The 70263-nt window shown below is 54.5% G+C and overlaps 2 protein-coding genes across 2 annotated transcripts; both read right to left on the bottom strand.

The window, feature by feature from the left end:
- Positions 1-29017: 29017 nt before the first annotated feature.
- MCM5 (minichromosome maintenance complex component 5) lies at positions 29018-47721 on the bottom strand. Its single transcript, XM_084955457.1, has 17 exons — positions 47636-47721; positions 47225-47399; positions 45827-45953; positions 45618-45746; positions 43447-43619; positions 40995-41150; positions 39285-39451; positions 38695-38866; positions 37837-37948; positions 36256-36399; positions 35844-35909; positions 35464-35640; positions 34767-34879; positions 33558-33686; positions 32445-32587; positions 31166-31293; positions 29018-30391 (listed from the first exon to the last, which is right to left on the bottom strand). Exons 2-17 carry the CDS (start codon positions 47389-47391, stop codon positions 30290-30292), a joined length of 2205 nt encoding a protein of 734 aa, XP_084811583.1. The 5' UTR covers positions 47392-47399; positions 47636-47721; the 3' UTR covers positions 29018-30289.
- A 2530-nt stretch (positions 47722-50251) lies between these two features.
- On the bottom strand, positions 50252-59367 carry HMOX1 (heme oxygenase 1). Its single transcript, NM_001004027.1, is given in 5 exon segments — positions 50252-50993; positions 51655-51754; positions 54282-54773; positions 57830-57950; positions 59271-59367. Coding segments are annotated over 5 exon segments (867 nt in total). The 5' UTR covers positions 59294-59367; the 3' UTR covers positions 50252-50862.
- Positions 59368-70263: the final 10896 nt, after the last annotated feature.

Consider the following 70263-nt stretch of genomic DNA (forward strand, 5'->3'; position numbering starts at 1 on the left):
TGCTACCCCGCTGGTTGTTAGTTGAGGCCCTCCCAGGGCCTCAGATTCCTCAGCAGTACAACCGGGAACATCCCATTCCATCCTACAGTGTTGATGTGAGTTAGATTTGCATTAGATTTGCACGATACCCACCCCCCCCACGCACGCACGGGCACACACACACACACACACACACACACACACACTCCATATATAGTAGCTCTCAGCCTGTGACCTATTAGGGAGTAACAGGAACAAGTCGGTATGAATGTGGGACCCCCTCTCCTCTCCCTGCTGGATCTCTAGGGGTTGAGTCAGCTTCCCCACCCTCCCTGGCAGGCAGGCCTTGGGGCTATGTGAGAAGAAACCAACAGGACAGACTGGTTTAGATCAACTTGTTAGAATCCAAGCAAACTGACAGGGTGGAAGAGAGGTGGGGGGAAGCGGGGAGACGCTGAGCAATTGGGGCTCAGTGTCTGGGGACTTTGCAGGGTTAGAAGATGAAAGGCAGGGAGAGAAGCAGCTGCAGCCTATGTGAAGAATCTTGAGAGAGACAGAGTGTGGGTTTAGGAGAGACTTTTTTTTTTTTTTTTTTTGCCTTTTTGCCTTTTTGCCTTTTTGCCTTTTTCTAGGGCTGCTCCTGAGGCATATGGAGGTTCCCAGACTAGGGGTCGAATCGGAGTTGTAACCGCCAGCCTACACCAGAGCCACGGCAACGCCAGATCTGAGCCACGTCTGTGAACTACACCACAGCTCACGGCAATGCCGGATCCTTAACCCACTGAGCAAGGCCAGGGATCGAACCCACAACCTCATGGTTGGATTCGTTAACCACTGCACCATGACGGGATCTCCAACAATTTCTAAATGTTGCTTTAAAATAGGAATAAACTTCTCCTTGACCCCAACGCTCCCGCTCACTTTGGGATTTCCTGGAAAGGCAAAAAGGAAAGCTCTGAAGCACCTTTGGCCACTTCCTGGTTGCTGGACTGTGCTTCCTTGCCTGTGTCACCAAGCCAAGACTGGACCACGTGGAACACAACTGCTTTGGGGTTACATTATCATCACCCCCATTGTACAGACAAAAAAAACTGGGGCTCAGAGAAGGCAAGGGCCTGACTGTCCCCAGGTCACAGAATAAGACAAGGGCACAAGAGCTCAACCATCGGTTGCCTGACTCGAATGTCCCATGATTCAAAGGAAACATGTGAACCTCCCTTTCATATAAGTATTGATCCAAGGAGTCAGTTTCTCCGGTGCATCTACAGTTAGGATTTGGGTCACCAAGAACCCGCGGGGTTGACACACTTTGCTTAGAGTAAGAGTTACTTAGAGTAAGAGTTCCCCGGCCCCCTGCCACCCATGCCCAGGTTTTCCTGAGCAGAGAACTTGGGCCTGCCGTGGGGTAAGCTTTCCTCCTGTTGCTGAAACTCGGCCTCTGTCCGCCGTGCTGAATAGGAACGTGGAGACAGAGTTTTGGGTGGGAGAGAAAAAGACGGCCTTATCGCTTTGCCAGGCAAAGGGGGCCACAGCAGGCTACTGCCTTAAAGACTGGACCCCCACCTTGGGAGAGACTGGGAGGTGGTTTTCTAGTTTGGGAGTGAAAAATAGGGCCACTGATGAGGATTAGGGTGGATGAGAGCGGGCATCGTTTTTCACAGCTGGTGTTTCGGGGGTCCTAGGATTGGATCTGAGGATCGTACTTTTGGAATGACATGTTCCATTTGTGGGAGGTTTCGGTTCTGTGAAGGAGCTCAAAGATACGGTCTTGCATGTTCCTTGAGGAGGAAGCAGGACCCTGCCCCAAGTCCGCACTGTTGTCCCTGACGGCTCCTCCCTGGTCTCTGTGTCCCCTCCCTTCCCTGATGAGCAACGGTTTGAACCTGCTTTTTGGAACTCAGGGAAGGTCGTGGAGGCAGAAGCGCAATCCTCAAAACAAGAAACAGGGGACACAAAAAAGCTTGTGTGCCCAGCAGACCCACTATGAAGCCAGAATCCTGGTTCAAGGGGTACCCGCAAGCCCCAGCCCCTCAGATCTGCTGGACTGTCCTGGCAGTGTCCTCTCCTTCCCCTACTGAACTCGGAATGAGCTGCCATCAGGCGGGGGTGGCCACCCCTCCCCCCCCCCGCACAGCCCCAGGAACACGAGAGGTGTGGGCAGATTGCCCGGGCTGATAAAAGAACCCAGAGCCACCAGTGAGAGTCCATGCACCCCACATCTGCTCATGAATTGTGCACAGATCCTCGGGCTCACTGTCCTGCAGGCGGCCGCTGTCTTTATCACGCGTGGCTGTGCTGCTCTGGCCAAGTTGCTCAACTTCTCTGAGCTCAGAGGGAGGAGTCACAACACCAATGCCTTAAAATCCTTGTGAGGATCCAGTGGATGGGAAAGGAGCCCTGTAGACGGCTGGGCCTCTGCTGAGAGCTCTCAGCTCCTGCTGCCCCCGCCAGGCCAGGGTGGGAGAGAGGAGTGGGGAGAAGGCAGGTGCTTGGGGGATCCTTTTCCCTTCAGTGTCATCTTTGTTTAACTGAGGGCAGTGACAATCCCCAGGACACGCTCCAGGCATAAATATTTACCCCGGGAGAGCTGTGGGAGGCCCCGGCCCTGGGGTGAAGTGAGGTCCCGAAGAACCTCCCCCAGGCTCGAGGGGAGCAGAGGGAGGTGGGAGAGGTGGAGGAGGAGGAGGTGAAGCGAGGAGAAATTACACGTCAATGTTTCTGTCTTCTTTTTTTTTTTCTTTTAGGGCCGCACCCACGGCATATGGACGTTCCCAGGCTAGAAGTGGAATTAGAGCTGTAGCCGCCAGCCTCCACCACAGCTCACAACAACACTGGATCCCTGACCCACTGAGTGAGGGCAGGGATCAAACCCGCATCCTCACGGATACTAGTCGGATTCATTTCCGCTGCACCACAATGGGAACTCTCACCCACCAATATTCTTTTTTTTTTTTTTTTTTTTTTTTTTTTGTCTTTTGTCTTTTGTTGTTGTTGTTGTTGCTATTTCTTGGGCCGCTCCCGCGGCATATGGAGGTTCCCAGGCTAGGGATTGAATCGGAGCTGTAGCCACCGGCCTACGCCAGAGCCACAGCAACGCGGGATCCGAGCCGCGTCTGCAACCTACACCACAGCTCACGGCAACGCCAGATCGTTAACCCACTGAGCAAGGGCAGGGACCGAACCCGCAACCTCATGGTTCCTAGTCGGATTCGTTAACCACTGCACCACGACGGGAACTCCACCCACCAATATTCTGAAGGAGAAGAAACTGCAAGTGGCAGGACTATCTAAAAACCATTCTGTGTGGGAGTTTCCATTGTGGCTCAGCGATTAACAAACCTGACTAGTATCCATGAGGATGTGGGTTCGATCCCTGGCCTCACTCAGTGGGTTAAGGATCCGGCATTGCCGTGAGCTGTGGTATAGGTCACAGATGCAGCTCCCACTTGACCCCTATTCTGGGAACCTCCTTATGCCATGGGTACAGCCCCAAAAAGGAGGAAAAACAAACAGATATTCTGTTTGCACAAGAGCTGGCCACCAGCACCTCACTCGTGGCCTGGCGGGTGGGTGAACGTTGTCCATGAACAGAAACACACACATCGGGCAAACGACCAGCTGGAAAGTCGGGGAAGAGCTGGGCTTCTGCGCCTGGAGGCTTCCTTTTCACTTTACACAGAACACAGCAAGAGCGACAACTGTCCTTATGGAAGCCCTGCCCGGTGCCAGGCGCCTTCCCACGTGAAGGCAAGTGTGGTCCTTAGTGTCATTTCTCCAGGGGAGGGGGGTCTGAGGCATCCCCCACCCCCCATCCCCAGCACACAGTCACCAGGCACTGCCCTGGTGCCTCTAGGCAGGAAGGGGTAGAGGAATGAGACAGTCCCTGTCACCTGGAGAAAGATCTGACTCAGACGGTGACACCAGCCAAGCAGAAGGTAGAGAGAGGGGTGTGACCCCGGCCAGGGCTGGAGGGAGGAGGGGCGGGGTGTTAGAGTGAAGCCGGCCTGGGCAGGGGCTCTGCTGATGCCAAGGCTGGAGGACCAAGCTGAGGCCAAGCAATTTCACCCAAGGGTAAGAGGACAGGATTGGAGCAGAGGGAAGGACAAAGGCAGAGGCCAGGGCCCAAGGCTGCCATGGGGCTGTGGGCCCCCATCCCTCCCCTGCCAGCCCCACCTGACGGCCCTGCAGGACCAGGGGCCAAAAATAGATTCCAGTGGGGCTCAGACAGTCACCCAGGAGGCCTGAGGGCCTTGAAGGGGCCTTGTGTGTTCATGGATTAGAAGGCAGCCTCTCTCTGTTTCTCCCTCCTTCTCCCTAGAGTAGTGCTCATTCCTTTTTCTCTCTTTCTTTCTTTCTTTCTTTTTTTTTTTTTTTTTTTTTTTGTCTTTTTAGGGCCATACCCGTGACATATGGAAATTCCCAGGCTAAGGGTCAAATAGGAGCTGTAACTGCCGGCCACAGCCACAGCCACGCCAGACTCCGAGCCATGTCTGTGATCTACACCACAGCTCATGGCAATGCCGGATCCTTAACCCCTGAGCAAAGTCAGGGATGCTAGTTGGGTTCATTAACCACTGAGCCATGACGAAAACTGTGCATTCTTTTAACCCACACAGCAGCTGCTGCAGACAAAGCCAGGAGCACTTTCATCCATGCTGAGCCCCTTGTCTGCTTCCGTTGGGGACAAAGAACAGACTGATTAACAAGGTAGGACAGGGGGTGTTCCCGCCATGGCACAGTCAGTTAAGAATCCTACTGCCTCAGCTCCGGTGGCTGCGGAGGTGCAGGTTCGATCCCCAGCCTGGCGCAGTGGGTTCCCCAGAGAACTTCCATAAAGGACAGACTAATGAACAAGGGGGGAGGGGGCGGCAGCAGTGAAATGGTGACAAAAAGCACAAGCCAACAGGGAGGACACAAAAGCCACCCTCAGGGAGCACCATCCACCTAGAGTCTGCCCTGGGCAAAGCTGAATGAAGCTTATACCCTGTTGGAGATAACCAGAGACAGCAAAGCAATCATTTTTGGCCCTTCCAGGCAGGCCCAGCAGCCTCCCTCCCCACAAATGCACAGCATGGCATTGGCAGAACTGCCCGGCAAGGGGGCTGAGTCTCTTGACTTGCTAAGGGTGGTGATCTCCCCACACTGAGACCAAGGCATTTGACGTAAATATTCTGGTTGCCCTGGCAACCTTCTTCGATGGCTCTTCCCCTGTCATTCTCCATCTCAAACCGTGGTAGGAAGTTTTTGCTTCAATTGGAAACTTATGGTTGCCAAGGCAACCCACTTAGAGCATCCTGAGGAGGCAGGTGGGTTGCAGGTGAGCTGGGGATCTGTCTATTATGGCCGGAGATGGCTGCGTGGTGGCAGAGGAAGGATCCAGGGCAGTGATGGGGTGAGGTGAACACATTTCAGGGTAGAACATGGCGGGGGACGCTTCTGGAAAGAGAGGACCACGCAAATGCACGCATTCATTCACTCCCTCGCTTGTAAGTCATTCGTTCATTCATTCACTCACTGTACCTTGAGACTCTATTCTGTTTTCTGGCTCTTTCTTGCCTGCTGGCTGGGTGAATCGAGAAGAAGGCAGAGCCCTCCACACACGTGTGCAGCCCACATGGAAAAGCAGGAACAGAAAGAATCTGGCTTTGGAGCCCCATAGACCTGGGTTTTCATTCAGACTCCAGACTCTCTGCTCTTATAAACAGAGCAGAACAGCTTCTGAAGATGCTGGAAGCAGCAAATACTCGGGTGCCCATAAGGGTGCATGGAGGCAGGTCTTCTGCCCTGAGGAGCGTGTGGGCAGCAACCGTGGCTTCGGTTTGGTCCTCCAGTGGCAGGGGAGGGCTGACCCCGGGAGAGGCAATTTGGAGATGGGGGCTGGGCTAAGTCAGAGAGCAAAGCTGGAGGGTCCCCACTGCCTTGGAGAGAGACAGGAGCCCTTCCTTCCTCCCCTGAGGCTGGTCCCAGAGGGAAAGGTGGGAGGGGCTGGGGGGGGAGAGAGGTGGGACATCATTCCAGGACGACTTCTTGCCCTCACTTCATCCCGACAACCCCACCAGGCAGCCTCCTTCCTCCCCCACCCCCACCGCCACCTCAATTTTGCAGATTGGGAAACTAAGGCTCAGGGAGATGGAATAAGGTCACCCAGCAAGTAAGCAAGTCAATCCAGAATTCAACCGTGGGCCGTGCTCTTTCCAAAATCCCTCATTTAATTCTCACAACAGCCCCAGGAGGCGGATTCCATTAACCCCTCTCCATGGATGCGAAAAGCCATCTGCAGCGAGGTTAGGCGGCTCACCTTCCTGGGCCCACTCAGCCCAAACACCCAGATCTCTGGACCAGAGTGGGCCCTTCCAACCCAGAAATCACCCCAGGGCAGAGGGGTGGCAGGGCAACTGCCATCGAGCCGTTATTTCTGCTCCACCCTCAACCCTCAACAGCCTGGCTTTGGTGGGATCTGGTCTTGGCCTCTGGTCAGGGTGTGAGATGGGGGGTTGAGGCTCAGGCAGGGCTCCCCCACCCCAGCTCCTGCAACCCCATGGGGGTGGACGCCAGGCTGGGAAGTCAGGCAGGTGGCTGGGACCAGACAGCCCCGTATCCTGCTCCTTCACCGGAAGTGTCACAATCAGATGTCCAGGCAGCACAGAACAGACCAGAAGCCCCTTGGAAGTGTGAGGGCTGGAGGTGGAGGAAGAGGGGGAGGAAGAAAGTGAGCCTGGGAGGTGGGGAGCGGTGCCTTCCTCCTCCCAGAGGAGGAAACATCCAAGGCTCGCAAAGACCGAAGGACTCGCAGATCTGAAGCTCAAACCAGGTCCATGCATCACCGCCAGGGCCCCTCCAGCTGCAGAGGGGCCCCTCCTCCTCTTCCCCCAACACTCAGCAGGGGCAGCCCCCAGCCACAGGGCTTCAGTGGCATGTCCTGCCTCCAGCTCCTCACTCTTCCAAACCCTCCAGGCCGGGAGTTCCCGTTGTGGCTCAGAAGGTTAAGAACCAGACTAGTAACCATGAGGATGTGGGTTCAATCCCTGGACTTGCTCAGTGGGTTAAGGATCCAGTGTTGCCATGAGCTGTGGTGTAGGTCACAGATGCGCTTGAATCCCGCATTGCTGTGGCTGTGGAGTAGGCTGGCAGCTGAAACGCCAAACACCTAGCCTAGGAAACTCCATATGCCGGGGGTGTGGCCCTAAAAAGACAAAAAAAAAAAAAAAGAAATAAAATAAAATAAAAAATAAGGCAATTATTAGAAATGGACACGCCTCCTGCCACTTATCCCATCAAGCTGTTTGAGTTTCCCTCACAGTATCTGACAGCACCCAACATTGCATTGTGTGTCTACCTGGCCATTAGCAGGCAGCCCCCTGAGCTGGCCTCTGATTCACTTCTGAGTCTGTGCTGGATGCACAATAGATTCTCAGTAAATATTGACCAAGTCGATGAAAGACTCTGACGCAGCAGTGGCGGGCCGTGCGTTCTAAAGGACCAAAGTGCAGGGGTTCAGGCTTTGGGCCTCAGTCCATTTTAATCAGAGGTGTAGGAGTTGCTGTTGTGGCTCAGCAGTAATGAATCCGACCAGTACCATGAGAACACAGGTTCAATCCCCGGCTCCACTCAGTGGGTTAAGGATCCAGTGTTGCCTGAGCTGTGCTGTAGGCTGCAGACACTGCTGGGATGCGGTTTTGCTGTGGCTGTGGTGTAGGCCAACAGGTGTGGATCTGATTCGACCCCTAGCCTGGGACCCTCCATATGCCGCGGGTGCAGCCCTAAAGAAATAAACTAATAATCACAATCATATAGGTGTAGGATGGAGAGCCCGATGAACTCATTCCTTTTTTTTTTTTTGGTCTTTTTGCCTTTTCTAGGGCTGCTTCCTGCCGCACATGGAGGTTCCCAGGCTAGGTGTCGAATCAGGGCTGTAGCCACCGGCCTACGCCAGAGCCACAGCAATGCAGGATCCGAGCCGCGTCTGCAACCTACACCACAGCTCATGGCAACACTGGATCCTTAACCCACTGAGCAAGGTCAGGGACCGAACCCGCAACCTCATGGTTCCTAGTCAGATTCGTTAACCACGGTGCCACGATGGGAACTCCAAGGATGAATTTATTCTTTATTCATTCCACAAATGTTGAAAGACACCCATTTTTGCCAATCCTGCTGACCCTGGTTTCACCAAGCTGAGGCCCCAGGGAGGGTGCTGGAGGCAGGCCAGGTGCTCTGGAGGGAAACTTCACCCCCTCTCCCTCCTTGGGCATCAGGGAGGGTCTCTAGGGAGTAATTTCTAAGTGTAATCTTAGGATGAGTAGGAGTTCCCATCGTGGCTCAGCGGTAACAAATCTGACTAGTACCCATGAGGACATGGGTTCGATCCCTGGCCCTGCTCAATGAGTTAAGGATCCGGCATAGCTGTGAGCTCTGGTTCAGATCTGGGGTTGCTGGGACTGTGGTATAGGCCAGCAGCTACAGCTCCGACTCGACCCCTACCTTGGGGATTACCTGTCTCTGCACGTTCTTCATCCTGCGTAGCCTTGGGGCAGGTTCCCTCCCTGAGTCCACACCGTGTGCCCTGTGGCTTGGCAGGATCTCCCCCCAGAGGCAGGGTCTCTTTTCCCAGTACCTGGAAGGCGGGCTTGACCCTGAGCCTAGCTTCTGGCATGCTGGCAGAAGTGTGCTTGTCTGAGCCTTGCAAGGTTTGTCTCTGCCCCTGCTGCCTCTCTGCCATCCCCATGGGACAAACGTGTCCCAGCTAGTCGCAGTCCAAGGCTGAGAGGCCCACAGAGCAGCCCCTGCATCCAAGCCCCACTGAGCCATGCACGCACAATTGATCCCCAGACCTGTGAGTAAGACTAGGCAATCGTGTGCTTTAAGCCACTGAGTTTGGGGATTGTTTGTTAGGTGGCATTAGCATGAGAATAAATGACTGATACACAGCACTTAACACACTTTCTCATTATTCTACCTATTTAGCCACTGTTGTCTTATCTTACAGACCAGGAGACTGCTGCTGTGTCTTGGGGCACCTGGCACAGAGTCGGATGCTCTGGAGAAATTCAAATACGTGTTGAGTGAGTGAGTGAAACAATGTCACGTCTTCTTTTTTTTAGTCTTTTTAGGGCTGCACCCAAGGCATATGGAGGTTCCCAGGCTAGGGGGCGAATCGGAGCCACAACTGCCAGCCTACACCACAGCCATAGCCATGCCAGATCTGAACCATGTCTGCAACCTACACCACAGTTCATGGCAACGCCAGATCCTTAACCCACTGAGCGAGGCCAGGGATCAAACCTGTGTCCTTATGGATCCTAGTCAGATTTGTTTCCACTGAACCATGATAGGAACTCCAAGAATGTCCTATCTGAAGGGTTGAAGCAGAGGAGGGGCAGGAGCAGACACGGGGTTTAGGAAGGTGACTGGTTGCTGGAAGAGGAGGCAGGCAGGCGAGGGCAGGACCCTGCAGAGGGGCTGGTGGGGAAGCTCTCGCCTTGAGCCTTGCGTCTGGAAGGGGACAAAGACGTAGGGCCTCGGAAAGAGCCAAGAAGGGTAACCACAAAGCTAAGGCTGATTTAGCCTGTCCCGTAGGCCAGGCTCTCGTACGTCTCATCCCATTAAATCTTCACAACCACTGTGTTAGGCGGGTCCCTTGATAATCCCCATTGTCTTTTTCTAAATTTTATTGAGGCGTAGTTGGTTTTTTAATTTATTTATTTATTTATTTTTTGCTTTTTGCCATTTCTTGGGCCGCTCCTGCGGCCTTTGGAGTTTCCAGGCTAAGGGTCCAATTGGAGCTGTAGCTGCCGGCCTACACCAGAGCCACAGCCACGTGGTATCCGAGCTGCATCTGCAACCTACACCACAGCTCACGGCCACGCTGGATCCTTAACCCACTGAGCGAGGCCAGGGATTGAACCCGCCACCTCATGGTACCTCGTCGGATTCATTACCCACTGAGCCACAACGGGAACTCTGAAGCATTGTTATTTTATAATGTTGTGTTAATTTCCACTATACAGTAAAGTGATTCAGTTATATGTATATGTACACATGTATGATATATATATACATATATTCTTTTTCATATTCTTTTCCATGATGGTCTATCACAGGCGAGTGAATATATTTCCCTATGCTATACCGTAGAACCTTGATATTTATCCATTCTATACGTACCATTTTGCATCTACGAATCCCAAACTCCCAATCCTTCCCTCCCCCTTGACAACCACAAGTCTGTTCTCCATGTCCGTGAGTCTTTTTCTTTTCTGTAGATAGGTTTGTTTATGCCATATTTTAGATTCCACATGTAAGTGATATCCTATGGTACTTGTCTTTCTCTTTCTGACTTACTTCATTTCGTATGAGAGTATCTAATTCCATCCATGTTGCTGCAAATGGCACTATGTTGTTCTTTTTTGTGGCTGAGTAGTATTCCATTGTGTATATATACTACATCTTCTTAACCCATTCATCTGTCGATAGACATTTAGGTTGTTTCCATGTCTTGGCTATTGGGAAGAGCGCTGCTGTGAACATAGGGGTGCATGTATCTTTTTGAATGAAGGTTTTGTCCAGATAGATGCCCAGGAGTGGGATTGTGGGGTCATGCAGCAACTATATTTTTTGGTTTTCTAAGGAATTTCCATACTGTTCTTCATAGTGGCTGCACCAATTGACATTCCCACCAGCAGCGTAAGAGCATTGCCTAGAGTACGAGGGTTGCTTCACACCCTCTCCAGCATTTCGATGATCCCATTTTTGAGAAGAAACTGAGGCACAGAGAGAGAGAGAGTCAGAAACCTTCCCAGGCCAGGCAGCAAGTGAGCAGTCATCCAGCCCTGGCGTCCTCTCTCGCCAATCTCCCCCCACACACCCTGTGCCCCAGCCTCCAGGTTCACAGCAAACAGTTGTGACCAAAGGATCCTGACGCTGTGCAGCGCTGGTGGTACAGGGGTGAGCACAGCTGCCTTCCAAAATCCTGACGCTTTGATGAGGGCTGAGAAATTCGCCCCCCGGCACAGGGGTAGGAGGGGAGGGTTCACCACCAGATGGAAGCCAAGGAGAGTGTGGCTGCTTCTTGTGGTTTGACTCAACCTGCTGGGTCATGGCTCTGGATCGCTTACTGGGCACAAATGCTAGGCTCCAGAGGCCCCCCTGGCCCCAAGTGGCCTGGGGGGAGGCGGAGAGGCTGGGGCTCCACATAGCCTCCCTGCAGCCTTTCCTTCTGTTTCTGCCTCTTCGCTGCTGCCCGAGCCTGGAAGGAAGCGCTCCTGATCCGCGTGTAGACAACCCAACCCTTTCTCCCTGGATTAGAGACAAAGCAGAGACAACTCCGCAGAGGCGGAATCTCAGGCACCAGCAGGAGATGAGGGAAGCCAAGCCAGGAGGAAAAGAGGCGGGGCTCGGGGCAGGCCCCGAAAACCGCATCTAGGCTGGGAACCCCCAAACCCATGGGGAGGAATAACACTCTCTTCTGTTCTCTTCTTCGCAGTTTACAAAGCGCGTCACCTCTGCACATTCAAACCTTGCAAGAGGCTGCGGCTCTCCCCACGAAAGAGGAGCCGTGGCTCACTGCCTCTTCCAGGCATCCAGGCCTTGAGGGACAGGGGCAGACTGACGGCATAAGGGGAGCTCAGCCCACACAGGGCTCTGGTCACCCCCCGGGGCCCTCTGGGTACCAGGTCGATGGAGGGGACTGAAATTTTTAGGACAAACCTCACTTTCAGGAAATACTTTCAAAAAGACTCTGGGTGATGAGATGCTCAGAGAACGGCGGCAAGAGAAGGACGAAGGGGGCGAGAGGGTGAGAGGGTGAGGGGCTGTTCAGGCTGGGACCCCAGAAGACAGTCCTGAAGCTTCTATGGGCGGAATCCAGGGAAGCTTCTAGGTCCTCAAATCCTCCTCCATCAGACTGTCAGCCACTCCGTCCTGAGGCTCCCAGGTCACTGTGCACCTGTCAATACTCCCCCCATGACATTCCACTTGGTGGCTTCTGTGTCAGCCTCACCTGCAGACTTTGGGCTGCCCCTCGACCCTTCATTCACTCGTTCAGGGACTCCCAAGGAGCCTGGCAGTTCTGGGAGACGGAGATGCAGGGATGGGACACTGGGACTGTGGGAGCTACCATGAACCCAGGAGAGAGGCCTTTATTTTGGTCACACACCTGGACCTCTGACTTGCTCAGTGGGGAATCCAGGCCCCAGAATGTTCCAGCCAAGAACTGGTCACCGTGGCCCACTTCCTCCCGGCAACAGCCTGGCATTCCCCGGCGAAGGCTTTGTTCCTCTTGCTCCAGACATCGGCCCCTGTTAAATCAGATCTACCCACGAAGGGAGAACACAGCAGCCCTTGGCCGCTGGTGACCCTGGTATGGTGTTGGTTTTATTTGTTCCAGTGCCTAGTCCAGAGCCAGTCACAAAAAGACACTGCAGGGTGTTTGCTGACTGGATACAGATGAATTCCTCTGTTCTGTAAATATCCAGGTGAGGTCTGCTACGAGCAAGGCTCGGGGCCAGGCGACAGACACACAAACGTGAACCAGACACACCGCTGCTGGCCTCAGAGAACACAGGGGCTGGGGCTGGTGACAGGCACAGATCAAAATGTTGCCATACAGCGTAATGAGGAACCACAGCTGTGTAGTGGCTCCAATTTTCTAAGCATCAGGTATCATTCAGAACGTCTGCGAAACTGAGTTGGGGCTAAATGCCAAAAACATTTCCAAAACATAGTCAAATGCATCCAACACCTGAATCCCACTCCCCAGGTGAGACAACCGAGCCTCAGGAGGCGACCAGCCTCAGAGCTAGGAAATGGCAAAGCTGGGGGCAAACGCAGAGCAGTGCGATCCAGCGTCCATAGTCCTTCTATGACAGCCCAGTTCCTGTTTTCCAAACAGGCTGGGCTCTCTCCTGCCTTGTCTTCCTCAGCTGGAGAAGACTCATCGGCAGCAGGATGGATGGAGGCCAGGCACAGAGATAGGCAGAGCCAAGAGGTGGAGACCAAAGAAGAAAACAATAGCTTTCCCAGGGCCCTCCTAGCTGACATCTCATTGGCCAGAAGTGGGTCACATGGTCAACCTCGCTGCAAAGGAGTCTGGGAGGGGGGCGTGTCCACTGGGCAGCCCCAAGCACACCTAATCTTTTGAAAGGAAGAAGGAGGATGAACGTGGCTGGGCAGCGTTGTTGTGCCTGCCTCATTTCGGATGTCGATGATGAAGATAAGGATCACTTTGGAGATTATCTTTTTTTTTTTTTTTTTTTTTCGTTTTAGGGCCACTTCTGCAGCACAAGGAAGTTCTCAGGCTAGGGGTCAAATCAGAGCTGCAGTTGCCAGCCTATGCCACAGTCAGAGCCATGCTAGATCCAAGCCATATCTGCAGTCTATGCCCCAGCTTGTGGCAATGCTGGATCCTTCACCCACTGAGCAAGGCCAGGGATCAAACCTTCATCCTCATGACTAGTCAGATTCTTAACCTGTTTAGCCACAATGAGAACTCCGTGATTACCATTACTAGTATGGCCATTCCCTGCTGGTCCCCAGCACACCTCCCAGGGCCAAGCCCAGAAGGCATTTCCTCCCACCCCAGCCCACCCCTCCCCGCCACAGACCCTATTAGAGAGGCTTGCCAAACCCCCTTCCCAGACACTCAAGGCACAAGTCACAGGGGCTTCTTGACAGGCTCAGAACCACAAGAGCCCAAGGCCCCAGAATGTATCCATTCAGGGTTCCCAGCCCTGCCCCTCCCCCGGCCACAGCCCCAGCAGGAGCAGCTATTTTGAGAGCATCTGGCTGGCAGGTGGCACCTTGTGACAGAGCAGTTCTCACTTGAGCCAGGCGGACCCTGGCTGATGCCCTCTGCTCTCTCTGCCTCCCCCCTCGCACCGCCTGGCAGCCTTCCCTCCCCAGCCTTGTGGCCTCTCTGCCTCCTCTCCTACCCCTGAGGCCCCTCGCAGCCTCCTCCTCCTCCTCCTCTCTCTCTCCTGCCTCCCAGTTCTATTAAGTCCAGCCAGCAACCCCTGAGTCCCTAACAATGACCAGAGCACTGATTGAGCCTCCATTGTCTGCCAGGCACGGGGCTATTCTTTCACAGCAACATCTCACTTAATCATCAAAGCGGGAGTTCCCAATGTGGCTCAGAGGTAATGAACCTGTCTAGGATCCATGAGGATGCGGGTTCGATCCCTGGCCCCATTCAGTGGGTTGAGGATCCGGCATTGCCGTGAGCTCAGATGTAAGTCACAGATGCGCCTCGGATCCTGTGTTGCTGTGGCTGTGGCATAGGCGGCAGCTGCAGCTCCAGTTGGACCCCTAGCCTGGGAACTTCTATATGCTGTGAGTGTGGCCCTAAAAGACCAACAACACCAACAACAAAGGGCAGGAGCCTGCTGGTGCCTCTGTCTGTGGTAGGTGGAAGGACGCTCCTCTGGCTACAGGAGGGACTTGGGAAATGTGACTAAATTAAGGGCTTCGAGGTGGGGAGTATATCCTGGCTTATCCAATGTAATCACAAAGATGCTAAATACAGAGTGAGGCAGGAGGGTGAGAATCAGAGAAGGGAGACATGATGATAGAGCCTGAGGGTCAGAGAGACACAGAGATGCTGGAAGAGGCTCCACTGCCGGCTTTGCAGATGGAAGAAGGGCCTGAGCCCAGGAGTGCCAGTGGCCTCCAGAGCCAGAAAAGACAAGGAGAGAGGCTCTCCTAGACACATACTAAATCAGCCCTGCTGACACCTTGACTGTAGCTGTGTGGGACTGATTTAGTACTTCTCATCTCCAGAACTATAAGAGAATAAATTTGTGGGGCTTTTATGGTTTTTTTATTTTTTTGTCTTTTTTGGGGCCGCACCTACAGCATATGGAAGTTCCCAGGCTAGGGGTCGAATCAGAGCTGCAGCTGCCAGCCTACACCACAGCCATGGCAACGTGGGATCTGAGCCGCATCTGTGACCTACACTACAGCCCTCAGCAACACCGGATCCTTAACCCACTGAGCGAGGCCAGGAATCTAACCCTCGTCCTCATGGTTACTAGTCAGGTTTGCTACCGCTTCCATCTGACAGTGATGGGGTTGCCTAGGAGACAATGGTCTGTGTCTGGGCCCCTCTGCCTGAGGGGTCTTATATCTTCCCCTCCCTGGCCCTTGCTCCTGAGGCGGTGAATAGGAAGAGAGGAGAGTGGGAAAGGACAGCTGGGGAATTGCCACTAACTTGCTGTGTGTCCTTGGGCAAGGTGCTCCCTCTCTGGACCACACCTGGGAGATGGTATGAGGCCAGGACCTCGTGCGGGTGGGCCTGGTTGGGTGGGCAGTGACAAAGGGACCATAAGAACCTGGGGCTTCAGGAGTTTCCTTGTGGCACAGGGAGTTGGGGATCTGGCATTGTCACTGCAGCAGCCTGGTTCACTGCTATGGCACAGGTTCAATCCTTGGCCTGGGAACTTTTACATACTGCGGGCACTGCCAAAAGAACACGGGGCTTCTCAGGAAAAACATGAAGCTGGGGGTTTGGGTTCAGTGCCAAGCCACCATCACTGCCTTCCCCGCCACCTTCCATAAAGTCTGCTGTGTCACACACGAGAGAGGGGTTTGTGTGTGACAGCTCATCTGTTATGATGTCACACATAACAGAGGGAGCCAAGTGACACCGTGGGAGCTTCAGACGCTGGATCCCATCACAGGAAGCAAAGCCCCGGGGTCCCGGTGGGGTGGGGAGGTCGGAGGAGCTGCCCTAAGGATTTGCCAGCGCAGGGGCCCGGTGGACCTCTGGATCACATGGCACTAGACATTTTCCTTCCGGGTGGGGAAGCCCAGCAAAAACATCATCCCCTTTTCGCTCTCAAGGAGACAGAGCGCCCAGAGGTCGCCCATCAGGCCCACGGCAGAAGATGGACTCGAACCCAGGCCCTCCAGTAGAGGCCAAGTGGGGAGGCCAGCAGGAAGAGGCAGAGAGGTCGAGGCCCGGAGGAGCTCCCCTCTCCTTCCACCTGCCCCTCCCGGCCCAGGCATCAGGGACAGGCCCACAAAACGAAAGCTGCAGCAGGAGGGCTGGGCGACAAAGCCACGGCTGTGTGGACCAAGTTCTAAAATAAGCCCGACTCCCCGTGAGTATAATCACCATGGCAACGGGAAAGTTGTTCGGCAGAAGAAACCAAGTACCACCGTCACTGTCAGCATGGGGTGGTGGTGGGGGGGCCTAGTCGGGCCAGGCCCTGGGGTAGGCACTTACACACACACACACACACTGTCTCACTGAAGCCATTGTCATTGTCACTGTGCAGATGAGAGCAATGGGGCTGAGACAGAGGCCCCAGCGAGTCACTGGCTCCAGGTCCAGCAATGGGCAGGCATTGGGAGGCTTGGATCCAAACTCCATCCCCTTCCCTGCCTCCTGGCCTCCCGGGCTCCTCATTTCTTCTGAGCCTGTTTCTCCCTCCCTACCCAAAGCATTGTCAGGGGTAGAGATGGTGGTAGTTCTGCATCCCCACAGGGTGGCACGGGTGGCAAACCGTCGTGATCACCCATCAGCAGGGACTCTGGGACTCCTGTAATAATTTCCTGCCCTCTGGGCTTAATTATAGATGGCTCCCATGGGACTTGTTAATAGTGCCTCCCACTGGGAGGTAGTTCAAAGAGACTTCGTAGTTAATACTTTTTTCATGCCCAAATTTTCTCATCCCACTCTTCTGGGGACCAGCCCTGCCCACGGTCCACTGGGCAGGAAATGAGCCAGGTCTCACCAATCATTGACCCCATCTCTCTGGCAACTGTGATTGGTCCAAGAGAGAAGGTCTGGCCCAGCAGAGCCAATCAGAGAGTTCCCCTGGGGCTGATATATGGATACCCAGAGAAAAAAGCTCTTGCTTTCCTGGAAGGTGCAGGAGGTGGCTAAGTCCAGTGACCTTGACCGGCCTGCTCTGGTGAAGATGTAAATATTCTCCCAGGCTTCAGTGACAGACAACAGATTCTGGTCTAGCTAGTCTGATCAAAAGGAGTTTTGTTTTGTTTTGTTTTTTTAAAGCATCTTAAGTGATTGAGCATCCAGGAACAACTGGCCAAAACACACCACAGAACTGGGCCACCAAAGGGGCTGCAGCTCCTGTCTCCATCAGAAAGCTGTTGAAGAGGGAACTCCCCCACACAGCTCCAGAACCAGCTCCAGAACCAGGCCTGCTCTACCATGATCCACATGGCGAAACCAGTGCTCTGTGCTCAGTCTCCCGCCCACCCACCCAACAAAACTCAGTTCCAAATTCTAGTCTGTGCAAGAGCTCTTACAGCTGGATTTATGTTACAGTTAGCTCGCTACCTGCAGGAGCACCTAGGACACGTGGTTATGGAATTTTCCAGCTTCGGCAGCGCAGAAGGCAGGCCACATGGAGAGTGTGGCCAGTGTGGCTCATGTTACAGACAAAGGCTGACCCTCATCATCACTGCTGTGCCCACTTCGCACACTGCCCGGAGCTGGGATCAGGGAGCTCCCCTGGGCTCCGCTGTTTCCTCACTGTGTCCTCCATCGCTTGCTCTGGGGGGTCAGTGTGCTCTTCTGTCATTTGGGGATGGGATGACCTGCCCCAAATACATCTTCAGGGTGTTGTGAAGGTCAAGGTGAGAGAGTAGGTGGGAAAGGTCTTGTCCACTGTACAGACCTGTGCACCTGTGGAAGTTACTACTGGTCGGTAAATGGATTTAAGTAAGAGGAAAATGAACCCAGAGAGGGTGAAATGACTTCCCCAAGGTCAGGTCAAGGTCAGACAATAAAACGTGGAGGACTAGAACTTGATACTGTGAATGCTCCCTTAGGTCTCAGGGGAGTGACAAGGAGGGGAGAGGACAAGGGGGGGACAGGTGGGATGGCTCCAGGAGGTGGTGGTGGGTTGTATTAAGTTGTCCATGGCTGTGTAGCAAATTTTTCCAAAATTTAGTAGTAAAACAACACTTATTGTTGTTTCTAGAATCAGGAGTCTGGGCACAGCTTAGTGGGTTTTCTGGCTCAGTCTCTCATGAGGTTGCGGTCAGGGTGCCAGCCAGGGTTGCGGTCTCATCTGAAGGGTCATCTGGTGTGGTGGTCACTGCCACACTCACTCTCATGGCTGTTGGTCAGCCCCAGGTGCTGGCCACTCCCAACATGGCAGTGGCCCCCAGCAAGCACGAGAGAAAAGAGAGGGTGGGGGCACCCCAGACACACATCGCCGTCGTTCACAACCAAATCTCACAAGTGACATCCCATCACTTATGCCATATTCTTTACACTCAAGTCACTAAACCATAAGAGTGGGGGATGACACAGAGGGCACGCACCTGGAGGTAGTGTCACCTAGGCCATCTGAGAGCCCTGCCACAGCCCCCTCCCCTACCCACTCTGCCTCTGAGAAGAAGGTGGGTAAGTGGGGGAAGGGAGGCTGCTTCCAGCTCCTCTGCACCAAACGTGCCCAGTCCTGGGTCCTGTGGGAGCAAAAGCTGAGCTAAATCTGCACTTAGCTGGGCCCTTTCCCCCACGGGAGCGGGGCAGAGGTGGGAGAACAGAACAGATGCAGGGTCACACACATCAGCGATGGCAGGAACATGGCCCCTCCCTTAGATGAGGCTTTTTCAATAAAACAAGAGGCCTCAAGGCCCCAAAAGGAGTGTGGTATCGTGTCAGGGGCACTGGACTAAGAGCCTAGAGGTCTGGGTTCTGACTCTGGGTGAGCGCCTAACTGGCTGTGTGTCTATGAGAAAGTTACACACACTCTCTGAGCCTCAGTCTCCCCCACTGTAACACAGGGGTAATGATCTGATATTGCCCAGGTCCTCTTGGGTCCCCATGGTCAGAGTTCTCCCTGCCAACGGGATCTGATTGCATAGAAGCAAAAGAGAGGCTTGGCCTGGGCTCTACCACCTGCCCCCGAGGCACCTGCCCCAGCAGCCCTTACCCTCCCCTCCATCCTCTATCCTCTGCCTCTCTCTTTGGTGCCTGATTCCCTGGCCTTGTTTCCTGACTGCCATCATCATGTTCACTCAGCCCAGCCTGTTCCCACCCCCAAACCCCCTCCCCTCTCCTCCAGCCCCTGGCCCCCCACACAGACCCGGGGGAGGTTGGACAGGGCTTAAGGGCTGAGCAGGTGGCTTGGGCCAGGGACTAGACCGTGGCTGGGGGCTGTTCTGCTGATGCTAGGGGTTGGTGCTGGAGGCTGGCCTCTTGTCTTCCTCCCCCAGGAAGGTGAGGGGAAGGTGCCCGCAGATTTAAAGCAGCTGCTCGATAGTGTCCCTCCTTCCCTCTCCCACCCCCCAGTTCTGCTGCCGCCAAGGAGCAAGGTGCAGGTGGGGACTGTGACCAGGACAAGCAAAGCAGTGCTCTGGCTCCCAGGCTGGGGGGGCTTGTGGAACTGCTGCCAGCCATCCCCAGCCCCAGCCAGCCCCCTTGGCTCCATCGAAAAGCACAAGGCCAGCCTGATCCCCACATACCAGGCCTACACAGGGCCCCTTCCTCTTGGACCAACCCATAGAGCTCTGTGCTCGCTCACGGGCCGGGCACCTTCGCTCTGACCCCAACATTCCACTCTGGGTCTTTCTCCCCCCAAGGCAGGAATAAACAAGCTTTGTTCGCTCTAGTCCCAGGAATCACAGTGGATGCTGAGTAAATTTTCTTGAACTAAAAAAATTCTTAATGATAGAAACACTTATATAGTATTTTTCCATGTGCCACGTGCTCTCCTAAGAACCTTACACACATCAATGCATTTAATCCTCATCACAATCCTGTACTGGAGGCGCTATTAATATCTCCACGATGTGAATGCATGAATGAATGAATTCAGCGGGGAGGAACATATTCTTTCAGTGGGATCGGACCCATTACCAGGTATAAAGTAGGAGCAGGCATGAGGGTGAGTGATAAAGTCATAATCTACTTCCTGTACATACATTTTTTTTCAGGGGGTGGGGCAGTGCACCTGCCACATTCGGAAGTTCCCAGGCTAGGATCAAATCAGAGCTTCAGCTGCCAGCCTACACCACAGCTCACGGCAATGCCAGATCCTTAACCCACTAAGCGGGGCCAGGGATCGAACCCACATGCCCATGGATACTAGTTGGGTTCTTAACCTGCTGAGCCACAATGGGAACTCCTACATACATCTCTTTTGATTATCACAATTCCCCAGGAAGGTATAAAGAACAAAAATACCATCATGATCCCTGTTTTCCTGATCTGTATCAGTCAGCCTAGGTAAGATTAAACTGCGTAACAAATAGCCCCCAGATCTCGGTTTAAAACACCTAAGGTTTATTTCTCACTCATGCAGCATGTCCAGAGAAGGGTGGGGGCAGGGCCATGCTCGCTGCTGTCCTCGCTGAGGAACCCACCCGGAATTTCCCATCACTGCTCAGGGGGAGGAAAACAGGAAGAACCATGCACTAGTTCTGGAAGGTCTCCACCCAGAAGTGACATGTTACTTCCACTCCTATTTCACTGGCCAGAACATGCCACATAACTAACTCAAGGGGCAAGGATGTGTAATTTTCAGTGGGCCCACAAAAGGGGGGAACATTAGACGTGGGTGAAAAGTATTGGGTTAACAGACTCATTTATGGAGAGTCCACTCTATGCTAAGCAATGGGAAGAAGCATGAAATTCAAACGGTCCCTGTCCTCCTAGAACACACACCTTCTGATGGGGAAACATATAAACAGAAAAAAATTACAAACCAGCAAGACTAGGGCTGTAACAGAGGAGAGGAACACTTGGAGGGGTCCCTGACCTGGCCCTGGGGAGCAGGAGGGCTTTTTTGTTGTTGTTGTTCTTTTGCCACCACATGGCATATGGAGTTCCCAGGCAAGGAATCAGATCCAAGCCACAGCTGTGGCAACACTGGATCCTTAACCCACTGTGCAGGGCTGGGGATCGAACCTGCATCCCAGAGCTCTCAAAATGCCGCCTATCCTGTTGCACCACAGCAGGAACTCCTTTTCTTCTTTGTCTTTCTTCCTTTCTTTCTTTTTCTTTCCTTCCTTCCATCCTTTTTATCTTTCTTTCCTTCCTCCCTCCCTCTTTCTTTCTCCCTTTTTCTTTCTTTCCCTCTCTCTCTTTTTAAAAGGGCTTCTGAAAGAGGCGATAACAGGGCTCAGTAAGGCTGGCCTTCCAGTCCAGATCCCAGGTGGACATCGAGAGAACTTCCCAGAGTAGACCCACCAGCCCAAAAGCCCCCATCTTGCAGGGAACCCCATGGAGACGGAGGTCTAGCCTCAGCCCCCAACACCCATCGTGTGGCTCTGAGCACGTCCCTCTTCCCTCCATGGGAGCAAATGGAAAGTGCGTCCCCACCAGGAGCAGGTGGGCCTTTCTGGGATGTGGACCCCTGCAGGGGGAAGGCAGAGAAAACACAGGATCCACGTCCTTTGTACTGGAGGGGACCCCCCTTCTAAGTGCCAAGAGCGCCTCCTAAAGGGATGAGTGGGGTTGAAACTGGGGGTGTCCAGAAGCCAAGATAGACCCTCTGACTCACCTGGGCTGTGACCACAACCAGCAGAAGCCTGAGAGCTGGGGGCTAAAAGCAGCTGGGGCCCCAGAGACCAGGTCACCCAGAAACACATCTAACATCTGGGAGGAGACCCAAGAAAGGGTAACTGTGGTGCCCTCCAGGGAGGAGAAGTGCACGGCTGGGGACAGCCTGCAGAGAAGGGGGAGGGCTTCTTTTTTTTCAACCAGATATTAGCTAAATGGGAGAAAAATTAAACAAATATATATGTGAGCTGAACAAAAATCTCTGTGTCTAGGCCTTTTGAGCCTCTGAGATTGTGAGGTCCTTCTAAGACTAGGATTCTCAGGTAGTTAGCAAAGATGAGGGGCGATTTGCCGCCGGGTTTGAACCCTGGCTGCACCCATTGCTGGACTTAACCTCTTGGAGCCTCAGTTTCCACATCCAGAATCAGAGACAAGGATACCTTCTTCCCTTGGAACATTTTAGGATTGAATGAGATAAAGTACATCAAGTGTCCCCCCAGTGTCTGGGACATCTTTGTCTAAACAAAGCGACTGATAAATACGCCAGAGCCTAGAGGATTCTCCAGGCTGAGTCCAAGCCAGGGAGTTTCCAGATTTCCAGAGAGGGGGCTGGAGGGCCCTGGGAAGCCACTGTGGACAGAAGGCCAGTGGGGAGAGAGGGAGGGAGAGGGATACTGCTGCTGTGGCTGGTGCTCTGGCGCCCCCTCCTGGACACTGTCCTCCCCACACCCCTGGGAGAACCAGAGGCTTCACTTTGGTCAAAAATCTCCCATTACTTGGGGTTTAAAAAAAAAGGGACCAGGAGTTCCCATTGTGACTCAACGGTAATGAACTCAACTAGTATCCATCAGGATGCGGGTTCAATCCCTGGCCTCGCTCAGTGGGTTAAGGATCGGGCACTGCCATGAGCTGTGTGGTGTAGGTCGCAGACGCGGCTCCGATGTGGCATAGGGTGGCGGTTACAGCTTCAATTTGATCCCTAGCCAGGGAACCTCCATATGCTGCAGGTGTGGCCGTAAAAAAAAAAAAAAAGACCAAGGCTGGGGACAGGGTGGGAAGTACATTGGCTGCTTTGGGGCCCCCAACCCAACACACGGCACTTGGCAAAATTCTGCAGCTCTTGGAGCTCCCCCTGGGGCACAGCGGGATTGGTGTTGTCTTGGAAGCATTAAAGCCGGTTTGATCCCCAGCCCAGCACAGTGGGTTAAGGACCCCACATTGCCACAGCTGCAGCTTAGGTCACGACTGCAGCTTGGATCTGATCCATGACCCAGGATCTCCATATGCCATGGGGTGGCCAAAAACAAAAACAAAATTCTGCAGCTCTTGACAATAACTTAGTAACCACGCTATTAACCACAGACACCACCTGCTGAGCGGGTGCCTGCTCTCAAAATGCCGCGCTCCACCCGCACTGTTTCACTTCGTCCTCCCCACACGGCTCAGTCTGCAAGACTTGACCTGTGGGAAACGGGGGCCCAGGGAAATAAGCTGAACTCGGGGCACACAACCTGGATGTGGCAGTGTTGGGGTCCTGGCTCAGGTGGTCTGCCCCCGCCTCCTTGCACCCAGGAAGGATCCGTACTTGCACCTCCCGTGGATGGAGTGCTGGGCCTCTGATGGGTACCAAACCGAGGGTCTTCACACGTGCCATTAGACTCGGATCCTAACTCTCTGAGATGGGTTATTTCCCCCATTTGTAGCATGACTGGCGGCTCTGGTTTGGCCAGGACAGAGGGCGATCTGGGATGCAGGAAAAGCCCTACCCATGTTACAGACAAGGAATCTGAGATCCAGAGAGGGGGCAGAGGTGACAGAGCTACTGACAGGCATGGATCCTGACGTCTGGCTGTGGAGTGAGGCGGGTCAAGTGGCTCAGAGACCTGGCTGGGCTGGTTCCATGAGAAAGAAGAGAACGAGAGGGTGGGAGAGGGTGAGAAAGAAAAGGCAGGAGAGGAGTGAGAATTCCCAGAAGGCACTCATAATGTCTCCTAATAAGACCACCCAGGGTCGTCACCTGGACGGTCTTTTCCTAAAAATCTGAGCCTTGATTTCTCATCTGTGAGTTGAGGAGAATAACCTTGCAGTGCTGCTCATTCGTTCAAGCAGCATTTACTGAGTTCCTACCTTGGACCTGGCAGGAGAGCGAAAGTAAACATAGTTAACGTGGGTTATTCGTGGGTGTGAGTCCCTGACACATGGTAAGCCCTGATTAGCAGCCAGGGAGTCTCCCAGACCCCTAGACCTGAAAGACTAAACCCTCCAATGGGTGCTTGATTGCCTACAGAGACAGGGAGCTTACTACCACACAACACAGTCCACCTGTTAGCAGGAGCCAATACATGCAGGTTCCTGTATTACTATGAATGTTTAATCAGCTCTGACCCTGTGCCAGGAGCTGTTCTAAGTGTTTTGCATATATGAACCCACTGAATCCTCCCAGCAGCCCTCAGTCCCAGGGCAGGGGTTGGGCTGGGGCAGTCCGTCCAGCACAGGAGAAAGCTTTCCAACCAATATAGGATGTGGGCTCTTCCTCCCTCTCTGCCCGGCTTCTGCCTGAGTTGGGGTTCACCTGCCTGAGTGCATCTTGCCTCCTGATTCCCTCTCTGCTTCCTCGGGCAAAGATTTCATTGGCCACCTGGCCCAGACCCTGCAGGGCTCTCTAGGGGGACGGATCTGGCTGAGAGCACCCTCCCAACTTCAGCTAAGAAGCCGTTACTGCCACCCCCAGCCCACCCACGCTGCTCCTTGCACTGACCGGGGAGGCAGCTTCCCAGAGAGCAAGTGGGGCACGTGCGCCTTCTGGCTTTTCCAGGCCTCTCTAGCTTCGGAAGCCTGACCTGGGCCCAGGCCTCACAGCCCCTCTGGACCCTAGGACAAGGCTGGAAGCAAGGACAAAATCCTCTCCAGAGCCTCAGGGGCCTGTTTGAGACGAGACCCCGGCAACGAGAGGACACAGACACAGAGCCAGCAGGATGACCGCGGGAGGCAACGGCTAGAAGGCAGCCACACGCGGAAGAAACCAAGCCTGCCAAGCCCTGGATCTTGGGACTTCTGGCCTCCAGAACTGTGAGAAAATCAGTGTCTGCTGTTTAAGCTGCCCAGTTTGTGGATTTTGTTATGGCAGCCCCAGCAAACCGCAACACACACACACACACACACACACACACCCCAGCCCTAAATCCACACACACACACACACACACACACACACACACACCCCAGCCCTAAATCCAAAGGACATGTTTCTAGCCTTGTGCTGAGTTTGGGTGGAAGGTTCTCGTTCTCAGTCTACTACTCCCAGTGGGAGCTGAGCCACCTCCCACTAAAACAGCTCAAGACTCAGAAAGTGGGCGGCGGGGCTGGGGCATCATGCACTGCCCTTGCCAAGTTCCAACCTGGTAACAGCTCCCCCAGCACCGGTTTAGGACGTCCCAAGTGCTCAGTTGAGGTGGCCCATCAACCATCCCCAGAGGCTGCCACACCCTCAGGCCTACCTTTTTTGTTTGGCTTTGTTTTGTTTTTAGGGCCACACCTGCAGCATACAGAAGTTCCCAGGCTAGGGGCTGAATCAGAGCTGCAGCTGCTGGCCTAGGCCACAGCCACAGCCATGCCAGATCCAGGTTGCATCTGCCACCTACCCTGCAGCTATGGCAGTGCTGGATACTTAATCCACTGAGCGAGGCCAGGGATTGAACATGCATCCTCAGGGACGCTATGTTGTGTTTTTTTGTTTTTGTTTTGTCTTTTTGCCTTTTCTTGGGCCACTCCCATGGCATATGGAGGTTCCCAGGCTAGGGGTCTAATCAGAGCTATTGCCACTGGCCTACGCCAGAGCCACAGCAACTTGGGATCCAAGCCGCGTCTGCGACCTACACCACAGCTCACAGCAACACTGGATCCTTAACCCACTGAGCAAGGCCAGGGACTGAACCCGCAACCTCATGGTTCTTAGTTGGATTCATTACCCACTGAGCCACGACGGGAACTCCATGTTAACCCACTGAGCCACAATGGGAACTCCTAGCCCTGCTTTTTGACTTATAAATAGGACGTGCCATGAACTTGGATCCCACTTTGAAATGTTTATGCTTTCTGCAAACTGAATATTAGCCCACATCCAGAACACCTCCTGTGCACCAGACTTCATAAATATTAACCCACGTGACCTTCACATCCTTCCCATTGAGATGGGCACTACTATTATCCCCATTTGACAGGTGGGGAAATCAAGGCTCAGAGAGGTGCAGTAAGTGATCTAAGGTCACGAGCTAGAAAGTGGCAGAGCTGGGATCTGATAGGTGGAAGTTGCCATTGTGGCTCAGTGGGTTAAAACAGTGTGTGTGAGGAAGTGGGTTCAATCCCTGGCTTCGCTCAGTGGGTTAAGGATCTGGCATTGCTGCGAGCTGCAGTGGAGGTCACAGATGTGGCTCAGATCTCGTGTTGCTGTGGCTGTGAAGGCCGGCAGCTACAGCCCGATTTGACCCCTAGCCTGGGAACCTCTATATGCCAAAGGTACAGCCTAGGAAGAGAAAAGTGACAAAGGTACGAGCTGATAGGTAGAATGGTTGTCTCTTCAATTTTTTAAAATCCAATTGTTTGTGGTTTTGTTTCTTAAAAGACAGAGAAGGGGTTTTAGGCTGCTACTTGGCAAACAATTCTTAAAATAACACATTTTGAATGTACACCGAGTTTATGTCCATTGAATTAAAGGCCAGACTGACAGACTGTTTGGGCAACGCTCTCAGTGTCCAAACCTCCGGGCAGAGGCACTGCCTCACAGCAGCTCATCTGCCCTCTCCTCGCACACTTTCTCCTAGAGTTTGGACTGAGGTGGGGTACAGGGTGGCTCTCTCAGCAGGAGCAAAAGTTCAAAGATGCAGAGAAGCGAGGGATGGGTGGGGAGCAGGGGCGCCAGGAGAGGCGCTGGGTCATCTGGGTAGAAAAAGGAGGGAACAGAGAAGCAGAAGCCAGAAGGCAGAGAAAACCACAGACGCCCAGCCCTTCCTGGGATTGATCATCTCCTCTGAGCCTGGCACGGGCCTGACGGGACATGTCAGCTCAGGGAGCCCTCAGCCACCCCAAGAGCAGAAGACTATTGTCACCTACCTCCTCTTTACAGATGGAAAAAGGGAGGTGAGACTGAGGGACCTGCCCAGTGGAGGAAGACATCTGTGGAAGAGCGTGGGACTCAAACCCAGCCCAGAGAAGGGTCCTTGTCCTCAGATTTCATGAAGACCCCAGGCTCTGCCCCGCCTGACGCTCCTCGCTCCTCCCCACAATCCTGGGGCTCCCCAACCTGGAACACAGCCCTACACCCACCTCCACCAGCCACAGCCAAGCTAGCCTCTCCCCGCCTTGGCCTCTCAGCACCCAGCCTGTCACAGGGATGCCATCTGCCCCAGTGGACAGAAACTATGCCCAGTTCTGCCCTGTAGACCAGCACCCCCACCAGGCTGTGACCACAGAACCTGCCCGGTGAGGATGGAGCAGAGGAGGCTGCGTGGTGGGCAGGTTCAGAGCACGGCGGGAGGCGGGATGGGTCTGAACCCCGACCCCGTCCCCACTCACTGTGACTCGTGCCTCTCTGAGCCCCAGTTTCTGCATCTGTGAGGTAACAGCAGGCATGGCTGCTCAGAGAGCCAGTGCATCCCAGCTTCAAATGTGGGGTGAGGGAGCCGGAAAATCACCAGTCTGCAGTCTCCATGGCTTGGGGCACCAACCCTCACTGAATGAGGGTGAGATGAGGGAGCACGCTCCTGGGAGGAAGCGCCTCTCTACCTCCAAGAAATGCAAACCCAGCTCTCGGGTGCAAGGTTAACACTCGCTCTCGCTCCAACACGCCCCAAACAAAAGCACAGGAAGCTCAGTCCTGTGACGAACAAGGTCACAGCCAGTGATGAGTCTCTGTCTGAACAAGATGAAAAGGTAAAGCGGGACAGGAAATGCTCAGAGGCTCCCGGGAAGGTCAGCATCCAAGCAAGACAACAAAGACAGGGTGAAAGGTTCTCCACTTATCAAAGCAGAAATGGGCTTTGAACAGGAATGAGTCAGAGAAAAGCAGATTTAGCCTCTCATCTCTCCATTTCCCGGAACGGTGTCTGCAGAGAGAGATTTAAGCAGCTGGAAACTGGTGTACAAAAATACACTTGTGACTCAGCAATGGCCATGCCAAGGCACCAAGTTTTCCTGTTGCTGTTCTCAGAAAGATCAAATCACCTTACTTGGGGTTTTTCATGTTTGTCCTCATTTTTGCATGGTGGTTATTTTTTTTAACACTTTAGTAACTCATTAGAATAAAATGTTTAATGTATATTGATGCCTTTGTGCTTTGTGTAAGGTTTTACACACACACACACACACACACACACACACACTTTTTTTTTTTTTGTCTTTTTGCCTTTCCTAGGGCCACTCCTGTGGCATATAGAGGTTACCAGGCTAGGGGACTAATCGGAGCTGTTGCTGCCAGCCTACGCCAGAGCCACAGCAACACGGGATCCGAGCCGCGTCTGCAACCTACACCACAGCTCACAGCAACACCGGATCCTTAACCCACTGAGCAAAGCCAGGGATCGAACCCGAAACCTCATGGTTCCTAGTTGGATTTGTTAACCACTGCATCATGACAGGAACTCCCTACATTTATATATTTTGAAATGTCAAATATTTTGTTTCAATGATGTTTTTATTTTTGTGAATTCTACCTTTTTAAAGACTATAGGAGTTCCCTTATGGCATAGAAGGTTAAGGATCCGGTGTTGTCACTGCTCTGGCTGGGGTCACTGCTCTGGCATGGGTTTGATCCCTGGCCCCAGGAACTTCCACATGCCACAGACGCAGCCAAGAAAACAAACAAACAAAAAAACTTTTTCGTTTTGCCCCTAGGGCCGCACTCTCAGCACATGGAGGTTCCCAGGCTAGGGGACGAATCGGAGCTCTAGCCGCTGGCCTACACCACAGCCACAGCAATGAGAGATCTGAACCGCGTCTGCGAACTACACCACAGCTCACGGCAATGCTGGATCCTTAACCCACTGAGTGTGGCCAGGGATCGAACCTGCAAACTCATGGTTCCTAGTCGGATTCGTTAACCACTGAGCCACAATGGGAACTCCACAAAAAACTCTTACTGGCTTGTCAGTATTAGGCAAAACAATGTCCAAAAAACAGGCAATGCTGCTTTTCTCCAATATTGCTGTCACTAGCACTTTCAAATGCCAAGGTTATGACTCAGGGGCACACAGATCAATGGGAACAGCATAGAGCCCAGAAATACTTAGATACGGTCAATTAATTCACAACAAAGGGGTGGGCGAGGAAGGGGCTGGCGGTCTGGGATTGGCATATGCACACTGAGGTGTATTGGCCAAGGGGGACCTGCTGGGCAGCACAAGGAACTCCACCCGGTACTCTGTGACCATCTACGTGGCAAGAGAGTGAATACGTGTGATGTGCGACTGAATCACCTTTTTGTGCAGCAGAAATTATCACAACCTTGTAAAGCAACTAGACTTCAGTAAACTTAAAAAAAAAAAAAAAGAAACAACAAAGGAGCCAAGAATTTACCACGGAGAAAGGACAGTCTCTTTCAACAAATGGTGCTGGGAAAGCTGAGTAGCCCTCACGCAAAAGAACGAAGGAGAACCACCATCTCAGACCACACACGAAACATTAACTCAGGAGTTTACACATGAGGCCTGAAATCATAACATTCCTTGAAGAAAACAGGCAGAAAGCTCGCTGACATCAGTCTCGGTGATAATTTTTTGGATTTTGATACCAAAGCAAAAAAACGAACAAGTGGGACTACAGCACTAGAAAATTTCTGTATGGGGACTTCCCATCGTGGCTCTGTAGTAATGAACCCGACTAGCATCCATGAGGATGCGGGTTTGATCCCTGGCCTCATTTCAGTGGGTTAAGGATCTGGCATTGCCGTGAGCTGTGGTGTAGGTCACAGATGCAGCTCGGATCCTGCGTTGCTGTGGCTGTGCTGTAGGCTGACAGCTGTAGCTCTGATTCTACCCCTAGCCTGGGATCCTCTATACTCCACGGTTGCAGCCCTAAAAAGACAAAAAAAATACAACCTCCGGCCCAGAAGGGTCAGGCGCCTTGCCCAAGGCCACATAGCTTATGGGTGGCCTGCAGGGGAGGCCGGGCCTACCGAATGTGAGCAAGAGAGCACCCCTCTCTTGCTCAAGGTCCGGTGGGAGTCCATGGCCCCAGATCCAAAGGCCATCAGTGTCGCCATGCTGCCTGCCGCTTCCTGGACACCCACTACCAGCAGCTCACTCCCGTTAAATGCAACCCCGCGAAGGAGGCATTAAGTCTCCCCCATTTACAGACGGAGGCACAGAAAGGTTCAGGGGACCCAGCCAGTCTGATGCAAACCATGATTCTTGCCAGCACACGAAGTGGCCGGAGAAGAGCAGAGGTGAGAACTGACACTCTGTGCACGCCAGACCTTGGGGAACTCAAATTCTCCCCAGCGCCAGCGAGAAGCGGGCTGGACCCCGCCGCCGCTGCAGAACCTGAGCACAAAGGTGAGCGCCTCGCCCAGCAGCCCAAGCGGCAGAGGCGGGTCACAAACCCAGGCCTGCAGGCTCCAAAGCCTGTCTTTGCCAAGACCCGCCCAGCCGTGAGGGTCAGATAGGGGTGACAGGCCACCCTGTGCCAAAGCCCACGGATATCCAAACACATCATGGCTTTATTACTTCAGTGACTTCAAAAGCACGTTTCTTGGATCAGCAGCCGAGGGAGGTACCTAGCAGCGAGAGTGTGCAGGACAGGGTTCGAGGTGGTAGCGGTGGCTTCCTGCGGCGGATGGTGCAGCTCACTTGAGGCGGTAGAGGACCTTGCGCTGCATGCGATGCTGGAGCTCGCCCCGCCGCAGCATGAGCTGCAGAACCCTGTGGATGGCGTGCTCCGGGTACTTCTGCAGGACACAGGGCGGGATGCAGGGGTGTGTCTCCGAGGGGGTCCCAAACACCCCTGCTCACAGGGAACCCTCCAGCCTTCACAGCCCACCCCTGGATCCTAAGAAGGGCTCACTCGTCCTGAGCGGCCCCTACGTGCCAGGCCCCGTTCTAAGTCTTCCCACACTTTAACCCATCCCATGCCCCCAACAGCCCGGTGCAGCTGATGCTGTGACCATCCCCACGTCACAGGCGTGGAGAGGCTAAAGTCACTCGCTCCGAGCCGCACAGCAACCACGCAGGAGAGCTGAGATTCAGTTGAGCCCATCGGACTGCAGGCCATCTGTCCAAGCTCCTGACATCCCTAAACTTCTCAAAGTCTCAGTCTGCTCACCCCGAGAGTGGATGTGATACCCCCTACTGCATAAAACCGCCCTAAGGATCAGGAGATAATGTACAGGAGGGGGAGCTAAGGCCAGAAACTGGGGGAGCTCCTGATTTCAAAGACAACTTCCCCTTAGCTTCTGGAAGGCCCGGCCCCTCTCGATCGGGTCAAGAGCACGTCCCCAGGGAGCTGGATGGCTCGCTCACCCTCTGGCTCTGCGCCTCTCCGCACCCCACAAAGGCCTGCCCCCTCCCCCTAATGCCATAGGGTCAAGAGGGGAGGAAGAGCTGCCCCTTCCCCATCCCAGCTGCTGAGCAACAGGATCTGGGGCTGGGTAGGTGGGAACCAGGCCCCGGGGAGCCCACAGGGCCCCACGCCCACCCCCCACCGGGCCCTGGGGCAGGCCCACCTGCTTGGTGAAGTCCTGGATGATGCTGTGCTCCGACACCTGGGAGCCGATGGCAAAGCGGCGCTTGAGCTGCTTCTCAATGCGGCTCAGCAACTCCTGGTCCTCCTGGCTGGTGAAGCCCTCCACCCCTATGGGCAGGAGGAGGGGGACGGGGACCTCAGTTTGCCTCAACGGTGAGGCAGGAGGCTTGGAGAGACGGAGGCCTCGAACCCAAGAAGAGCAAGCCAGGCCCCGAAGAGAAAATGAGAGGAAGAGGAAGAGCGTGTTGGGGGACGATCAGGGCCCCACGGAGGAGAGGATGACAGGGACCTGGAGTGAGGGGCGAGGCAGCAAGGGGGGAAGGACACCGCAGGCAGAGGGAGCGGCAGGTGCCAAGGAAATACGCCCACCTCCCTCCCTCCGTGGCACAGGTGCTCCCTTGACTGTGATAAGCGGAGCAGCCACTAGAGGGCTCTGAGGAGGGCTAGGCAGCCGCAAGATTCCTGGGGTCTGGAGGGGACCCAGCAGTAACCCAGGAGTGAGCAGGCTGCCCCCGAGACCCCATCTGTGAGGCGCCTGGAGCAGCGGCGGCGAGCAGGAGGCTCGTGATTTCCATCTACTGCTGCCAGGTGCTCACCCCTGCTGCCCGACGCCTGCAGAGACCATGGTGTTTCAGCTCCCAGCTATGGAGTGGGTGGCGCCATGGGGGGGAAGCCATCGAGAGGGACTTTGCCGCTCCAAATTGAAATAAGTCCACATGGCAAACTCCTATACAGCCTGCAAAGCCCAACTCCAATTTCACTGCCCCAAAACACACCTGCCCTCTGTGCCCTCAGCATCCCAGAGAGCATCACAGCATCACACCAGCAAATGCCTCACACAGGAAACCTCGCCTGGGCAGAGACTGAGTCATCTTCACCAAGGGGAGAGCAAGGTGATCAGACCCCACCTACCTCCCCGGCTCCAGCCATACGGGCCCTTGAACATGCCAAGCCTGCTGTTCTTGGGCCACTCAGCCTTCCCTCTGGCTGAAGTGGCCACACCCACCCTCCAGGGAGCCTCATGTCCTCACTCACGCCAGTCCCTGCTCCCTGTCACCTCCTCAGGGAGGCCACCCCCGACCACCTGAGGGCACCCCCATCCATCCTCGCCAGTGCACCTCCTGCTGGAGCTCTTCCCTCCGCACAGAGGAAGCAGACATGGCAGCAAATACAGAGAAACAGCCCAAGCACTGCCGGCCTCTGGCATGTGTCCCGCCCACGGAGCCCAGAGACCACTCAAACTGGTGCCTCCTGCTCACCTGACAGGGTGCCCGACAAGGCGGCGTCCAGCGTGGACACTTGGAAGAGCCTCAGGGCCTCCTCCACGTCCGCCTCCGTGGCGAAGGGCTGCAGCTTCATCTTGCTGAGGGCCTCGGCGATGCGCACGATGGCCTCCAGCTGCCTGTGTGGGAGCAACGGGCCGCCGGGGTGAGCTCAGCCCATCCTCCCTCCCCCGTCCCACCCCAACCTCAGGGAGGTACCTGCCCAGGGTAGTAAGGCTACAGGGGAGAGTGCTGGCTGTCCCTGCGATCCATCTTCCTTAGTGAGGGAACTCATTTCTATTCCAGTACGTGGCACCCGGCCAAAAGACATTCCCCAGCCTCTCTTGCATCTAGGTGCTCTGGGTGACTAAGATGTAGCCAGTGAGTTGTAAGTCCAAACACTTTATAGGAACTTCAGGAAGTGGCCTTAAAAGATGGGCCCTTCTTTTCCTTCCTCTCCTGCCACCTGGAATTTGGAGGTGATGGCTGGAGTTGCAGCAGCCATCTTGGACAGTGAGGATAAAGGGAACCTGAAGGTGCCCAAGTTGTTGATGACTAAGGAGTCATTATACAGTGCTGGCTTACATACCCTCAAACGACTTTATAGGAGAGGGAAATAAACTTCCAACTCAAGCTACTTTAGATTTTCCCTTACATACAGCCCCATCCACTTCTAACTAATCAGTGCCGGAGGCAGGATTCAAACCAGGTAGGTCCAAGCTCTTAATCGCTATACTCTGTGTGAGTGAGGAGTGTTAAGAGCTAAGAAAGCTGAGCTCCAAAGAAGGAAAGCAATTTCCCTGCAGGCACACAGTGAGTGGGCTGGAGGCTAGGCACAGGTCTCCTGACCCCAGGCCTGGACCCTCCCCCACCCCCGGGCTCCCCTGCAATGGGGAGCGCTGGATGGAATTCAGAAGAGAGGGCTCCAGACTCCCCTTACTTTAAACAAATCAGGGAGGCCACTGTTTTCACTCCCAAAGGAGCACTCCCTGCCCGGCAGCCCCGACCACTGCCTCTTAACCCTAACCCTAACCCAGACTTGCTGGGTACACCGTGCCTTGTACATTGAGGCCATCCGCCCAGCCCAGCCCTGGCCCAGCCGCCGCTCACCGCACGGTGATGGGGATGCTGGAGCGGCGGTCGCTGTCCCTCTCGTGTTGACGGGCCCCGCTCCGCATGATGATGTACCGGTTCTTGAGCTTCTCTGCGGCCTCGGCCGACAGCCGGGGGCCACACTTCCTGCAAGATGGGGCCACGGAGAGCTCAGAACCGTGACGACGCAGACCCAGGTACCGCTGGGCACCAGACCACCCATCACCTGGGTGATGTAGGGACCCACCCGAACGCAGTGCTTCACCTCCCATCAGAAAGGCACTCAAGTCCCTCTACACTTGGGTCTTAGCTCCAGTAAGAGACAGTGGCGGTGTGTGTCCAGAATCTTGGTGCAGCAGCTAAAAGCGCAGCCTCTGGGAGTTCCCACTATGGCTCAACGGTCATGAACCCGACTAGTATCCACGAGCATCAGGGATCTATCCTTGGCCTCACTCACTGGGTTAAGAATCCAGCGTTGCCATGAGCTACAGCGTAGGTCATAGGCACTGCTTGGATCTGGCGCTGCTGCAGCTGTGGCGTGGGCAGCTCTGATTTGACCTTTAACCTGGGAACTTTCATATGCCACGGGTGCGGCCCTCTGCAGCCAGGTACCTGGCTTCAAGTCCCGGCTCCACCTCCTGCCTGTGACCTTAGACAAGTTATTTAAACTCGCTTTGCCTGAGCTTCCCCATCTGTAAAACGGAATAATACACAACCTAGGTTCTGGGGGAGGGGTAAAATTCACTTACATGTAAAATACTCAGACTAACATCTGGCACAGAGTACTCCATGTATGACATGATAATGGGCAATCTGTGAGAATAACAGTAATTAAGATTGCAGCTGCCACTTACTGAGTGTTTACATGGTGCCGGGCGGTGCCAAGCACTTACTCATCATCTTGTGCAATCTTTACAAAACCCAGACACAACAACCTGGGAAAGCTCAGAGGTCAACTGACTTGCCCAAGGTCACAGTGGGAGCAGGCGTGACCCAGAGTCCACAACGCCTCCCTGGATGTCAGAGTCAAGACTGTCTAAATCCTAAATCCTCCACCCTCGTTGCGGAGACGGGGAACCTGAGGCCGAGCCAAAGAGTGACTGTGCCGGTCGGGAAGGCGCAGAGCTAAACCCCTGAGGGCTTCGTCTCAGGCCCCCTGAAGGGAGCTCTCTCCCACCCCAGGGGAGCCCGGCCAGCCCGCCCCCGGGGCCTGGGGCCCGGACTCACGCGCGGCAGTAGGCGATGAACTTCTTCAGCTTGGCCAGGTCGATCTCGCCCTCCACGGCCTGGGTCTGCGTCAGTGCGCTCACGTGCAGAGTGATGACATGCTTGGCCAGCATCTGGGAGGCGGAAGGAACCCTGATCAGCCCGTGGGCCTTCCTGCGCCAGGTCCCGACCCAGAGGCGGAGCGGGCAGGGAGGGAAGCGCTGCTGGGGCCAGAACGGGGGAGGCCCCTCCTTCCTTGGGGGCTGTCGGCTGCTAAGACAACATCCTGGAGACACCAGCCCCTCTCTGTCCCCACAAGGGGCAAGGCTGCCTGCAAACAAGGCTCTACCAGGAAGTCCAAGCCGAGTGGCAGAGGCAGAGGCTCCCTGACAACCCCGAGCCAGGACCCCACTGGGCCTCGCACCTGCAGGCTTGTCCACAATATATAAGCCCTTGAGTTCCTCTCAGGAACTGACCAACCAGAACTGGGCTTCTAGCACCTGCAACCATTTCACACATAAGGGACTGACGCCCAGAGAATGACTGAGCCCAAATCACACAGCACATCGTGCACTGGAGAGCAGGACTCGGGCTTCTAGTTCAGTGCTCCCAGACCCCCGATCCTGCCTCCTTGGTAGCCAGGACATCGGGCCGGGCTGCTGGCTGCCTGCCGCCCCGCCCGGCACCGTGGGCCTGGCGGGGCCGGGTCCCCACGCACCACGTCCCTCTCCTCGTTGTGCTCGTCCTTGACGATGAAGATCATGTCGAAGCGCGACAGGATGGTGGGCATGAAGTCGATGTTGTCCTCCCCCTTCGTCTCATCCCAGCGGCCGAACACCGAGTTGGCGGCGGCCAGGACGGAGCAGCGCGAGTTGAGGGTGGTGGTGATGCCGGCCTGAGCGGGAAGAGCGGGGGCGGCAGGGGACAGAGGGCTGAGAACGCAGGGTCGCAGCCATCTCGGGTGTGCGCCCCACCCCGCCCCACCCCACGATTCCAGGGCCCCCAGGCTGGGCCAGGTACAGGGCAGCCCGAGGACAGAGCCGGAGCCCAGCGCCCCCGGCACCCCCGGCGGGGCTGGGCTGCCAGGGAGGCGCTCACCTTGGCAATGGAGATGGTCTGCTGCTCCATGGCCTCGTGGATCGCCACACGGTCGTCTTCGCGCATCTGTGAGGGGAGAGAAGCGCCCACCAGGCTCAGGCGAGGGGTCGGAGAGCAGCGGCTGCAGGGAAACATACAGCAGCCACCCCTCCCGAAGCCCGAGCCTTGTGCCAGGCCACTGGCAGGATCTGGGGCGCCTCGAGACCCGGGACAGCGGTGTGGGCTCGGCTCTCCGCCCCCTGCTCTCCAGGTGCAGAAACTGGGGCTCAGAAAGGTTCAGCTACTTCCCTGTCGTGACGGGGCTGGGGCCGGAATACGAGTCTGCAAGTCAAAGGTGGCTCCCGCTGTCCAAGCCCAGAAGGCCACACGCCTAGCCCACAGAGGTGCCACCGCCTCACCGTGCCGGGCTCACCTTGTCAAACTCATCGATACAGACGACACCGCCATCGGCCAGGACCATGGCCCCGCCCTCCATGATGAAGTTCCGGGACGAGGGGTCCCTCATCACCGAGGCGGTCAGGCCAGCCGCGCTGCTGCCCTTCCCAGACGTGTACACCTGGGGAGGGGGACAGGAGGGTCAGGGCCCCACCCAGCTCCAGCCTCCGCTGCATCACTAAGTCCAGGGGCCCCGGGAGCTGGGGCTCACCCAAGGTCACAGACCACGCTGGCTGCAGAGCAGACAGATCTCCGAGTGCCTCCTCTGCTGGGCAAGCCGCCCCAGCCCCAGCCTGGCCTGGAGGGTCTCCCTTGAGGGGTGTTCACAGCCACCCCTCACTTGAGCCCCAGGGCCGGACTCACAGGAGCAAACGGGGGCTCAGAGCGGACATGCTTCCAGGGGGCCTCAGGGCTGGCGTGGACTCCTGACCCCCAGGAAAGGCTTCCCCCAGCCCAGGTCCCTCGCCACCTGTGTATGGACCTGTAAGCCACCTGCTGCCACGGAGCCCTTGAACTGTGGCAAAGCCAACGCGAAATGTGCTGAGGTGTATAAAACCCACAGGGTCTCCAGCCTTGTGCCAGAGTGCAAAGCACCTCCTTCGTGCTCTCTCATATGAAGCCACAGGTGGAAACGACATTCCTCCCACAGCGGGTTAAACGGAATTACTATCTCACCAGCTCCTTTTAGGAGGAAATGCACAGCCGCGACTTCTGTTCACATCCATGGTCCCCGTGTCTCCCCCGGGCAGCAGGGGCCCCGGCTCGGCCCCCCTCGCGTCTGACCAGAGACCACGCCTCCCCGCACAGCCTTACCACGGGGTTGCCTGCGCCCTGCTCTGACCCCCCAGACCCGCTCGCCACCACACAGGGCACCTGGCTTGCTGGACACGGGTTCAAAGCCCCCCACTGGCACCTACGAGCGGTGGGACCCTGGGCAAGACACTGGGCCTTCTGTACCTGTTCCTCATCCATACAACAGCCTAAGAAGGACCCACCACCGAGCTGAGACGAGCAGGCAGCGAGTGAGCACACGTAAAGCACTGCGAGCAGCACCTACACCTTGATCTCGCACACGCCTGCTACCGACGATAAGATTTAGTGGATGGGAGTTCCCGTTGTGGCTCAGCGGTAATGAACCTGACTAGTATCCATGAGGACACAGACTCAATTCCTGACCTCGCTCATTTGGATCCCATGTTGCTCTGGCTGTGGCGTAGGCTGGCAGCTGCAGCTCTGATTCTCCCTCTAGCCTGAGAACTTCCACATGCTGCAAGTGCAGCCCTAAAAAGCAAAAAAAAAAGAAAATTTTTTTTAATAAAAAAAAAATAAAAAAGACTTCACGGACAGACAAACCGAGGCTCAGAGAGATTAGGCGACTTGCTCCAGGCCCACAGCCCACCACTGGCCAGGCTGTGATGCAAACCCCTTCCAGGCCAGAGCTCCAGCCACACCTCGGCACTCGGCCGGTCCCCTTCCTCCTCCGTCCCCTGCGGTCCTGCCCACAGCCTTCCTCCCTGCAGGGCAGCCGAGGCGGACACAGGTGGTCCTGGACACTCACCCCGATGGGAGAGCACTTCTCCACAAACTTCAGCAACTGGGACTTGGCCGTCCCCGGGTCCCCCAGCATCAGCAGGTTGATGTCTCCTCGGCGAGTGAGGCCATCGGGGAGCCTGGGGGAGGACAGGCCGGGGGGGGGAGGGCATGTAAGCAAGGCGGGAATCCAAGGGCTGGGATCCAGGCTGGTCACAGCGGCGGCTGGCAGTCAGTACCCACCCTCATCCCCCACCCCTCCACCCAGACCTGTCAGGGAGGCAGGGTTCTGGCCTGAGAGCCACATTCAAGGCCAGTTCACAGCCAGCCGTGTCCCCCACACTTGCCTGTGGTGACCTGCCTCCCTGGGGGGCGGGGGGGTGGTCCGAGGAAACGGCACTTAGAGCTGGACTGGGGCACATTCGACACCTGACAGCCACCCCTCCCGGCGGGAAAGGAGGAGAGGGAGGGAGCCTGGGGGTCGTGCCTGATACAGTGGTGTGGACACAAGGGCAGGCTCACGGCCCTTTAGCCCTCGGTGCCTCGATTTCCTTGTCTATGAAACAGGCTGGATCACGGCCTCCTCACAGGGCTAACCTGGGGACAGACCCGGCTGCAAACGCTGAAGAACGCCTGGTATGCGGAAATCACTCAGCAGCCGGCAGCTGCTGGCGACAGTACTACTCTCTCTGCCTCCTCCAGAGTTTCCAAAGGACACACGGTGTCCTCTGAGGGTTAGTTTTCACCCATCTCATTCCTGCAGGGCCTGGGGCTGAGGGCCGTGGGCAACCAGAAAGCAGATTCGAGTCCCGACCATCTGGCAGCTGTCCTCCAGGGGGCGCGTCACCCGCCCCTCCACCAGACCTGGGGGCGCCTGGACCCCCACCTCTTTCGGGAACCCCCGAAGAGCAGGCAGGCGATGGCCTTCTTCATGTCCGTGCCCCCGAAGATGGAGGGGGCGATGCTCTTGGAGACGACCTCGTAGACGTTGGGGAGGGCGGCCAGCCGCCGGAACTCCTCCTCCTCCTGCGGGGTCACGGCCCCGGCAAAGCTGCGGCCTGGCGGGCAGACGGAGGATGGTGAGCGCCAGGAGGAGAACTTGCCACCACCCTGGGCAGGGCCCCCCGGAGGCCGGGGGCTCCCGGAGGGCGGGGCCGGACAACAAGTGTCAGCCTGAGACAGTGACCCCCGTTCTCCCCCTCAGGGCTGGGCCTGTGTCCAGGGTCTAGGGAGAGAGAGGAAGAGGAGTGTGGGGGCCTGGGGGGGCGTCGGAGGAGTTAGAGGGACCACAGAGACACCTTCCATCTTGGGGGTGCTGGGGGGCTGATGTGGCGTCTGGTTATGACAGCACGGCTCACCCCGGCTGCCGCAGCGGGGAGAGTGTGGGGCTAAGGGTCAAGACGGGACCAGGAGGAAGCCCACCAATAACCCAGGGGAGGGAAGATGGGGGCTCGGCCCAGGGTGAAGCCCACTTACCAGAGCCATCCGTGTCCACCTGGATGCCCAGGACCCGGATGTAGGCGCTCCGGATGCCCACGCCCACCCTGTCGCGGCCCCTGTTGGAGGTCAGGCCAAACTTCTTGATGGAGTAGATGCCCATGATGGTGACCCTGTTTCCAGGGACGACCTTGTCACACAGGTACCTGAGGAGGATGGGGAGGGAGGAGGAAGGAGGTGAGAGCCAGGTGGGGACAGGGAGTCCCAGCTCCACCTGCCCCGTTGCACCTGCTGTCCACCTTAGCATCTCGACCAGAAGCCTCACAACCTGAGCTGGCTCCTGGCCCTGCACCCCCAGGACCCTCCCCCTCTCACCCCAACCCAGCCCCCTCGCCCGGACAGCCCAGCTTCCAGGAAGGGGACAATCTCTGGTCATGGTGGCAGCCTGACCATTTGGCGGCCTTCAGGAGCTCCTTTGTTGCGCTGGATGGAGTTGGAGGGCCCACCCCCTGTCCCCCGGGCGCCCCATCTCCATCTGGTCTGCCTGGCCCCCTGGAGGCAGCCTTCCTCCTCCCACCCTCCCAGCCCCCCTGCAAGTGCCGCTTCCCACCTCTGCCTCTACGTGGCTCCAGGGGCTCAGCCATTTTGCCTCTGGACTTTTACCTCTTCTTTTAAAAACAAGATATTGAAGCAAGGAAGCCTCTGAGCCCCTCAGTCAGTGCAGCGTGGAGAGGACACTGGGGCGTGTATCTGTCCTCTGCCACATAGAAGCTGTGTGACCTCAAAGAAGTCATGGCCCCTGTCTGAGCTTGGGGTGGGGGCTGTACCCGGACCTGCTAGGCTCTTGTGGGATCAAGTGAAGTGACAGGGCCAAAAGTGCTTCAACACCAGAGTCACATCTCCTGAAGGACCCGTGGTCATGGCTGTTGTCAACGTACTACGACTCCTCTCCTCCTGACCTCGCTTCTTCATCTTTGAATAACCTGGTCACAGACCACTTAAGTAACCCAATAAACACCGACCCTTAACTGTGCCAATGAATCACGCTCAACACTTGACACGTTTCCCAACTTAAATCTATCAGCTGCCTGACAAGAGGTTAAAGGCCTATCACTGTCCCCAATTGCCTGGTAAGGAGACTGAGGCTCCGTGAGCTCCTATAACTTGCTCAGGAGTCGGCCTCCTACCCCTTCCACTGTGGCTGAGGAAGCCCTAAGGATCCCCTCCTCCAGAAAACGGGCAGCACAGGCCACCCGCACGCGACGTTGGGGTATGCGAGCCCAGGCGAAGAGCCCCAGCCAACACCCCCACGCCTTCCTCCCAGGTCACCACGAGGGGACCAGGCCCACCCAGCACCCTCTCCCCCTTTCCAATCACCCACAAAATCCAAGGAAGAATCTTAACGGAAAGTCTGGGCGGGTGTCAGGCTAGGAAGGGCTCCGCAGCAGCGGGGTGTCCAGCTGGGCCGCCTCAGGCCCCCCAGCTCTCAGGAGGCTGCGGAGACTCCCCAGGCAGAACACAGGCCCCCAGCCCGGCTCCTCCCCCACGGAGCCAGTTACAGGTCCTCGTCTGCAAATAGGGGCTGACTGGCCCCTCAGATTGTGGGGTGACGAGGCGAGAGGAAACTTCGGGAAGTGGCAGGCACGGGGCTAGTGTTCCATGACCAGCCACCCTGCCCCCGCTACCCGCTGCACTTGGCAGGCCGCGGGCAGCACCCAACTCAGCCCGCCCCCGCGGCTGCCACCTCACCTGTCGCAGTAGAGCTGCATGTGTCTGGGCATCTCGCCGTGAGGCACCGCGTCCGGCAGCTCCTGCAACTTCAGGGTCTGGAAGTCCACACACTTGCACTTGTCGGGCATGATGAAGTACGGGTCCAGCGGGCACTTGGGGCGCCCGGCCTGATCCCTGGACAGGGAGGGGAGGACAGGTCACCAGAGCTGCCCGCGAGCCCCGCGCCCAGGGAGTCCACTGCAGGAGTCGGTGGCCAGACTGGCCCACAGCAAGCTAGGAATCTCTGGGACAAGCTGAGAAAGGCCCTAAGGCGGGTGGCCGGGCGGGACATGCCCCACGTCGGGCATGAGGAGACCTGCTCCTGCCCCACCCGAGCATGTCCAGTGACTTGCTGGGAGACAGACAAGTCGCACCCCCAGTGACCCCCCAGCGGTCTCAGGTGTCCCCACAGGTGAAGAGAGGCCAGACAGCCAGCGACCCTTCCAAACCCCACTCAAATCCCAGGACCTCCCAGGGAGGGTCTGGGCCCCTGGAGACCCTGCTCGGGCCTCCAGGCGTCTCTGCTCCTCTGCATAACCAAGTCATTCTCCCAACGTTCCAGCCAAGCACCAGCCATGCACCGGGCGCTGTTCGAGGTGCCAGGGACCCAGCCAAGAACAAAAAGTCCCCACTGTTTTAGAGCTCGAGTTCGGCGCAGGGGAGGCTGCAGAGCTCCAGCACAGAACCACGTAACATAAGACAGAGGTGGGAGTTCCCACCATGGAACAGCAAAAATGAATCTGACTAGTATCCATAAGGACGCAGGTTCAATCCCTGGCCTCACTCAGTGGGTTAAGGATCCAGATTTGCCATGAGCTGTGGTGTAGGTCACAGCCGAGGCTTGACCCCCTAACCTGAGAAATTCCATATGTTGTGGGTACGGCCCTAAAAAGACAGGAAAAAGACAGAGGTGCCGTCAGGGAGATGAGTGTGCCCAAGTGCGGGGATGTGCACCCCAAGCCTGAGTCGGGGGCAGGGAGGCAGCCCTGTGAGGCGACACTGGAGGAGAAGAGCTAAAGGAAGAAATGAGGGCACGGACTGTGGAGCTCGAGGGAAGGCAGGTCAAGTTCAAAGGCCAGGGGACGGGAGCATGCCGAGTGTGTTCCAAAAATGGGCAGGTGGCAGCAAGGCTGGGTGGAGACAGCGGAGGACAGGAGGCGGCAGGGAGTTGGGAGCACGCAGTGGAGGGCTGGGCCGGCCTAGATGGAACTTGACTTTGGGCGAGATGGAAACGGCTGAATCCCGGGCAGTGTGAAGGGTCGCCTGGCTGTGGGGGTGGGAGGAGAAGGGACTGGGGGACGAGGGTGGGCAGACATGGCGGATGAGGTTGAGGAGGTTCCTGCACCGCCAGGTAAGGGATGACAGCACATGGAGCAAGCAGATGCACGGGAGGTGGTGAGAAACCCTCTGATTCTCCACGTACAAACTTAAGGGCAGAGCCGGAAGCACCTGCTGACTGTTTGGAGGCAAGAAGGAAAGAAACATCACGAGACCAAGGATCTGGGCCTGAACACCTGAGAAGATGGCCTTCCTGTGTGAGGGGACTGCAGGAGGGGGGGTTCTGAGATGGGACAGGATCCCCGAAGGGTGGGACGCGGGGAGTGTGTGAATCCGTGATGCCCATCAGACACCCACGCAGGGAGGTCTGGCAGGCAGCCAGGTTTGGGTCTGGAGGTCAGTGGAAACACACGTTCCAGTGTCCTCTGCACCTGGACGGTATCCAAAGCCCGAGGTCCCCAAGGGAGTGACTGTAGAAAAAATCGGGGTTGAGGAGTTCCCGTTGTGGCTCAGAGGGTTCTGAACCCGACTAGTATCCATCCTCACTCAGTGGGTTAAGGATCCGGCGTTGCCGCGAGCTGTGGTATAGGTCGCAGATGAGGACCGGATCCCACGTTGCTGTGGCCGTGGTGTAGGCCCCCAGCTGCAGCTCCGATTTGACCCTTAGCCTGGGAACTTCCGTATGCCATGGATGTGGCCCCCAAAAAAGCAAAAAAAAAAAAGTGGGGCTGAGGCCTGAGGTCAGGAAGCTGAGGAGGCCTAGCAGCCAGAAAGGGTGGGGTCCTTAAGATCAGGCATCAGCCATCATTTTCTGTAAGGAGCTGGAGAGAAACATTTTCGGTTTTCTGAGCCAAGAGGCTTCAGGCTGTGCCTCTGGAGGGAGTCCAGCTGCAGTCACAGGCATGGGTAGGCGAAGGGGCCGGGCACGCTCCGGACCGGCCCTGCAAGCCAGGGTGCCTTCGAAGGCTCCAGATGGACTCCCGACCCGGCTCCCTGCACAGGTGGTGTGGGCTCCCTGGAGGGGACCGCTGTCCCCATCCCAGCTCTCCCGCTGCAGCTGGTGCAGGCCGAGTCCCCCGCTTCACATCTCCACTCGGCGGTCACCCCGTCACCCCCACGCCCCCCCCTCAAGAGCCACGCAAAGCCCACTCACGTGTTGCACTTCCTGGGCAGGGCGTAGCCCTCCAGGCCGGGGCGCATGGCGATGTTGGTGAGGGTGTTTCGGCAGCTGCGGCACTGGATGGAGATGCGGGTGGCCTTGGCGCGGACCCCGGAGGCGGCGATGACGATGCCTGGGATCTTCACCAGGTGCGACATCGTGTCCGACTGTAACAAGCCACAGGGAGGGTGGTTGGCTCCAGGGAGCCGGGGCAGCTGAGGTCGTGTATGCAAATCTCATCTTTTCTAGAGTATCCTGAAGTATTTAGGGGTAAAGTGCCAAGCCTGGAACTTAACTTAAAACGCTTTAGCAGAAAAAAGGAGAAAGCAAACACCGGCAAAATAGGAACACCCACTAAATCTCGGCAGATGTAGGTAGGATTCACTGCACTATTCTCACTGCTTTTATATGTGCAACTTCTTTATACCAAAAAAGCAGAAAACAAGAAAACTTCCTTTCATCACCTTTTTTTTCCCTTTCTAGGAAGTTTCCTGGGACAGACAGGCAGGCTACAGAGTCAAGCCGAAGCGCCCTCTGGAGTGAGGGAGAGGGAGGGGAGCAGGAGGGGAAAAAGGAGGAAGGAGGCTGGCCCCCCATAGGTGAGGCCAGGACATGTGTGGCTGCCATGGCCCAGGGGACATCAGAACTGCTGACACCCCCAAAGGTCTTGTTTTCTGGAAAACAATCTATAGGCTGCAGGAGTCCCAGCCCCCCAAGACCCCAGGGTTGAAAAGGACAGGGGCTGCTACCCCTGACCAGCAATCCTTCTAGAAGACTCCCTCCTCTATTACAGAACTCCTGGCACCGAGGCAGGCCGTTCCCCGGGTTTTCCAGAGTCTGAGAATCGGAAGCTTGTCCCATGTGAGGCTGAGGTTTGCTTCTCTGAGCCAACAGCTGCCCCACAAGACAAGTCCAATGCACCTGCAGACAGGCAAACGTGTGATGCTCCGTTTAGCTCCACACTCGCTCATGGGGGTTCCCCTGGCGCTGGGAACAGAGGTGGAGCCGACAGGCTCGGAGGCCTCGAGAGCTCACAGCCCAGCCCTGCTTCTGGCACAGACCTGCCGAGGTCCTAACCAAGGAAGGCTTGACAGGGACCCCAAGCCCAGCTGCAGGCCACAGGGATTCCAGCGAAGACCGGGGCATGGCCTTCTGGTGAGTGGCACGGAGCAGGGGACGCTCTCTGGGCCCCAGTGCAGAGATCACCAGGCTCAGCCACACACATTCCTTCACTGGCTTCTCATGACAAGCTTACGACAGAACCACCATCAGGCCCTCACTCCCTCCTCAGGAAGCTTTCTCTCCTGCCTTCTACTCCTGCCTGTTCTGTCTCTTTGTTTGCTTGCTTTTCAGTATTTGTTGAACAAAACAGATACAGGGCTGGCTGGCGGACTGGCTGCACCCAGCTCTCCTGCCGCCTCATCACTCTCTCGCCACAGGGGCCATCCTTCCCTCGGCCTGGAGCACAGCCTGCCCCTCGTCTCGCAGGCTCTGCACTAGCTGTGCCCCTCCCCTCTCCCCCCAGGAATGTTCTCACCCTCAGGTCTCCACTCAGCTGCCCACTCCCCAAAGCAGCCTCCTCTGTCTTTTCCAGAGGGGCCCCCACACTTTCTGAGCATGCTCTTGATTGCTCTCATTGCTCTTAGATCATCTAAAGTAACTGTTGGAGTTCCTGCTGTGGCTCAGTGGTTAAAGAATCCATGAGGTTGCAGGTTCGATCCCTGGCCTCACTCAGAAGGTTAAGGATCTAGCGTTGCCATGAGCTGTGGCGTAGGCCGGCAGCTACAGCTCCAATTAGACCCCTAGCCTGGGAACCTCCATATGCCTCGGGTGGGGCTCTAGAAAAGACAAAAAAATAATAAATAAAGTAACTGTGGATAATGTTTCTGGGTTTACTCGGTCTCCTCTGGGTGGACGTAAACTGGACAGGAGACAGCCAGTCGTGGAGTTCACCATTTTCTCTCCAGGACCCAACTCATGTCCTGCTCACAGGAGGACCTCAACAAACATTTGTCCAGTGAGCTAATTTTTCAGAGGCGCAAACAGGCTCAGCGCAGTTAAGTGAGTTGCTCAGCATCACACAGCTGGCACCTGGGCCTGTCTCTGCAGCCCCTCTGGACACGCAGCAGCCACTGTCCCCCTGCAACTGGCCTGAGTGGACCCACCTTCAGGCTCCGGATGCTGGACGGGCTGGCGTCCGACTTGAGCATGACCTGGATGTCCTGGAGCACCTCATCGCCAGTGGGCCGGGGCCGGGTCACCTCATCAGCCACCTCCTTAGCAGCTTCCTCCAGCTAGAGCGGAGGAAGGGGACAGGCTGTGAGTGATGAGAGGGGGGCCAGCCCTGGGGGTTCAGGGATGGGGCCTCACTCACCAGCTGCAAATGCTCAGCTGGCTGCTTGTACAGGTAGTCGGCCAGGTCCTCGTCGAAGCTGGCCAGGTCCTCCATCTCCACCTCGATCCAATACTCCCCCAGGTTATAATGCCGTTTGAGTTCATCCCTGGGGCGGAGGGCAGGGAAGGGCACAGAGGAGACCACGCTGGCTGGGATGCACCTGCACCCTGAGTCTGCCCGCACCACTGCCCCGCCACTCCGCTTCCCAAACACCCAGCTAGCTCCAGGTGGCTCTGCTACTTAACCCTCTGCTGCCTACAGAGGCATCCTCCAAAGAAAGCTCAGTGGACGTGGTCCAAGAGGAAGGATTCAACGCTCACAGAAAGAATTCTGCGAACAGGTGTCTAAACAACCCTCACTGCAAACCAGCCCTTTCACTGGACTCCTTAGTGCCTTGAACCTTCTCTTGGAGACGAACGAGGCAAACGGCTCAAACTTGGAGCTTGAAGGCAACAGTCACTATGTCTTAGCAACCACTAGACTCTACAGAGCATCCTATGCGACCAGTGTCACATTTGGGGACCAATGACCTACAGAGAGCCTGCTTTCTGGCAGCATCCCTTCTGCCTTATGTGAGGAGCCATGGACAACAGCAGCCTGGCCCCAGAGCCCCTGGCTGTAACAGGCCACACAGTTCTCAGGCCCTGCCTGCAGCTGTCCTAGCTGAACTACCTTCCACACCTGACACCCTTCTCTCAGCGCAAGGTCACCTCAAACTTCAGCTCCCTGGCAACCTGCCCTAACACCACTTGCAGGCTTCTTCTTTGAGGCAATTACCACCTGCAATTTATTTTTGGGCCCCTATGCCTCACCCCGTGACCTAGAAGCTTCTTGAAGGTAAGCAGTATGAATGGTTTGATCTTTACATCTCACGGTCTAGATGGTCAATGTCAACTGGTGGGTGAATAAGGGGAGGCGGGAGTGGCTATGCCCGTCTCACTGATGAAGAAACTGAGGCCCAGAAAACCCATCACTGGGAAGGCACTCAGCTAATAATAGGTCAGACCCAAGCCTGGACCTGCAAACGCGCATCCTCTGCATTGTATGGGCCTATGAGGGTTTGGATGTTGAATCAACAGGAGCTGATTGAGTGGAATGAATGAATCTATGAATGAAGTGAATCACAACCGCCATCTTCATCTTTTGCGCCCACAAACAACTCGGTTTACGGGGTATGACGGGCATCCCGTGGAAGGACAGTAAGAAATGAAAGAGAACAAGCCCTGGAAAAGGAACCAAAGGACCCAGGTAACTCACTCCAAAGCTAACGTCAGATGTGAAACGCATAAAACCACATCCGCCGGGGTGCGCGTTCCAGGGAGCGGACAAAGCACGGCTGGACCGCATCTCCCGCTCCCGCCCGGCCCCAGCTCGCACCTGTACTTGAAGGTGAAGCCGGTGCGGTCGGTGCCCACGCGGTACTGCCGCAGGAACTCCTTGAAGCGCCTCTGCAGCTGCGACTTGCGGGCCTGCCCCTCATCGGCTGCGTTGTCCCCGCCGAAGCTGTCGCTGTAGAAAATGCCGGGGTCGTCGAAGCCTGACATGACTGCACCTGGAACAGGCACAAGAAGCTGGAGGAAGCTGTGGGGAAGGAGGGGTGTGCCCTCCGACACCGGGGTCCTCGGCTCCGAACGCGGGGCCGGGCGAGGTCCGAACGCGGGGCCGAGCGAGGCCGGCTCCTCTCCCGGACCCTGACCCAGTACTCCCGGGAAAAACCCCTGCCCGGCCCTACTGCGCCCCCGTAGGCCCAGCTCCCCAGTACCCACTCCCCAGCCCCGCGGGCCTCACCTCTCCCTTCCCGCGCTTCCCGGAACCAGAGATTCACAAGCCCCCACGGTCCTCCGCTGAGTTTCGCGGGAAAAAATAGACGCTGCGGTTTGGACGCCGCGGCTGCTGTGCCCTCATTGGTTCGCCGGGGCTGCGCGACCAGCGATTGGACCGCTCTGCGCCCGCGAGTCCCGCCCCCCAGGGCCGGCCGCCGAAGAGGACTGGCTGCGGAGGCCTCCTGGCCTCTTTCCGGGCTCCATTTTGCTTGCCAAACAATTTGGCGCGAAACTGATCCGGAGGATGCCGCTGAGAGCGGCGCAGTGATGGCGGATGGCCGGGGCGGGCCGGGGCGGGGCCGGGCGAGGGGGCCGGACAAGGGATGCGAGGCTCTTTTGTGTACTCTTCTTAAAAGTCTGGGGAGGAAATGACCCTTTTCTGAGCCAAGGGGCGGAGGAAGCCGTGGGTCCCTGAGAAGTAAGCTTGCCGATGTGCGCCTGCTGCCCCCTAGCAGCTGGAGGCAGCAAGGCCCACCTGCTCTCCACGTCCACACGCTTCCCCAAGTTGGAGATTCATCAGAAGTTAAGTCACCTCTGGTCTCCTTTAACCAAAATTCAAGCTTGGGACTTAGACCCAAGGGGTCATTTTTTGTTTTTTGTTTTTTTGGGTTTTTTTAGGGCCGCACGTGGGGCATATGGAAGTTCCTAGGCTAGGGGTGCATTGGGAGCTGCAGGCCTAGCCACAGCTACAGCAAGACCAGATCCCAGCTAGTCTGCCCAGAGCTTAGGGCAACGCTGGATGAGGGAGGCCCTGGGTGGAACCCGCATCCTCATGGATACTATTCAGGTCACTACTGCAGAGCCACAAGGGGAACTCCCAAGTGGTGATTTTTTTTAATTGCGGAAGAGTTTTCAGTATTTGGCATTGCTTAAAATTTGCAAACATTCATGACCAGATTCCCAGACTAACTTGAAAAATGGGGAGATCTGGCAAAACTCCATGGATTCTCAAGCAGCAACAAGAATTTGGTAACCAGCCCTCCCTTCTTTTCCATTCACACTGGCACCGTGGTGAACTGTTGGAAAGGACGGTTCATTACATTGGCTACATTTGCTCATATTTAAGAGGCGTGTTTAAAATATGAGTCTGTTGGGCTTCCTTTGCGGCACATGGGGTTAAGGGTCCAGCATTGTCACTGCAGCAGTTCAGATCACCGCTGTGGCGTGGGTTCAATCCCTGGCCTGGGAATTTACACAGGGTGGCAAAAAATAGAATAGAATAGATTAGAATAAAATAAAATAAAATCCTGACTAGAGGGTCTCAAAAGTTATATCAAATGCATCTGAAACTTCACGGAGTTCCCTCTGCATGGAGACATGGCTTTGACGCATTCTACATAGCAGCTCCTGAATTTTCCAGTGTAAACAGAATACAAATTAGCCATTTTCCTGTTAGTAGAATTCAAGATGGTTTCTCTCTCTCCCCTCCCTCCCTTCCTTCCTTTCTTTGTCACTACAAACAATGAGTATCGGTCCCCTTGTCACAGAACACTGGAAACGGGGCCCAGGGTGAATGCCTATGCTTGTATAATGCCTCTATAATCTCACAAACAGTGGTTCCTCTGGGATCTCCCAGGAAGCTTTGCATAAACAGCGATTCCAGAGTCCCACCCAGGTTTCCAGAATTAGAACTTCTCAGGGTGGGGCCCAGGGTACCCGGCTATCCGGATGCCACCATCCAGATGGGTGTTCCCATGCCACCGACCTCTCAGCTGTGGGAGGCAGGTGTATTGTTACTTTGCCAGTGAACTAAAGGACACTTGAAGGGACTTGACCAAGGTTCTAGACTTAAGTGACAAGGCCAGGACTAGTGACAGTGGTCTCCTGGCTCCCAGTCCTCATGAACTAGTCCTGGAAGGAAACGCCTAGTCCCCTCTCTGCTCTCCCAAACACACCTTCACCAAGGGCCTTTCACGCCCCCAAATCGGGAGGCTGCATTTTTTTACCATTTCAGTGGCTTTCAGGAGATTGCAGTGGGAAAGCTCTGGGTTTGGAGCTGGCCAGACCTGGTTTAAATCCTTCCTGAGCCTCAGAGAGCTGTAACATTCTTCACAGCTCTTCTCCCAAGGATCAAATGAGATGACAATTTGTGGGGTGACTAGCACAGCATTTAGCAAGAATCGCAGAACACGGATCTCCCCGGTTTCATGATAGGAGTTAGTGGCGTGCCTGTTACACGCATCTCCTTTGCTTCTTAGACAGGCAGGTGAGCTGAGTCTCACCAAGGTGACAGAACTGAGCTCCAGAAAGGCTACTTACTAACCTCAAAGGCAGGGCTGCAAAGTGAAGAAGCAGGCATCTGAACCAGGGATCTTCGCCCAGTCTCTAAGAGTCACTTGGACAGGACACAAATTTTCTTCCGAAATCTGCTCATCTCAGCCTAACAGGGAATCCCATCCTCAGTAAAGCCGAGTCTCATCACAAAGACCTGCCCACCACATCCTCGGAATAGAGCAAGACACCCCAAACCAGCTCCTGTCACCCCCTTCACCCCTCCTCCCCACTGGGCTTTCAAGAAATGAGTAAGGACAAGGTCAGCTCCCCAAGGGAAACAGAACCCAAGAAAAAAACACTTCGAGGTACTATCAGGCCATGTACTTTATTACTTCACATAAAAGTTAGTGACCAAGGCCACAGTGCTGTTAAAACAGCTCCCTCCCCACCCCTCACCCCACCTTGCTATAAAAACAGAACACAACAAAATACCACAGTTCAGGCTGAGCCGGGAACGAAGAGTGGCTCCAACAAAAACAAGACGGAAACACGAGACACAACATCTTTGCACAGTTCTATAAAAATTGCCACGGCCCACAGGAAGGCAGTCAAGGCACGTCAAAAGGGAGACCGCGGACCCGCGGTGTTTGGAGGCTCAGAAACAGCTGCGGCTTCTGGCTGGCTCCATTCTCTGGGCTCTGTTGCAGGAACGGGACGGGGAGGGTGCGAGGGGGCCATGCTGGACCCCTTGTCCCTCTCTGAAGTTCAGGGCACTGGCTGCATGTGCTCTTGGTTGGGAAAGATGCCACAGACTCCTTTTTTCCAGCAAGAGGGAGAGACGCAGGGAGAGGGCAGGGGCCCTCAGAGCCTCCCCCGACCCCCACATGCCCAACAAGGAAGCCAGTCAAGAGACCATCCCTCTCCAGGCAGAGTTCACAGCCCCCAAGAGCCAGCACGGTTGCATTCACAGGGTTGCATTCACATGGCATAAAGCCCCATGGCGACCGTTGCCACCAGAAAGCTGAGTGTCAGGACCCATCGGACGAGCGGCACCTGGGAGAGGACGCTGAGCTGCGGCTTCCCCCTGGGGGTTGTCACGGGAGTGGAGTCTGAAAGAGAAAAGGGGACAACGTCAACACTGGGAGGCCAGAGGCCACAGAAAAATAAAGCAGAGGGGCCGCAGCAGTGTCTGCGACAGTCCCAGCTCCATGCCCACGAGCAGCCCTCTAGCCAATGCTTGGATACCTCCAAAGACAGTGAGCTTACTACTGCTCCAAGCTGTCCATTCTTCCATTTTCAGACACACTGTGAGGAAGTACCCTCCAGGGGTGCCCAGGGGAGCCACGCTTTGAAAACTGGTGTGTACAGGCAGTCCCCTCACCCCCACCAGGAGCCAATCCCATCAGGACCGGCCACATTTCAACACTCCTGGCCTCAGTCTTGCCAGCAGAGGGGTTCACGTGGTGTTGGCACACCTGAGAAAGCCGCAGGGTGGGTGGGCAAGGGTGGGACCAGGAGCAAAGGCCTGGGGTGGCTGCTAAGCAGGTGTCTGAGCTTCACTCCTCCACTTCCCTGATTCTAGAGTCGGGGAGACTGAGGCTTGCCCAAAGTCATCCCCTGAAGGCTGGCCCCAGGCCCTCTGCCTGCCCCCAAACAACTGCTCATTTAACACACGGGAACAGAAGAGTCCAGAGATACTGGAGCCAGCCACCTGGGCCATGTGCCCTCCCACGGAGCCCGGGGGAAACAGCACCCCCTGGAGGCCCTCACCTTGCACCCGGCTGCCGGCCCTCTTGCGGACGTCGGATGCCTGCGAGGGTCTCTGGTCCTTAGTGTCCTGGGTCAGCAGCTCCTGCACCTCCTCAAACAGCTGCAAGACAAAAGCGGTATGTCCCCGTGAGAGGTGGTGCCAGGCTGGCTGAAGGTAGGCTTAAGGCTGGGTGATAAAACATTAGAACAAAAAAAATCGTAGAGGAACTACTGACATCCGTGTGCCTGTCACCAGATGGCACAAGTCCATCTGACTCGCCTGCCTGCTCCTCCCCAGATGCTCCCCAATAAGAGCCGTCCTGGGTCCCCCTGCCAGGTGCTGTTTCATGAGTGGTCCCCTAGTGTATACACTCTGCAGCCCGCCGTCCTCACTCACCTCTCTTGGTGAGATTCGCCCTTGGTGAGTGTGTGATGCTATGTTCGTTAGCCAGCCTTTACAGATGAGGAAGCTGCAGCTCCCGGGGCCCAGGCTAACCCAGAGGTCAGGGGGCGAGAGCCAGCCTCCAAAGGGGCGCAGGCTCCGAGCCTCTCACTCTTCCTACAACACCTCTCTGACAGTCACAGATTTTTCTGGAGGACCAGATTTCGTGGGTGATGTTGTTTTTTTTTTTTTTTAGGGGAATGCAAGGGAAGGGCACCCCTCCATTAACAAGTGCTCCGATCTCCTACACGGTTGGTGGGAGTATAAACGGGCTACAACCACTGCGGGAACCGTATGGAGGTACCTGAGAGAACTGAATATAGAACTACCATATGATCCAGCAATCCCACTCCTGGGCATGTAACCAGACAAAACGTTCATTGAAAAAGATAGGGCAGGAGTTCCCGTCGTGGCGCAGTGGTTAACGAATCCGACTAGGAACCATGAGGTTGCGGGTTCGGTCCCTGCCCTTGCTCAGTGGGTTAAGGATCTGGCATTGCTGTGGCTCTGGCGTAGGCCGGTGGCTACAGCTCCGATTAGACCCCTAGCCTGGTAACCTCCATATGCCGTGGGAGAGGCCCAAGAAATAGCTTAAAAAAAAAAAAAAAAGAAAAAGATAGGGCACAGGGAACTATACCCAGCCACTTGTGGGTATAGTGGAGGATAACGTGGGGAAAAAAAATAGATACATATACAGCTGGGTCACTTTGCTTGCACAGCAGAAATGGACCGACTATTGTAAACCAACTATGGTTTTTAAAATGTTTTAAATAATTAAAAAAAGAAAAAAGAAGAAGATACAGGCACCCCTATGTTCACTGCAGCACTCTTCCCAATAGCCAAGACATGGAAACAACCTACATGTCCATTGACAGATGAATGGATGAAGAAGATGCGGAACAGAGATACAGTGGAATAGTACTCAGCCATAAAAAAGAACAAAATAATGCCATTTCCAGCAGCACGGAAGGAACTAGAGATTATCATACTAAGTAAGGCAGAAAGAGAAAGATAAATACCATATGATATCACTTATACCTGGAATCTAAAATATGGCATAAATACCCATATGATATCACATATCTGGAATCTAAAATATGGCATAAATACCATATGATATCACTTATACCTGGAATCTAAAATATGGCATAAATACCATATGATATCACTTATACCTGGAATCTAAAATATGGCATAAATGCACCTATCTATAGAAAAGAAACAGATTCATGGACATGGAGAACAGAACTGTGGCTGCCAAGAGGGAGGGGGAGGGACTGGGATGGACTGGGAGTTTGGGGTTAGTCGATGCAAACTGTAGCATTTGGAGTGGATAAACCATGAGATTCTGCTTTATAGCACAGGCAACTGTGTCTAATCACTTGTGCTGGAACATGATGAAAGATAACATGAGAAAAAAAAATGTATACATGTATGTGTAACTGGGCCACTTTGCTGTACAGCAGAAATTGACAGAACACTGTAAATCAACTATAATAAAAAAAAAAAACTAAAATTAAAAAAAAAAAAAAAAGAGTCCTGACCAGTCTCTTCTGAGGCCCCAGGCTGGGCATAAGGAGGCTGTCCTCACAGGGCCTCCAGGTGGGAGGAGGGGAGACGGGGTTCTACAACTTTTGGGTTAGAAGGAACCTCACCGCCACTGGGAACCCTCCTGCCCCTGCCCCGTCCAGGAAGTCATCCTTCAAGGCAGGGCCTTGCTCGAAGCCCACAGCCCCCGGGATCTGGGGTGCTTGTAGAAAGATGCCTCCTGCCGCTGGCTGGGCTGAGAGGCCCAGAGGCCACGTCTGCGGCACCCGTGACCTCGGCCGTGCCAACCTGGCTGTGCACAAGCGCACAGGCAACTTGTATGTTGTCACAGAGTGCTGCAGCGGTGACACGCACGCCCCGTAGGAACAGTAGCTCATGTTAGAGGGGCTGACCCTGGGCCAGCCCCGGCCACGGGGACTCTGTTATTTCAAACTCTCTTAACCCTCATGACAACCCCGACGTAGGAAGCATTCCATCCCCATTTTGCACGTGGGGAAACTGAAGCAAAGGGCGATTAGGGCATCTGCCCACGATCACCCAGCCGGTAAGTGGCAGAACCACAGCACAGACCCCTAAGCCTTTACCCGTGACCCTCGGTCCCCTCCCCTGCTCTACGAGGAATATTCCTGGAGCAGCGGCTGGGCGCCCAGACCCTCACCTGAATGTTGAGCAGGAAGGCGGTCTTGGCTTCTTCGAGGACCCTCTGCTTGACCTCGGGGGTCATCTCCAGAGTGTTCATTCGGGAGCGGTACAGCTGCTTGAACTTGGTGGCGTTGGCGACATTGGGGAAAGTGAAGAAGGCCAGGCCCTCCCCGGAGCTGGGCAGGTCCAGGGCCTTCTGAGCGATCTTCTTAAGGACCTGGCCCCCAGACAGGTCACCCATGTAGCGGGTGTAGGCGTGGGCCACCAGCAGCTCGGGCTCGAAGCGCCCCACCTGCTGCAGTCGCCGCACGTAGCGCTTGGTGGCCTGCGTGTAGGGGATGGCCTCCTGCCAGCGGGGCCCATACCAGAAGGCCATGTCCTGCTCCAGGGCGGCCCGGCGGTGCAGCTCTTCCGGGAAGTAGAGGGGCGTGTAGACCGGGTTCTCCTTGTTGTGCTCAATCTCCTCCTCCAGGGCATCGTAGATGTGGTACAAGGACGCCATCACCAGCTGCAACCAGAGTGAGCAGGTCGGTATGAGAAGATGTGGGACAGAGACACAGTGGAATACTACACAGCCTTTAAAAAAGAACAAAAGAGGCGTTCCTGTCGTGGCTCAGTGGAAATGAATCTGACTGATATCCATAAAGACGCAGGTTCAATCCCTGGCCTCTCTCAGTGGGTTAAGGATCCAGCATTGCTGTGAGCTGTGGGGTAGGTCACAGAGGCAATTTGGATCTGGCGTGGCTGTGGCGTAGGCCAAGGGCTGCAGTTCTGATTCACCCCCTAGCCTGGGAACCTCCATATGCTGTGGGTACGGCCCTTGAAAGACACACACGCACACACACACACACACACACACACACACAAATAAAAAAAGAAAAAGAACAAAATAATGCCATTTGCAGCATGATGGATGGAACTGGAGATTCCCATCCTAAGTGAGGTTAAGTCAGAAAAAAAAAGACAAGTACCATACGATACCACTTCTTTCTATCTGCACTCTAAAATCTGGCACCAATGAACCTATCTTCAGAACAGAAACAGACTCACAGACATAGAGAACAGACTTGGGGTGGCCAAGGGGGAGGTAGGGCTGGAGTGGGATGGACAGGGAGTTTGGGGTTAGTGGATGCAAACTATCACATTTAGAAGGGATAAGCAATGAGTTCACAGGGAACTATATCCGCTCACTGTGATAGAACATGATTAAAGATAAGAAAAGAATGTATGCATATATATACATACACATACATATATACACCCACATATATGTATGTTTAACTGGGTCACTTTGCTGTACAACAGAAATTGACAGAACATTGTAAATCAACTATAATAAAAAAAATTTTTTAAAAAGAATGCCCCCCCCCAACATCCAGGGAGCTCTCACTGGGCCTCTGTGGGTTAAGAATCTGATTGCTTGCAGTGGCTCAGGTTGCTGCAGAGGTACGGGTTCAATCCCTGGCCCCGCAAAGTGCCTTAAAGGATCCAGCGTTGCTGCGGCTGCGGCTTGGATTCAGTCTCTGGCCCGGAAGGTTCCATCGGCCGCAGGTGCAGCCATTATTAAAAAAACAAAAACCCCTCATTCAGCCCCCTCTGCACTACTGCCTTCAGAGACACCCTCCTCACCTCCCAGGCTGGGCTCCCACCTCCTACTTGCCCCTCCAAACCTCCCCCCATGGCAGCCAGAGGGAGGGTCACAGGAGAAAAATCCCATGATGAGCTTTCTGAGCCTGAAACTGTTGTTATCACCCTGGACCCAAGGCCATGCAGCCTCACTTAATCCCTGGGAAAGGCCCACAAGGGAATCACTATCCCCCTTGTACAGAAAATGAAAGTGAGGCTCAGAGAGGGTATGAGCCATGGAGGTCACACAGCTGGTAAGAAATGAAAGGGGAGCCGAGCCCAGGAGCAAGGCAGAAACCCAGTGAAAGGAGATGCCAGGCATCCCCAGCCTCTGACCTCTGGGTGGCCGTCTGCGGGGTGCGATCCTCCTTCCCAGAGGCCCCCGCTGAACCCCACCACCTCGGAAGGTGGGCAGGGGGGCAGGCCCAGGGCCCTTTGGCTTAGGGAACTCCCGTTACACATTAATTCTGCAGTTCGAAGGAGGACAAAGTTTAGATGTTCTGGCTGAGGTTTCCAGGTGATTTCTGGGCCATAAACCGTCATCGCAGCCCCATTTATCACCGGGGTGGACCGCCAGGCAGCCTGGGCTTTCGACCGTGACCGACCTGGTTCTGACTCGGCTCGGCCAGGCCTCAGCTCTGTGACCGTAGGCAAGCCACGGGCCCTCGGTGGGCCATGTGTGGTCTGAGTGGGCCATGTGAGGTCTCAAGCCTCGGGTCCCCGCCCTGCAAAGACAGGTCAGCTGACCACATGCTTCAATGGGGCTGGTGTGCGGGTCGAGCAGGGCCACAGGCAAAGCGCTGGGTGCAGCCGGGCACAGAGCACTCATATCAGAGGCTGAGATGTCACGCATGCTGCCTCCATCAGCACAGTCTGAGCAAGCCCTGTGTTCTCTCATGGATCTTTGTGCTGACTTTGAACTCAGGGGCTGAGAAGTGAGAGTCAAAGTCTATAGCGGCTGGAGATGGGGCACTCCAGCAGCCAATGCCCCACTCCCACTGCCCCCAGCCACACCGCTGCAACTGGGAAGCTTTAGGTGAGGGTGGGGTGGGGAATGGGGGAGCAAGGACTAGACCCAGCACCCACCAGACATAGCCCGGGGCCCCAACTCCCTAAAATGGCACATTCGATCTCCCTTCACTGAGGGGCCTCTCATGTTGGAAGTGTGGGGAAGGGTCCACTGAGCCAAAGGCGGGGGTGTCAGGCGTGGTGGACTACCGCTCCCCACCCCCACCATGCAACCGGAATAAGCCTTTTCTCACGCCCTGCACCTGCCTGGTTCTTGGTCACGTTTCTTCCATTTGCATGAATTTCACAACTGTGCTGAGAAATTGCAAAACCAGTGCCTCCCATAGAGTGGACACTTAAGAAAACCCTGCAGGTGGCAAATCTCATTTCACGAATCAGGACAAGGTACCTTCGAGCGGTCACACGAGGTGCCCACAGTCTTACTCTTAGGAAATGGATGAACCCATATGCGCCATTTGCCTTCAGAGGCAGAGAATTAGGTCAGAAGCACAAGCTCTGCCTTGGTTTGTGTTTGGCCTTCCTCGTTTACTTACTGGCTATGTGACCTTCTGTTAGTTACTTAACTTCTCTGAGCCTTTCCTTCCTCATCTTCCCTACAAGGTTGAGGTACAGATTGAAACCAAGTGTGTAAAATGCCAAGTACGGACTGGGTGGTCAGTTAATGGCACTACTGCCCCAGGCCCTCCAGAACACCCCATAGACGGCTGTGAATTTGCTGTGTTACCTTGGGTAAGTCACCTTCCCTCTCTGTGCCTCAATGGCATGATCTGTAAAATGATGCCCTCGAATATGCTCATCTGGCCCCTCAGCATTCCTGGTTCCCCTCCCCACTTAAACCACTAGCCTTAGCCTCACACCCACATCCATCATACTACCCTCCGTCACGGCTGGAACCACCACGACACATACCTTAAAGCCTTCTCGGGTGACCTCGCCCTTCTGAAAGTTCTTCATGAACTCGGCATTCTCAGCCTGGACGTGCACCTCCTTGGTGGCCTCCTTCAGGGCCTCTGACAAATCCTGGGGCATGCTGTAGAGGGGGGGAGGGCAGTGAGCAAGGGGGTGGCTACGAGCAGGGTTCTTCCCAACGCTGGTGCTTCTGAGGGTACTGTCCACAGCCCTTCAAGAGATTTCGGCTTGCATCAGGCTCCTCTGCTGAAATCCAGACTCCCACCTAATACACAGCTTCCTTCAACTGCCTTAAGGTGCAAGCCCATCCGCACTTGTCGGTCATTAAAATACTATGTAATTTCCCCCAAACCAAGAGAGAAATCCTGGGGAGTTCCCTGGTGGCTCAGCAGGTTAAGGATCCAGGGTTGTCATTGCTGTGACTCAGGTTGCTGCTGTTGTGCGGGTTAGATTCCTGGCCCTGGAACTTTAACGTGCCACAGGCGGGGCAAGGAAAAAACAAAAAAAAACAAAAAAAAAACCAACAAAACTAGGAAAATCCTGGTACCGGTTATTCACAGTGGAGGAGAGAAGGAGGCAGCACAGCCCAGGAAGCAGCAGCAGGGGGCAGGGTGAACACTCATATTCAACACTGTAATTGCTTTGATTGGCACTTAGACCCATGATTTAATTCTCTACCTGTGTTGAAGTTTCAGGTACAAATCTCATGATCCTTTTTAAAGTTAGGTTCATCACAAGAGTTTGAGTTTAAAAGCCTAAGTAAAGTTAGCTTTACTCAAAAAAAAAAAAGCCCTTTCTGGGAGTATTTCTGCCATTTGTCCCTATCCACCTCCCACAGAAATGTCATTTCTCCTTTCCCTCCAGCAGCACCCCTTCCAGGAACCCCATCCCCTGCTCTACTGTGATCAAATTCTTGGAAGAAGAGAAGGAGCCAGACTTGACATTAGACAGACCAGGGTGCAAATCCCAGTTAGCCAGAAAACGGAGGCCTTCCTGCCTCCCTCAACTGTGTGTGCCATCCTCATCAGCAAATGGGGACCCGAACTCGGACAGGCATTCAGGCATTCAGCAGCTAGCGAGAGAGGTGGATGTGGCCAGGAGGCGGCCCTAGTAGAAAGCCCAGGCTCTCTCACCCAGGCTCAGGCAGCCCCAGGATCCCGGATTACACCCACGGCCACCTCCAAACACACTCACACGTCCAAAGCCCCAAACTAAGCTGGATCGCATAGTAACATTCCCGCCGGGTCGCCCATCCTGAGCCAGGGCGCCAGGCTGTAAAATCGCCTTTCATCCCTCCAACCACCCCACGGGGCAAGATCGGAACCCAGCGCCTCCGCACGCCAAAGCCCAAGTGACTGGCCGCTCAGCGAGGTCGCTTCCTGCTTCCCGGCTCAGCCTCGGGAGCTCGGCGGCGGGAGGGCAGCGACTGCCCCGCGCTTGCCTGTTGGGCTGTGAGTGCTCCATGCTGCGGCGGCGCGGCGCTCGGGGAGGGCTCCGGGGCTGGCTGCTCCGACAGCTCGCGACGGGGTCGAGGAGGCGGGAGGCCGACGGTGCCGAGCGCTGGCCGCGCGGTCCATTTATTCCCGGGGCGGGTCACGTGGCCGCCGCCCGACAGCTGATCTCCCACTTTGTGGCCCGACGTTGCAACACCCACGGCGGCCCGCGCCCCACCCGCCCCTGGCCTGCGGGGGTGGAGGAGGAGCGGTCATATGACCCTTGGAAAACAGAGCTGTTTAAAACAGGACACTAAAAACAAAACAAAAGATACTTTAGGAATCTGAGCAGTAAGTAGTGTGATTTTGTCCCTCCCAGAGCCTCCCACCCAGCGATGGGACTTGGGCACCCCCACGGATCTGAATGGTGCCACAGAGCTGGGAGGCAGCGCTTCTCTGAGCGGGAGGCTGGGGCGACCTCAGGGACTTCTGCACCTCAAACCCTGCCTGCAGTCGTCTCCCCCGTTCTGGGACCCTTCTTCCTGGACCCTCAGCTGGCAGCCCATGCGCTCGCACTCACTATCTTTAAATGTCCTTTTAGGGTTTCTTTTTCTTCTTTTTACTTGAGCACCTACTATGTGCTAGAGACTGTACTGCGTTCAAGGTCCATCCCAACAACTGTGGGGTAGAGCAGTACCATTTTACAGGCAGGGAAACTGAGGCTCTGGAGAGAGTGCAGGGGCTTGCCCAAGGTCACACATAAAGCAGGACATTGGGACCTGACACCCAGGAGTCCAGGTCCCTGCCTGCCTCCTCCAGGCCCTCTTGTCCCCAGCTGGACAGAGATGCTGGTTATCCAAGACGACTCCCCGGCTTCCCTGCATAGGACGCTCTTCCGGAGCTCATTAGATCTGATACAGCTCATCCTCGGTGCCTGCTCTGGGCCTGTACAGAGCTGGCCCTCTGATCAACTATCAAATTAATTCTGCATGAGGCTGATCACTTAGGACCAGGAGAAAGCAGGTCACTACTAGGGGAGCCTAAATGACAAAACGAACAGGCCGGATTTTTTTTTTTCTTTTTTTGTCTTTTTAGAGCCGCACCCCTGGCATATGGAAGGTCCCAGGCTGGGGACTGAATAGGAGCTGCCGCTGCTGGCCTACGCCACAGCCACAGCAACTCAGGATCTGAGCCACATCTTTGAGCTACACCACAGTTCATGGCAATACTGGATCCTTAATCCACTGAGCGAGGCCAGGGATGGAACCTGTATCCTCAGGGATACTAGTCGGGTTTGTTAACTGCCGAGCCATGATGGCAACTCCCAGACTGGATGATTCTTTTGTTTTGTTTTGTTTTTTTGTTTTTTTTGCCATTTTCTTGGGCCACACCTTCGGCACTTGGAGGTTCCCAGGCTAGGGGTCTAATCGGAGCTGCAGCCACCGGCCTACGCCAGAGCCACAGCAACGCAGGAGCCGAGCCACGTCTGCGACCTACACCACAGCTCACGGCAACGCCGGATCCTTAACCCACTGAGCAAGGCCAGGGATCGAACCCGCAACCTCATGGTTCCTAGTCGGATTTGTTAACCACTGAGCCGCGACAGGAACTCCCAGACTGGATGATTCTTAAAGCCCCTTTCCAATGCTGAAATTCTGGATTCTCGATTAATCAAAAAAGGTGACTTTGGCTCATGATAAGGCTGTTGTTTGGAACCAAGGTATCGAGTGCCCACTTCTGAAGGAATGTGCACTCAGGCTTGAGGACGGCCCGTCAGGCATGGAGTCCCCACTGGGGACCGCAGTGGCTGAGACAACCCCTCCCAGCCGCACACATATAGGGGTCTCTGATCCTTGGAGACAGTCTGGGAACACCAGGCAGCTCCAGGCGGTCGGCGTGTCCATCCAGCCAAGGTCGGAGCCTGTGATCCATCCTCTTCCAGGATCACTTACCCGAGTCTCACCAAATCCATCCAGAGACTTGGGGGTTGCTGAGCATCCTTAGAGGGACTTTAGAAGGACGAGGCCAAGGAGTTTAGCTCTCGGTGTAAAACTTATATCCCCCCTCTGCTTCCGTGAAAAATGATAACAATTCTAATAGCTCCTGTTCACTGAGCACTTGCTGTGGGCCAGACCCCATCCTGTATTACAGGTATGTTATATGTGTTAACTCATGTGGTCCTCATAATACCTCCTTAAGGGTGGTGCTGTCATCGTTCCCATGTTACAAGTGAGGAAACAGAGCCAGGGGTGAAGATAAGGGTTTGAACCCAGGCAGTCTGGCACAAAAGACTTCAAAAGTTCAAGGTGAGATGTTATTTCTTAGAATGAAGCAGCGTGCCGGAGGTGCGGCCCTAAAAAGCCAAAAAAAAAAAAAAAAAAAAAAAGAGAGAGAGAGAGAAAGAATGTAGAGGGCAAGCCAAGCCAAAGGAACATGGCTATTCCCACTACAGCCCAGAAGTCACCTCCAAGGTTGTACCTGGAAGGCCTGTTCTACAGCAGGTGGCATTTACTTGTTCACAGGAGTCACAGAGGTCAGAGGTAGAACTGGAGCTGCTGCGTTTCTAAAAAGAGCTGCCCAGAACTTTGTAGAAAGGATGGCTAGACAGAGCTGCCCCTTAGAATGTAAGTTCCCAGGAGGCCAGGGGCTCTGTTTGGTAGATATCCAGAGCCTAGAATGACCAATACTGAATAAAGGAATGAATGAATGAATGAGTAGACGTCACAAATCTCTTTCTGGTTAACACGATAATGATAATATTGTTTCGCTGCCAGAAAGGGCCGAAATCAAGCTACAGTTACAAATTTCGATCCAAACCAAACATATTGAACATTTCCTGGGTGCACAGCCTTCATGTGCAAAATTGCGTACAACAGCCCCGTCTTTTTCATCTCCATTTTGTCCACACAAAGGCACAGAGAGGTTAAGTAGTTTTCCCCAAGTCACACAGCTAGTGAGAGCAGAGCCAAGATTCAAACCACGGCGCTTTGAAGCCAGAGCCCCTACTCCTGACCCCCACACCACCCACTCTCTTACAAGGGGGCCAGTCTGTCCTCCAGGAGTTTAGAGAATAAGAGTATGAAGGTCTGAATGCTTCTCATGAGCTGATCAAGAGCCTGTCCCTTCAGAAATTCCAGGTCTACAGCTCCGATTCAACCACTAGCCTGGGACCTTCCATATGCCATAAAGTGCGGCCCTAAAAAAAAGACCAAAAAAAAAAAAAAAAAAAAAATCCAGAAGGTAAAACTCATGTGATCTGATGCCTTCGTGCTAAACATGGGGGAACAGAGGTACCCAAGAGGGGAGTGACTTCCCCAGGCTCTGTCCCACAGGACACAGAGCTTTCAGTGACCCAGGCTTCAGGCTCCCCAACCAGGCTCACTCCTCATTCCAGTTCTTCCCTGGGAGCCCTTGACCTGGTGAAAAGAGACCCTTCCCCTCTCCCCCCACTCCGAGGGCATAGGAGTCCCAGGTCTGAGCTGAGCTGGTGACTCTGTCCCAGCCTTGAGCTTGTGGCCCTTCCTCCTGCTGACTCAGCTTCCTGACTTCCCCTTCCCTGTCCTCAGGCAACTGGAAGCATTCCAGTGGCATTCTTTCTCCTCCTGTGGTAGAGGCTGAATAATGCCCCCACCCCCACCCCCGGCTCCCATCCTAAACCCCAGAACCTCTGAGTACGGTAATTTACAGGCCAAAAAGGACTTCGCAGATGGGATTGGGTTAAGGATCCTGGGAAGAGCAGATGATCCTGGATTATCCTCATGGCCCTGATGTGTTCAGAAAAGTCCTGGTTAAAACAGAATCTGGAGAGTTCCAGACACAGAAGGCGATGTGACCAGGAGAGCAGAGGGACAGAGGGCAGTGGGAAAAACGCTGTGATGCTAACTTCGAAGATGGAGTTAGGGAGTTCCCGTTGTGGCTCAGCGGGTTAAGAACCGGATAGAGTGTCCATGAGGATGCAGGTTTGATCCCTGGCCTCGCTCAATGGGTTAAGCAGCCTGCATTGCTGGGGCTGTGGTGTAGGCCAGCAGCTGCAGCTCCAACTCAGCCCCTAGCCTGGGAACTTCCATATGCTGCCAGGTGCAGCCTTAAAAAGGGAAGGAAAAAAAAAAAAAAGATGGGGTTAGGGGCCATGAGCCAAGCAAGCAGGCACCCTCCAAGAGCTAGAAAAGGCAAGCACGTGAATTCTTCCTAGAACCCTGGAAGGAATGCAGCCCCATCTGCCCGTTTCAGGACTTCTGAGCTCTGGAACTCCGACGAATAAATCTGAGTTGCCTTCAACCACGATGTTTGTGATATTTGCCATGACAGCTTGGGAGGTGGGACAGGGGCAGACAGAGAGACCCTTTCTGCCATCTCCCAGCATCACACCAGGAAGGCTTTAATTCCATCAGAGAAACCTCACCCTCTCTCTGGGCGTTCCTTCCAGAGTCTCATATGCTTGACCAGCTGGATTGGGCCATGTTTACCGTATGCACGCTCGGGGTACAAAGCTGAAGCCCACCTGGACAGAGCAAGGGGGCTCAGGGTCCCACTGAAAGATGTCTGGGCCCAGGAAAATGATCCAGAGAGGGGGCAGAAGGCACCAAAGACAAATGCAGGTGGAAATCGGAAAGAAACCCCGGAGCCTGCTCTGAGCCAGGCACCTCTCCTCCTCACCCAACCCAGGAGGTGGGCCTTTACCTGGGGTGGGCAGCATCGTAGCCTCACGTCCTTAACTCGTCCCTGCCACCTGTGAATACATTCCCTTACCATGGAGTGGGCTAATTACGCTTTGTGCGTATAATTAAGGCTACAGACCTCAGAGTAGAGAAACCATCCTGGATTCTCAGGGAGGCAGTAGAGATACAGCAGGAGAAGTCAGAGAGATGCAAACTGTCAGAAGGACTCAGCCATTCTGATGCTAAATCAAGGTCAGGTCAGGGTGGGCCACACAGGCTGGGAGGTGTGTGAGGAGCATTGTTTTGGGCAGCGGAGAAAAGGCAGAAGCAAGGCCCCAAGGTGAGACAGAGCTGGAAGTCAGTGTGGCAGCAGCAGAGAGCAGGAGGGGAGAGGGTGGGACATGGGGGCAGGAAAGGGGGGCCGGAGCCTGTTTCGTTTCGAGGACACTTTGTGAACCGGGGAGACTGCAGGGCTTGGAGGGGAGAAGTGATGGGGTCTCACTTGGGTTCCTGGGGTCAACCACTGGTGGCTGTGGCTGAGACAGGACACGGGCAGAGGCTACGTACGTGCCACCCAAATCCAGGGAGAAGGGATGGTGGCTTGGACAGGCTGGGTGAGAAGCGGCCCAGGACATTCAGGTTTTAAAGGCAGCGCCACCCAAAATTTCAGAAGAATAGGAAATGGGAGGTGAGACAGAGAAGCAGTGAAGGCGAGCACCAGCCAAAGACTTTGGTTCACCCCACTGGGAAGAGGGAATTGCCAGTTTACTGCAAAGCAGAGTTTACTGTGATGGGGGACGCTGATGCTGGGCAGCTCGGTTTTGGACAAATCCATTTTGACATGTACGGGACAGGGCTTTGCAAACAGGATGCAAATATTTCAGCGTTAAATGGGAAGCTTCTGCCGTTTTCTAGAAGTTTCACTTCCTCCAGCCTGTGGTGAAAGCCCCCCTCTTTCCCCAAGCACCCAGCGGAAGGCTGAGGAAGCAGCTCGTGACTCAGCAAAATCTGCCTTTCCTGTCTCGCCCAGTCCCCCCTCCCAATCATGACACAGCAGAAATGCGGCGGCTCCTGGGGAATGTGGAAACCGAGACTCAGCATTCCGAAGGCACCACCCACCCCGCCTGGAAAACAGAAGTGGTTTGGGCTGCAGGGAGGGGCCAGGACTGCAGCTCCCAGGACTCTAAAAAGTGAGAAAAGAAGGCAAGCAGCTAACCTCCCCCCCACCCTGAGGCTGGGGAAACAAGGGGAGTCTCTTGCATCAGCTGGACCAGGATTCCAGGAGAAGCCGGGGGTCCCACTTGGGTGTCTCCAAGCAAGGGGCATCCCAGTTAAAGAAAGTCACTCGGTGTGTCCAGAGCACACCCATGCCCCACACAGATGCAAGAAGACTTGCCCTTGACCCAGCAGGGCCAGTGCGGGGAGGGCGTGGGGGAGCAGCGGGGATGCACAGCAGAGCGGAGCGCAGCCGTCCTCTCCACCGGGCAGACAAGACAAGCCCAAATCCTGAAAACCATCCCCCATCTGGTCTGCAAAACACTGACCTTTTCTGGGTTGCAAGAGACCCCGTAAACGAGGTGGAGATCCCACCGACAGAGGCCAAAAAACGTTTGCTTTTAAAATCCGTTGGCTGGGAGCTCCCACCGTGGCTCAGCAATAAAGAACCCAACTAGTGTCCATGAGGACACAGGTTCAAACCCTGGCCTCACTCAGTGGGTTAAGGATCCAGCCTTGCTGTGAACTGTGGTGTACGCCTTTAGCTGCAGCTCTGATTCTCGACCCCTAGCCTGGGAACTTCCATATGCCATGGGTGCAGCCCTAAAAAGACCAAGAAAGAAAGAAAAAAAAAAAAGTCCATAGGCTAAAGCCAACAGGATTGAAAGGAAATCTTAATTGCTAAACTTATGTAACAGTTGCTAAATGTTTTGTTTCTCATGCATGGTTTTAAGAAATTTAAGTTTAATTAACGACCATATAAATAACACTCTCATCACTATTTTACAAATAGGGAAACTGAAGTAAGCACATAAAGTGACTTTCTCAAGGTCATACGATAGAAAGACGTTGGAGCTGGAATTTGGGCTCAAGCAGTGTAATTCCAAATATTATGATTTTAACCATTGAATATACTGTCATTCATGGAAGCTATTCATAAAAACCAGTGTTTAATGGAAATTATCTACATGTAAGATACGGATATCTTACAACAGGAAGGTAGAATCGTATCTGCCTATATATAAGATAGGAGGATCTATATTTTACAGGAAAGAATTGTAGCATTTCAGGCATGTGTGCCAAAAAACTCACTAGAATTCGTGTGTGTGTGTGTGTTTAGGGCTGCACTGGCAGCATATGGAGGTTCCCAGGCTAGGGGTCCAATCGCAGCTGTAGCCACTGGCCTACGCCACAGCCACAGCCACACCAGATCCCAGCTGTGTCTGTGACCTACACCACAGCTCAGCGCAACGCCACATCCCCAACCCACCGAGCGAGGCCAGGGATTGAACCTGCATCCTCAGGAATACTAGTCAGATTCATTTCCGCTGAGCCACAGTGGGACCTCCAAACTTACTAGAAGAAGAAGAATTTGTTTCCAATCCCAATTGCTCTTACAGAAGACTACTGTACTAGAGTTCCCGTTGTGGCGCAGTGGTTAACGAATCCGACTAGGAACCATGAGGTTGCAGGTTCGATCCCTGGCCTTGCTCAGTGGGTTAAGGATCCGGCGTTGCTGTGAGCTGTGGTGTAGGTTTGCGGCTCGGATCCCGCATTGCTGTGGCTCTGGTGTAGGCTGGCGGCTACAGCTCTGATTAGACCCCTAGCCTGGGAACCTCCATATGCTGCAGGAACTGCCCTAGAAATGGCAAAAAGACAAAAAAAAACAAAAAACAAAACAAAACACTACTGTACTTTAAGTGTATGTGAGTGGGTGAGTGGGTATTCATTGTATGAGTACTATATAGAGGTCAACGTTTTTTTCACACAACTGTTAAACAGAAGAATAGAAAAATTCATAAAAGGTAAAAAAGAAAAAGAAAAACGTTTGCTGCACATGTAACACTGCTAATAAAAGAGCTCCTCGTATATACATATGACTGAATCACTTTGCTGTACACTTGAAACTAACACAACATTTTATAGTAACTATACCTCAATAAAAAATTAATATAAAATTGGAGTTCCCTGGTGGTCTAGCAGTTGGAGATTTGGCACTGTTTATTTATTTATGTTATTTATGTCTTTTTAGGGCCACACCTGTGGCACATGGAAGTTCCCAGGCTAGGGATTGAATCAGAGCTGTAGCTGCCAGCCTACGCCACAGCCACAGCAACGCCAGATCTGAGCTGCATCTGCCACCTACACCGAAGCACACAGCAACGCCGGATCCTTAACCCACTGAGAGAGGCCAGGGATCGAACTCACATCCTCATGGTTACTAGTTAAATTCTGAACCCACTGAGCCACCACGGGAACTCCTGGCATTGTCACTGTTGTGGCATGGATTCAATCCCTGGTTCAGGAACTTTTGCTTGCTGCAGGAACAGCCAAACAAAAAATTAAAATTAAAATTAAAAATTAAAAAAGTAAGAAAGCAAGAGAGAGAGAAAGAAGAGCTCCCCAGGAGGGAGGTTCGATCCCCGGCTTTGCTCAGTGGGTTAAGGATCTGGCGTTGCTGAGAGCTGTGGTGTAGGTTGCAGATGAGGCTCAGATCCACTTCTGTGGCCGTAGTGTCAGCTGGTAGCTGTAGCTCCCATTCGACCCCTAGCCTGGGAACATCCATATGCCGTGGGTGGGGCCCTAAAATGAAATGAAAATAAATGAAAAAAGGGGAGGGGAGGGGAGGGGAGGGGAGAAGAGAGGAGAGGAGAGGAGTGAAGAGAAGAGAAGAGAAGAGAAGAGAAGAGAAGAGAAGAGAAAAGAAAAAAGAAAAGAAGCTTCCCAAAGCAGTACAGCAGTCACCAGGAAATGTTAGCATTTGATACGGTTAATTATCATGACTCTCCTGGGAGGGCTGGGTGTTCCCGCCACCAAAGAGTAGAACAGATGGAACACTTTTCATTCCATATCTCCATCTCCGCTACTCCTCCCTTGCCCCTGATTTTTCTTTTTCTTTTTTTTTTTTTTTTTAATTTTCCCACTGTACAGCAAGGGGGTCAGGTATGAGTATCTAGACATAGTTCTCAATGCTATTCAGCAGGATCTCCTTGTAAATCTCTTCTAAGTTGTGTCTGATAAGCCCAAGCTCCCGATCCCTCCCACTCCCTCCCCCTCCCATCAGGCAACCACAGCCCCTGATTTTTCTGATAAGGCAACTGAGGTTTTGAGGTTTCTGCATCTCTGGCCAACACCTGCACACGTGGCTAGCTCCACATGGCCCTTGGGATAAAGTACAAGCTCTTTAACCTGGCACCCCTGGCCCTCTGCCCTTGGCCCAGTCACGTCTCCGGTGGCAGGGATCTCTCCTCTCTTGCTCCCTCATGCCCTGCTCTCCAGGCTCAGGAATACATCCCTCCCTCTGAATTACTGAGGCAGGCATCCCTCTGGGCCTTTTGCTCAGGTGGTCCCTCCTTCATAGGGTGTCCTCTTGTGCCCCTTTGCCAGGCTAGTCACCTCTCAAGACTCAGCCCAGGGGTTCCCAGGTTGCCTAGTGGCTAAGGACTTGGTGGTGTTGCTGCTGTGGCATGGGTTTGATCCCTGGCCCAGGAATTTCCACATGCCTCAAATGTGGCCCAAAAAGACAACAGCAACCCAAAAGACTCACCCCAGAAATCGAATATAGATCTACATGAAAGAACAAAACCTATGAAACATACAGAATAAATCACAAAAGAAAGGTTTTATTGACCTCAGATTTGGCAAAGACTTCTCAAATACAGATCCCCCCAAGCACAAAATATTAAAGAAGAAAAAACAACCAATGGGACTTTTTTTTTTTTTTGGCCTCACCCATGGCATGTGACTGTTCCCCAGGGCAGGGATTGAACCCACACCCCAAGGCACAGCAGTGACAATGCTGGATCCTTAAACCCCTGAGCCACCAGGGAACTCTCACTGGAACTTCATTAAAATTTAAAACTTTTGCTCTAATATTTTTTTGCATTTTAATGTAATGATTTTTTTCCATTATAGCTGGTTTATAGCATTCTGTCAATTTTCTACTGTACAGTAAGATGACCCAGTTACACATACATGTACACATTTTTTTTCTCACATTATCATGCTCCATCATAAGTGACTAGAATAGTTCCCTGTGCTACACAGCAGGATGAAACTTTTGCTCTTTAAAGATACTGTGACAAAGAAAAAAAAGCAAGTCAGAGACTAGAAGAAAATATTTGAAAGATATTTCCAACAAAGGACTTGTCTCTAGAAATGTAAAGGACATATATGATTCAATAAAAAGAAAGAAAAACAAGCCCTTTTTTTTTATGGCAGCACCCACACATGGAAATTCCCAGGCCAGGGATCTAATCCAAGCTGGAGCTGTGTCCTATGCCACAGCTGCAGCAACGCTGGATCCGTAGCCCACAACACTGTGCCTGGAATTGAACCAACACCTCCACAGAGACAACCCAGATCATTAACCCACACTGTGCCATAGCGGGAACTTCATACATTTTTCATTAAAAAAATTTTTTTTTGTTTTTTTCTTTTTTAGGGCTGCACCTGCAGCATGTGAAAGTTGCCAGGCTAGGGGTCAAATCAGAGCTGCAGCTGGCCTGCCACAGCCACTGCAACATGGGATCTGAGCCGCATCTGCAACCTACACCACAGCTCACAGCAATGCTGGATCCTTAACCCACTGAGTGAGGCCAGGGATCGAACCCGCCACCTCATGGTTTCTAGTTGGATTCGTTTCCACTGCGCCACGACAGGAACTCCTGGCAGTTTCTTAAGAGGCTGAACATACATCTACCACTCAACCCAGTCATTCCTCTCCTAGGTATTTACCTATGAGAAATGAAGCATATGTCCACCCTGGTACATGCCTGATCACAGAGGCTTTATTTGCAATTGTCCCGAACTGGAAATAACCCATATGTCCCTTAACAGGTGAACTGATAGACAAATCGTGGTTATATACGTACACTGGAGACTCAGCAGTAGAACAGGATGCAATGAACCACTGATCCACACAACGTGAATCCATCTCAACATGACTATGCTGGAGTTCCTGTTGTGGCTTAGCGGGTTCAGAACCTGACTAGTATCCATGAGGATGCAGATTTGATCCTTGGCCTTGCCCAGTGAGTTAAGGATCCAGCATTGCCATGGCTCAGATCTGGCATTGCTGTGGCTGTGGGGTAGGCCAGCAGCTGCAGCTCTGATTGGACCCCTAGCC

The sequence above is a fragment of the Sus scrofa genome, chromosome 5 (assembly GCF_054392235.1).
Source record: "Sus scrofa isolate SSC_HxYL_T2T_F1_AM1 chromosome 5, Sscrofa_HxYL_maternal_Yorkshire_Landrace_v2.0, whole genome shotgun sequence".
Lineage (NCBI taxonomy): Eukaryota > Metazoa > Chordata > Mammalia > Artiodactyla > Suidae > Sus > Sus scrofa.

What these genes read in the sequence shown, in the direction of transcription:
- MCM5 (XM_084955457.1), bottom strand. Translation starts at nt 47,391, where the DNA reads ATGTCAGGCTTCGACGACCCCGGCATTTTCTACAGCGACAGCTTCGGC. An exon ending in TTCGGGGGTTCCCGAAAGAG is followed by an intron (nt 37,949 to 38,694) that starts GTGGGGGTCCAG and finishes GTCCTCCCCCAG; the next exon opens with GCTCCCCGATGGCCTCACTC. An exon ending in TCCAGGACTTCACCAAGCAG is followed by an intron (nt 30,392 to 31,165) that starts GTGGGCCTGCCC and finishes TGTGTCCTGCAG; the next exon opens with AAGTACCCGGAGCACGCCAT.